This window comes from Cicer arietinum, chromosome 7 (assembly GCF_000331145.2).
Source record: "Cicer arietinum cultivar CDC Frontier isolate Library 1 chromosome 7, Cicar.CDCFrontier_v2.0, whole genome shotgun sequence".
In the NCBI taxonomy this organism is placed as follows: Eukaryota; Viridiplantae; Streptophyta; class Magnoliopsida; order Fabales; family Fabaceae; genus Cicer; species Cicer arietinum.
The window spans coordinates 29229417-29289481 of record NC_021166.2 but is presented as its reverse complement, the minus strand read 5'-3'; the positions used below and the strand labels follow the sequence as shown (position 1 = coordinate 29289481).

General features: G+C 29.7%; 3 protein-coding genes and 1 pseudogene across 3 annotated transcripts; 2 read left to right on the top strand and 2 right to left on the bottom strand.

The window, feature by feature from the left end:
* The first annotated feature begins 17521 nt into the window (after positions 1 to 17521).
* On the top strand, positions 17522 to 27948 carry LOC101509824 (cucumisin-like; annotated as a pseudogene).
* Positions 27949 to 31801: 3853 nt separating this feature from the next.
* On the bottom strand, positions 31802 to 34223 carry LOC101509174 (uncharacterized). Its single transcript, XM_004515341.4, has 7 exons — positions 33986 to 34223; positions 33585 to 33606; positions 33492 to 33495; positions 32750 to 32854; positions 32193 to 32492; positions 32029 to 32101; positions 31802 to 31912 (listed from the first exon to the last, which is right to left on the bottom strand). The coding sequence occupies exons 1-7, from the start codon at positions 34221 to 34223 to the stop codon at positions 31902 to 31904; spliced, it is 753 nt and encodes a 250-aa protein (XP_004515398.2). The 3' UTR covers positions 31802 to 31901.
* An 8117-nt stretch (positions 34224 to 42340) lies between these two features.
* Positions 42341 to 46839, top strand: LOC101508849 (3',5'-bisphosphate nucleotidase AHL). The gene is made up of 3 exons (XM_004515340.4): positions 42341 to 42741; positions 45046 to 45733; positions 46424 to 46839. Exons 1-3 carry the CDS (start codon positions 42597 to 42599, stop codon positions 46725 to 46727), a joined length of 1137 nt encoding a protein of 378 aa, XP_004515397.1. The 5' UTR covers positions 42341 to 42596; the 3' UTR covers positions 46728 to 46839.
* A 47-nt stretch (positions 46840 to 46886) lies between these two features.
* Positions 46887 to 48495, bottom strand: LOC101508536 (uncharacterized). Its single transcript, XM_012711804.3, has 2 exons — positions 47948 to 48495; positions 46887 to 47796 (listed from the first exon to the last, which is right to left on the bottom strand). The coding sequence occupies exons 1-2, from the start codon at positions 48183 to 48185 to the stop codon at positions 47060 to 47062; spliced, it is 975 nt and encodes a 324-aa protein (XP_012567258.1). The 5' UTR covers positions 48186 to 48495; the 3' UTR covers positions 46887 to 47059.
* Between the last annotated feature and the right edge of the window lie 11570 nt (positions 48496 to 60065).

Sequence of the window (60065 nt, the reverse complement as noted above, 5' to 3'; positions counted from 1 at the left end):
TGGCAGTTACGTGGCATGGCCCACACACCTTGTTGCCCTCCAAAAAAAGATTCCCAAGGACAAGTCAGTTACATCTCCCGAAAAGGTTTGTACATTTATTGCCTAAGGTTTTTCATTTTTTCAGATTCAATAAACTAACATTTTACCTCATTTTTGTAGGTCCAAATAAATAAACCACCCCTACAGCCAAAAAAAGGCAGCAAACCTCAAAAATTGGAGGTTAATAGGGCTGCCAAACTACAAAGGCTGGAGGGTAATAAAGCTGCCAAACTTGCAGCAACAAAAAATCTGGATCGGGGAAAATCGGTCGCTGCTGCTGCTGCTCCTAATAAAAGTCAGCCACGCCTTGGTAAATACGGGGCGTGTCTTGACATCCAAATAAAAAGGAACATGGGCAGCAGCAACGATTCGCCCATCGTACAAATGAATAAAGACATCTTTGGAGATGAGTATATTGAATACCTCGAAAAGGAGCAAATGTACGAACTTCTCGAACATAAGGAGCTGAGTGCTACTGTAATCAGCTTGTACATAAGGTAAAAAATACTTTTAATTGCATTTATTTGTAATTAATTAAATGTATTGGTAATTAATCTAGTTTAAAATTTTCATTGAAGGTTTTTGTACGAGAAGGTCGTGTGCACGAGGAAACTGTCAAATAAATACTCATTCTTGTCTCCACATAAGATGTCGATGTGGAAACTCGATCCAGAGAATGTAAAAAACTACATTGTAGATATGTTTTTAAGAAATAAAGAAAGTGATAAATTGTTCTTGGCACCATATAATTCAGGGTACCTAATTTTATCTTTTTTAATTGATGAGAACTTAATTTATTAGTTGTCTATAAACAAAATTGCTTAACCAATTTTTTGTTGTTGTAGGGCACATTGGGTGCTATTTGCAATCAATGCGGTCTCTGAAGTGATATACTATTTATCCCGTGCACGGCGATTACACCAATCACCCCAGAATAAAGACTATGCTCGACACGTAAGTAATATTCATTTATTTCTTACACATATATATATATATATATATATAAATATTCATGCTCTAATAATCACATTTATTCATTCGATAGTGCCTTAAAAGTTTATCGAGCTCAAAGAGGTGCTAAAGTGTCGAAGCAGAAGTCTAATAACATTACATGGATCTCAATAAAGTGCCCTCGTCAAACAAATAACATCGACTGTGGGTACTACATATTGAGATTCATGAAGGAGATTGTTGAGAAGAATAAAACTATTATCCCAGAAACGGTACGGTATTTGCATTATATGATTTTCATATATAAATTATCTATATATTTGATACTAACTTAATATAATATGTTCAATTTTTATATTGCAGTACTTTGCCAATTCCAGTCCATCATATTCTGAGGAAGATCTGATGGAATTAAAGGAAGAATGGTGTCAGTACGTGCTTGACATGAAAATTATTTGATTTTCTGGGAAATAGCTTGCTGCTGGGCAAGGGATCTGAATATTATATGGTAGCTAGTGCATATAATGTATATTCTGTTAGTTATTATATGTAAATGATCATAGGACACAATATATGAACATGCATATGGATCTGAATGTAGTTTAGGTTGTAAATTAGGTTATATATATATACGTATCTGAATGTAGGTAATTAGGTTGTAAATTAGGTTGTATATATGTATCTGAATGTAGTTACTTAGGTTGTAAATTACAGAGTTACATATATGTTAATAAAGTTACAGAGTTCTGATTTCTGTTCTACTGATTGTGTGAACTGATTGTCTATAATATGTTTTGTTCTACTGATTGTCTATAATATGTTCTGTTCTACTGATTATGAAGTGATTTTGGATCAAAATAATTTTGGATACAAAGATAAAAGACAGCGCTTTTTAAAAAAAATGCCATAAAAAGCTAAAAAGCGCTTTTCATTTCAAATAATTAACTTACAGCGTTTAAAAAAAAAAAAACACACATTTTACAGCGCTTTTTTTAAAAAGCGCTGTAAAATGTTGTTCTAAAGCGCTTTAATGGTGCACATTTTACAGCGCTTTCGTAAGAAAGCGCTGTAAAATGTACAAGAAAAGCGCTGTAAAATGCAGACCCATAATATGAAATTATGGGTGGGCATTTTACAACGCTTTTTTGAGAAAGCGCTGTAATATGCACCCCATTATATGAGTTATGGGTGGGCATATTACAGCGCTTTTGTGAGAAAGCGCTATAATATGCCCACCCATATATGAATTATGGTTGGGCATATTACAGCGCTTGTTTGAGAAAGCACTGTAATATGCACACCCATAACTCATATAATGGGGTGCATATTACAACGCTTTTTGTGGAGAAGCGCTGTAAAATGTGCATAACAAGCGCGCGTTGTATTTACATGTTTTATAGCACTTTTTTAAAAGCGCTTTTGTATCATTTACAGCGCTCGTTTCCACAGCGCTTATTTTTTTGAAAAAACGCTGTAAATGGCTTAAAAAAAGCGCTGTAAAATGCGTTTTTTTGCGTAGTGTCAATATCAAAGTAAATTTAAGGAAAGATCTTGAATTTCAAAATCGCCTCAACTTATCAGCTCAGTTCATACTCAAAGCAATTGTTTTTCTAAAAACACAAAACAATATATATTTTCACAGTCTCCCATGAAATACTCAAAATTACATAAGTATTATAAAAATTGAGACCTAATCAATATGTTTGTCACCAAATTAAGTTAATAAGTGCCTCTAGCTTAAGTCTTATAAATAAAACTGACACTTATCAAATAACTAACACGTGCTTAGAGTTTGTCTTTTGACACTTATCAAATAACTAACACATGCTTAGAGTTTGTATTTTTTCTTTGTTGAATAGGAGGTGACTTCCAAAATCATCTTTAATTTAAACCTTTACAAGACAAATTAATTAGCAATATATATAGATTTAAATATTTATCTATCAATAAATTTATTATAATTTACTTGGAATAAAAATAACTTAAATATGATTTTGACTTAATATAAATTTGACTTAATTCATAATTTGGGGTGCCTAAAGTTAACTCATGGGGAAACCATGAGTCAAACCATATGGGGAAATAGCACAATCTCTTTAAAGTAGGCGCCACTTTGAATTGAAGCAGACATATCGAATTTGTTGTCAAAAGATGGGCATACACAAAATATTAATGAGATAGAATTGTGCTATATATAATTTTTAAGGATTAGTTGTTCCTTAAATTATTTGTGTTGGGTTTGACAAAATTTCACAAAAATTGATCTGCATGTCACCGTTTACAAAAATTGACTCTTGACACCAATTTCACAAACAATACTATAAAAAAAAAAAAAAAAAAGGTCACCACCAAGTTTGGACAAAGTACAATAAGTTGGTAATATAAAACTCAGCGCTTGCATTTTATAGACACACACTAGCAAATAAAATCTTTTGGAATGTAATCTTCAAAAATAGTAAAGAGTTTCACACCACTATCAAATAAACAAAAGAAAAAAGTGCAACACCACAATGATATAAGCTTTCTCCATTTTACAAAAGGTGTAGCTCTTATTGAGACAAAGTGTGGAAAGTTTGGTTATTCATTAAACCAATTTGTAAGCTAAGAACTTAACATTATAATAATTTATAAAGTTAAATTAAAGTTTTGGGATAAGTTGTGTCACCATTGCCAAAAACACTACGTGAGAATTTCTGTAAAAACACCCAATTTTCCACCTTTTTCTTACCGAGAAGGAAAAACATTTTAACCTATTTTGCTTTTTAAGTTTTCAAAAGTATAAAATTAATATTAATTATATAGTTTTTGAAACTACTATTTTAAATTATTTAACTAAACAGTTAGAATCAAACGGTCAGTGTCATTGAAGTTTACAGAAGATTTCTTGATTTATGAAAGGTACAAGAAAATTTTCCTACAGAAAAATAAATAATATCTTGTAATCTACAATTCATTTTTTAAATAAATTTAAAATTTAAATTAATTTTTTGTATAACATATGAGTACCCAACTTTTTTGGAGGTAATTATTAAGAAAAGTAGATAAAACCTCACACATACTCCCTCACTCCCCCATATAAAAAATTTGATGAATTTAATTCATAATTTAGTGTGATAAATTTGAACCAAATATGTATCAAATTTATTTAGTATATAAATTTTTATTATGTGATATCAATATCCAAAAAATGTTGAAAATATTTGTTGAGTGTTTAAACTTTGAAAAAAAAAAAATAATGTGATATATTGATTATATGATAGAAAGAGAGAGAAATAGACAAAATAAAATACTAAATAGATGTATGAAAATTTAAATATATTGTGTCATCGTAAAAATAAAAGTCACCAATTAGTTTTACTTTGCACATACATAATGGACCACAAAGTTCATATTTTCCTACTCATCTTACTAAAAATGCAAGTTGAATATGCATGTATGATACATCCACTTCAAAAGCTTTATTGCAATATTACAATGCAAGTCTTGCAAAACACATTAATTCTTAGATCAAATAAAATATACAGGAAAAACAACTAAAGCTAAGATTCTCACTTTACACTAATTAGAGAAATGCCTTGATATATTAACAATGAAGAGAATCTTTATCATTGAGAGACATTATAAGCTATTTATGCACACTCATCTCTTACACCCTTCTTTTTTTCTTCCTCTATAAATACTTTATTTTAATCTAACATTCTTATTTACCTATAAAGTTGTCCACACAAATTAAAGAAGTGACTTTTTTTTATATAAATAAAATAGAAAATGACTTAATTAACATATCATAGAGTTCCTGTCGCACTGATATTTCTGATTGAATGTGAGTTCTAGTGTTTGACACGTGTAGTCATTGATGTCGTATGCCGAACAACACCTACAACACGATACATTCAATTAATTTATTTTATCAAATATTAGATATTGAACTATCGATGTTGATGTCGTATACATGTGGTGTTTGTGTCAACGTGTGTGTTTAATTATTGATTTGTGTCATTGTTTCATCCATTTCTTTTAATAGATAAACTCTTGTGTCATAAATATTTTAGCCTCTTATTATCTTCAAATTTAATTATGTGTTTTATACTTAGTTCAGACCTCAAATGAGCACCTCTTATTAATGGAAACAATAAACCGAGGCATGCACTGTCGTTTATCAATTTATGTTTCATCATTTTCTTCATATAGACAAACATAGTCAAATAAATCTTTTAGGATGTTATGTTCAAAATTTGAAATTTTTTTTTGGAGTTTATTAAGTACAAGACACGTAGCTAACTTAATTTTTTCAGTTCCTTTAATTCTCACAATGATGGTTATAAATTTGGAAGAGAGTAAGAAAAGTTGGATATACATATATGCATCAAAGCAAATTATAAAGTAAAGTTAAAAATTAAAGTTTGAGAGTAGCTCCCACTATCAAACTAAAAATGTTTCGTGTGTATGTACATATATATAAATATAAAAGAACTTATGAATAAAAATGTTTCATTATTATGTCTATGCTACTTTGGAGATCTCACGTTCTTAACATTAATATCAATTACGAACATTTTCTACATATCATACCACTCAATGATTAATAAACTAAAACTTGAGAGAATAATTTAACTTAATTTAGACTAATTTAAGGCATTATTTAGCTTGGTCCCACACCTTAAATGAATTAGCATTCACATATTAATGTATGTTATATAAGTTAATCATATATAAATGAATTAGTTATTCATATTTTTTTAATGTCATATTTTTACAAAAAGGAGAAAGCACAAATTGCATTGTGCATTTGGACAAATATATTGTATCAGAAAAATAAAGGCAAGTGAAGTAAATGGTGAATCATAATTAGTAATATATATAAAGTACAAATATTGGTGGAGAATTATAATACTATTATAGATTCACGGGAAAGAAAAGTTCTCATATGATGAAGTAAGTATATGCTTATATGTGAAAAAGTATTTAAAAGAATTAACCTTACATTAAGCAAGTGTATCGATTCCAAACTCAAATGCATGATGTTCGAATATTTGCATTTTACCCCTCACATGTCCTTCTTTTCTTCATGTATATTTGAATGCTTATTCAAATTTTGTTGATTGGAAGCGGGACATATTATTAGTTCAGTTCGTTATATATATATATATATATATGGTACTTCAACTACAATATTACTTTCAATAAGAATTTCTTTTTATAAAAAAAGTAAAATCAAAAGTAATTCAATGACTGAACACTAATAATAATGTAAAAGTGCAACACAATACTAATAGAAGTACTCAATTATATGATAACGCTACAACATAATAAACATAGACTACATAGTTAAATATAGAGGCAAAAGAAAATAAAAGCAACTTAAGACTATTCATTGTCACATTTCAAAGTCACCATGCTATAAAAACTCTCCCATGATAAAAAAAAATATCAATAAAATATCTACCATGTAAATACTCGTAGTTTGAGTTGAGCTTGCATGTTCATTTGAGTGGTGTCTTCTTTATTATTGTTTTTCTTTCACCTTCCTCTAATTATTTATAAAAGTTTAATAATATTATTTTTTTTACCATTTTGTTAACTTATTTACTTTTACTTGTTACATATATGAGTATATGACATATAAATGTTAGATAAAGAACCGTTTGAGTGGATGAGAAAATAACATTATTATTTATTATTGTTCATTCTTTACTTCTCATATGTATTATGCATGTATTTTCATTTATATTGTAAACCTTAATGCATATGAGCGAACAAGATATTGAATATCTAAGATATTTAATGGCCATGGTACACATGCAACATCAATTGTAGTTGGGAACCCGGTAAGAATGGCTAGTATGCTACGACCAACAGAAGGAACAACAAGAGGTGGAACTCCATCTGCACACATTGCTGTGTATAAATTGTATTGGTCAAGAAACTGCTAGGATTCAAATATTCTTACTGCATTTGATAATGCAATAGTAGAAGGGGCTCTCAACTGCATCTAAGTTAACTAACACATTCCATTCTGGTGTTCAATATTATATCAGAAACATCAATGTCATGTCCTTATGTGTCTGGTGCAACAACGTATATCAAATCATTTTATCTGACATGGTCATCTGTTGCTATTCATTCAGAACTAATAACATGTAATTAGAATGTGAAATGTCTAAACACAACTAACATATTTAGTTTTAACCAATATTTTAAAACTAATATTTAAAATATGCTTAGAAATTAATATTTAAAAAGAAATCTGTTATTTAATATTAAATATTTTATTATAAACACCTAGAAAGTTGCCCTTGTAAAGCTCGGGTTACATTTCTATTTTTTTATATTAAAAATCTATAATCGGTTGGAAAATAAAAAATAATATTTCACTTAATTTTATTACATTTAAAATTCAAAATAGTATGCATATTTATCGCTTTTTTTTATCATCAATAGTATATTAATGAATAGTGTTTAGATACAACTTTGATAGTTCTTAAAAAAGATGCAACTTTACTTTGATAGATAAAAATATTTAGATTTTAGATAAACTTTGAAGTTAGATAAAAAAAAAAAGTATTTAAAACTATACTTTATTGTCTTAAAGAATTAATATAAAAGTATTTATAATTATTTACAAGGATATTGATAGTTCTAAAAATATAATTTTTTGAGTGACTATCTTACTACTATTTAAAAAATTGTTTATATTAAAAACTGAAAAAAAAAGACATATACTCTCACTTTAGATGAAAAACTGAAAAAATCTATTGGGTTGACTTCTTTGATTTGGGATGATGGTAAATTTCAAGGAAGGAGTCCAATTGTTTATTTTGATGAACGAGTATAGAAAGTCTAAGTTGCAATATATATCGCATCAATTTTATATATATTGTAATTTTTTGTTCCATATTATTATTAAATAAATTATATATTTTTGTTAAAAAATTTAAAAATATATCTTCATCGATCTTGTTCAATAATTTACGACGAGGCTCATAATTTTTTGTTTATCCCACATATAATATTGGAAACAAATACACAAAAAGAGAAAAATAAAAAACTTGGGGGCACAACAACGAAATTCAATTAGATAGACCACACAACCCCCACATACCTATATATCATTCATCTTCCATATTGGATCCTCTCCTTCACACGCATGTGAAGGACACAACCAATCTCATTTGTTTTTAATAACTGGGTTGTGCAATAAGTTATATTGGTCATATGGTTTCTATTAATTTATCTTGCTTGCTTACATTTAATTTGGTTATTTGGAATCCATTTTATTTTCATTTATTTTACTGTCCTTAATTAACGAATACCTTGGTTTTATTGGGTTTTTAGATAATTTGCGCGTCGAATTAATGGCAATTAATTCTTAAGAAGTTTCAATTAGCCTTAATTTATTTTCAGGATAGGATATGCTTTCTGGTAAAAAATACTTAGACTCACAACTATTTTTCAAAGTTTAAGAAGGGGGAAGAGATATAGAGTCGTCACCCATGGGCATTTCAATGCAATCGTGAATTTATTATAAGTTATCACACCTCGAACGTCCATTGGTTACCCATCCTCTAGTCATCACACAAATAAAATTAAGTTAATAGAAATTAGTTGGTAGTAAATACTCTTTTTACAACATATTTGAGCTTTGTATTGCAAAAATAGACGATAATAGATAAGTTAGTTGATATCTAATAAATTTTTTTGTAGATAATATATAGCTAATAAGCAAGTCGATTTTTTACGTATTTGGTACATTAACCGTTGAAGTAGCTGAAAAATAAATTTTGATTTATACTTAAAAGTTTTTAATTAACACAATGAGAATAAAAATAGACAAAAAAAAAAAAGTTATAAGATCAAACACTACTTCAAATATCTTATAAAAAATACTATAATCGAATAGAATATAGAAATATAATTTATAAACCAATGTTATTAATGCAATTATTATATCTATGTGATGATATTTCTAAAATACAAATGATTGGTGTAGCAATACGTGAAGAGTTGCATAGTTTTAGGGTTTAACATCACTAACATCACTAGATAGAGGGAGGTAACATGGAGGTCTATCACAAACAATCGGATCACATGGTCTTAACATTTCACAACAAGGTGGAAGACCATGTCCATGGCCAACTACAGAACCTATAATAGCAAAAAATAACACAAACATATATACAGCATATCTTTGACAAAATTTCCATAGTAACCAAACTCGGTTTACAATGAAAAACAAGATATTTTATAGAGAATAATTATTTTTTATAAAAATCTTATAGAGAAATATATATGTTAAAGTAATATGCACTTATTTATAGACCAAGGGAGAATAATTGAAATGTCAAAATTGAATTATTTAGACATTAATGATGTTCTAACCTTAATATCTTTTTACCATTTTATCTATTTTTACGTTGACTGACTTTTAATATCTTAGTTTTTTATAAAGCACAAATTTAAAATAATACTCATAAAGAATAATTTTTTATTCTACATTAATTTCACCTACTACTATTTGTCTATGCATATGTGTATAATATTATAACTACTTAATTTACAATTATAAAATATATTATCTTAATTATCTAAGTAATTGCATTTAAGTTGTTAGTAAATTTTAGTAAAGGACAAATTGTTTAGAAGAACTTGAATTTGAATTCTAACTAGAATAATTATCGATTAGACTTTACTTACATATCGGTCGAACTCCATATTAATAGTACTTTTTTCTCTAAGAACCAAACAGTTAAAAAAATCATCTCAACTTTTTTTACAATATATCATAACCCTTAAAAAAAATTTGTTGCACTTACTTAAAGTTATTATTAAAACATAAACAAAAGGAAACATATTAGGAGCTAAACCAAATCTAAAGAATACAATCATTTAAAATACTAATCGATTTCCTCATTAAATTTTTTATTTGAATAAGTCATTGATCTAAAACAAAATTTATATCACTAATTAATAAAATAAAATCTATTATAGAACAAGTATCCCCTAATAAACGCAAATAAATTAAATAATCCCATAGAAGTAAAGTAGAAGTAGTAATTTCATAATTTACTAATTTATCCAAACAATTGTTTTCTTGATAATTCATACATCTCTAAAGAAAAAAAAAATAGTTTTTTCACATGATTCTTTAAAGAGCCAACTACAACCAAATAGTTGTTTCTAACCAAAGGCGAAACTAACCTCTTGAATAAGAATTTTACTTATAAAACATATCAACTAATAACTCTACATGAAAAGTAATAGTGATGATAAACTTCATCTCAAAACTACCAATAAAAGTTGTAATGCTATTTTTGAAAATACCTTTCGCCACCAACATCATGAGTTGTGCCTCTGATAGGCGCGCCATCAGTATTACACTTTATCAAACTAAGAAGAGTTGGAAACCAATAAACTTGAACGATAGTCGCACGGGGTCGACCAAGAACCCAATCAGTCTGAAGAATCTAAAACTCCAACCTCGAGAAAGACATATGTCCTGTAAAATGGGATCCAATCAAATTAACCACATGTCGAACCATTTTGCAAGCAATCTAAAAAGAAATCCTATAAATTGTAGAGTATGCACCGCATAGAACTCACATACCTAAGTCAGGCCGCCTTGTTTCTACAAAGAAAAACTAGAGGATCACGAGGTGAGACAAGTTGGACTGTCATACTAGATTAAATAAAAAGGTATATTACAGTTTTAGTCCATCTATTTTTATCAATTATTAGAATTGGTCCCCCTATTGTTTAACGCGACAATTTTGCTCTATCCTTCAGATTTTTTAACTAACAAAATGATGATTTAACATCTTTTAAATGACATGACATATGAGTTATATTATTTAGAACTATCTTGATAGATTAATTATTCATATTTATTAATTTAATTACACAAATAAATCATTATTGAAGTTGAAACTAAAATTTTTGGAATGTTTTATTTCAATTTTATGGGTATTAGTGAGTCAAAATTATCGTATCATAAGTCATGTCGTTTAAAATATGTCACATCATTTTTAGTTGAAATTTTTTAGAGATAAATCAAAATTGTCGGATTTTAAAATATAGGGATCAATTCAAAGGATTAATGAAATAAATTAAGAGATCAAAACTACAATTAAGCTTTTATTAAATTTCTATTTTTTAAATTAATTCAAACTTTAGTTTAGTTGACACTTTTTTTGTCGGTTGTTTAACTAGGTCAATCAAACAAAAAGACTAAATGTGATTCATTAATTTATCCAACCCAATTAAAAACCCAACCTCAACTAAAAGAGTAACGTATGAAGATTATGGCGGTGGCTCTCAGACCACAAAAAGCTAATAAAGATTTTAGTTCTATGTACAACGATAAAAAATAAAAATAAAAATAAACTTTACATGCTAGTTTGTCAATTTATTATAAAAAAAATGCATTGGTACTCATAATTGGAGACCAACAAAGAAATTTGATTAACTTGCTAATGAAAGGGATTTGTGAGAATAGTCTTTGTTGAATTGTTGTGTAGTATAATTACTTACTAGTGCATGTTTTTTAATTCATGTTGTTGCATGCTCTTTATTTGTACTTTTTAATTCATGTTATTTTGTTTTATCTTATTTTGTTTTTTTTTTCTCTTTAGAACACACATTTTTAGCAACCTAGAAACCACCCATGCATGCTTGCATGTGTTTCTTAGTCTCCAAGGTAATAAAAGTATATGTTAATTAATATATGATGGTATCAAGATTCCTATTTTAACCTTCTCTTCTCTTCACGTATATGGTGTTTCACTACTTACTAATCTAATAGATAAACATTGAGCTTGTTCATATAACATTGTTTCTAACAAACAAATTAAAATGCATTGGTGTCTCTTAATTGGATTCTAACAAAGAAATTTGGTTAACTTATGAAAGAAAGGGATTTGTGAGAATAGTCTACACCTATTATCTTACCCCTAATTACTTGTGCTTTTTAATTCATGTTATTGGCCTATAATTTTTTGTGGCTTTGGTGTTGGTGGTATATCTTTGTTGTTGATGATATAGTATAATGTGAAAGGTACGTTTTTTTTTTATTAATTACCATTTTGTTAGTGGTTATATATCACACATAAATGATAAAGAAAGAAATAAGTAAGAATGATAGTGTATTTGTGTGGAACCATTTGTAATAAACAAAGATAACATATTTGTAATAGACCAAATAAGTATGAGAGATCGTAATAGGTTATTACACACACACATGAATATATTCATGTTCCTATTTTAACCTTCTCGTTTCTATATGCTAGTCCAATACTCTTTACTTTTTCGTTGTTGAATGATATACATTATTTGGAACCATTCAAATTATAGTATGTCTAAATGAAAGATTCCTTTAATCTAATTTATGGTTGAATAGCAAATGAATAAGCAAAAAGAAAAGGAAATTAATCTCTAGCTACGTACACAAGAAGCTATTCTTTTTTTACTTTATCTAATTGGTGGTTGAATACACAAAAAGAAGTAGTACAATACTTTAGACTTAGTGACTCAGTAAAGCAAATCAATTACAACTATATAAGAAGGGTGAAAGAAAAAAGGAGCGAGGTGATAGTTTACACGATCATAAACAAGATAAAAACCATACTTAGTAATTTCATAGCACAACCATTCTTAATTTTTTTTCAAGGAGAAAGCATAGTGTATATTTCGATAAATATATCGTGTCAGAAAAATGAAAGCAAGTGAAGTAAATGCTGAATCCTAATTAGTAATATATACAAAGTATAAATATTGTGGAGAATGCTAATACTATTATAGATTCACAAGAAAAAAAATTATCATATGGCAAAGTATATGTCTATACCTGAAAAAGTATTTAAAGGAATTAACTTTACATTAAGCAAGTGTACATTACTAGTTCAATTCGTTTTATATATATATATGGTACATCAACTACAATTTTACTTTCAATTAATTTTTTTTTTTATAATTAAATAAAAAAGTCAAAAGTAATTCGATTATTCAACATTGATAATAATGTAAAAGGGCAACATAATATTAATAGAAATAATCAATTATGATCACATTATAACATAATGAACATAGACTTTGTAGTTAAATATAGAGGCTAAAGAAAACAAAAGCAACCTAGGATCACCCATTGGCACATTTCAAAGTATATGACATATAAATCTTAAATAAAAAACTGTTTGAGTGGATGAGAAAATAACATTATTATATTATTATTTATTATTGTTCACTCTTGATTTATAATATGTATTATGTATGTATATATTTTCATCTATATTGTAAACCTTAATAACATTTTATTTACTTTAGTTTACTTAGTTTTTTATTTTTAAATAAAATAAAATAGTAAAAACTCAAAATAAGTTAGGATTGCAGTAGAGGTAGTGGTGCATCGCATGCAAAAAGTCTCTTATTGCCATTGTTAAGAGAAATGAAGCTTTAACACTTTGATTATTACACTAATTGAAGTAAAAGCATTGTTGCAAGGACATTGTGTTCCACTCAATCACTCACTCACTAATTTCTGCATAAAATCAAAATCAAATTAAACCCAACCTATATATGCATTATGCACTAGTCACCAACATTGTAGCATAATCACTCCATTTTAATTCCATTTTTGTTTCAAGTTTTTAATTGTTCCTCTGTTGTACTCTTTAGTCGCGATTTCTGAGACTGAGAGTTAATCATATGGTATTGTTGGAAGAAATTAAAGATGCCAATTTGTTGTGTACTTGCATATAATTATTAATTAGATTCCCACAAATTAGTAATTAGTAAAAGAAATGCAATGCCGTGATAGTGGTTGTGGATAGAAATAGTAAAAGAAAACACAAACATATATCTTATGAAATTAGAGTCCTTTACCTTCATATAAAGTTAGAGTTGTGCTTTCTAATTCATGTTATTGATCTATACTTTTTCGTGGTTTTGGTGTTGGTGGTATTATCTTTGTTGTTGATGGTATAATATAATGTGAAAGGCATGTACGTATTGCTTTTTATTAATTACCATTTTGTTAGTGGTTATATATCACACATAAAGAAATAAGTAAGAACGATAGTGTATTTGTTTGGAACCATTTGTAATAATCAAATATAACATATTTGGTACTTGGTAAATTATTTAGGCCAAATAAGTATAAGGAGATTGTAAAAGGTTATTACACATATGAATATATTCATCTTCCTATTTTAACCTTCTCTTTTCTTTATGCTAGCCCACTCTTTACTTTTTTGTTGTTGGGTGATATATATTATTTGGAACCATTCAAATTATAGTATATCTAAATGAAAGATTCCTTTAATCTAATTTAAGGTTGAATAGCAAATGAATAAGCAAAAAGAAAAGGAAATTAATCTCTAGCTACGTACCCAAGAAGCTATTCTTTTTTTACTTTATCTAATTTGTGGTTGAATACACAAAAAGAAGTAGTACAATACTTTAGACTTGGTGACTCAGTAAAGCAAATCAATTACAATGATATAAGAAGGATGAAAAAAAAAGGAGTGTGGTGATAGTTAACACAACCATAAACAAGATAAAAACCATACTTAGTAATTTCATGGCACAACCATTCTTAATTTTTTTTTAATCATATAATATATATATATTTATAGAAAGGAGAAAGCATAGTGCATTTCACTGTGCATTTGAACAAATATATGGTGTCAGAAAAATGAAAGCAAGTGAAGTAAATTGTGAATCCTAATTAGTAATATATACAAGGTACAAATATTGGTGGAGAATGCTGATACTATTATAGAGCCACACAACAAAAAAGTTATCATATGCCAAAGTATATGTCTATACCTGAAAAAGTATTTAAAGGAATTAATCTTGCATTAAGCAAGTGTGCCGATTCCAAACTCATATGCATGATGTTCAATTATATGCATTTTACCACTCACACATCCTTTTTTTCATCTATATATGAATGCTTTTTCAAATTTTGTTAATTTGAATCCGAACACATTAGTAGTTCAGTTCGTTTTCTATATATATATATATATATGGTATTTCAACTATAATTTTACTTTCAATTAAATTTTTTTTTTATAATTAAAAAAATAAAATCAAAAGTAATCCAATGACTCAACATTGATAATAATGTAAAAGTCCAACATAATATTAATAAAAGTAATCAATTATAATCACACTATAACATAATGAATGTAGACTACATAGTGAATTATAGAGGCAAAAGAAAATAAAAACAACTTAGCACCACCCATTGTCACATTTCAAAGTCACCATGCTATAAATACTCTACCATGATAAATAAAAAAATATTAATAAAAACTCTACCATGTTAATACTCGTTTAAGTTGAGCTTACATTTTCGTTTGAGTGGTGCCTTCTTTATTGTACTATAGTTTTCTTTCACCTTCCCCTAATTATTTTTAAAAGTTTAATAATATTCTTTTTACTATTTTGTTAACTTATTTACTTTTACTTGTTACATATATGAGTATATGACATAAAATATAGATAAAGAACTATTTGAGTGAATGAGAAAATAATATTATTATATTGTTATTTATTATTGTTCAATCTTTACTTGTATATATTATGTATGTATTTCCGTCTATATTGTAACCCTTAATTAATAACATTTTAATTTACTTGGGAGAAGTACTTTTAAATAAAATAGTAAAAAATCAAAATAAGCTAGGAATGCAGTAGAAGTATTGGTGCATCGCATGGAAAAAGTCTCTTATTGCCATTGTTGAGAGAAATGGAGCTTTAACCATTTGATTATTTCACTATTTGAAGTAAAAGCATTGCTGCAGGCACACTGTGTTCCACTCAATCACTCACTCACTAATCTATGCTTTTGCTTTTGAAATGCAACACTCACTCACCATTACATGCAAAAAGACTCATAATATTGCCATTGTCTAGAGTGCTTCAACAATCCTTATGACATAGCAAGGTACATAATCAAATGAAGAAAAAAGTCTTCCATTGCCATTTCAATATCAAAGTAAATTTACACCAAAATAAAGAGTTAATAATCAAATGAAGAAAAAGAGAGTTTCATATTGATAATGATAAGATTCTCCATCGTCACACTCACACTACTCACATGAATGTCTTTCTAGCTTCTTCTTCTTCTTCTTAGTTCTTCCTCTATAAATACATAAACTTGGCTTCACAAATATCACCACTTCTCTTCTTCTATATTTCATACTAATCATTCTCACTTCTATATCCTACGAGCTAGCACAATATATAACAATTTTCTTTGGTTTTTCAACTCTTTCATTAACACCACAACACTACCATTTCCATTTCATAGTAATATATATCCTACCAGCTAATACAATATATAACCTTTCACTTTCGTTGTTCAACTCTTTCATTAACACCACAACACTACCATTTCCATTTCAATAATATATCCATAGTTCTCTTCCACCATACAAATTCCTCTTGTTTATTTTCACTCCACTTCGACTTCATTTCACCAAAACAACAACACTTGATCTGTTAATAACTCTATTTATTTTGCTTAATGATCATCATATATACTTTTTATTCATGAAATGCTTTTTCATTCATTTCCTAATTGGTTATTTACACATTCACATATGCACTGAATTAACTCTTATATTACATTAGTCTTTCACAAACAGGGGAGGAGACAGAGCATTATTATTTTGAGTATACTTGCAATAACATACAAACTCATATTTTACATTACACTGATTTTATTCCTTTGTTAATTATGTGAGTTTACATTTATTTATCATAAAAAACTACCAATAAAGAATACCGTTTTTATACATTTACTACAACTAACAAGTATTATTATTCATTTGCAACTTACAAGTATAATTATCCAATCGTGGTTATATTAAAAAATAACTAGTTAATTTTTATCTTTTTTTGTTTTCTTTTTCTCTTTAGAACCTACATTGCATTGGTGTCTCGTAATTTGAGTCTAACAAAGAAATTTGTTTAACTTGTGAAAGAAAGGGATTTGTGAGAATACTCTCCAACTATTATCTAACCCCTAATTACTTGTGCTTTTTAATTCATGTTATTCGTCTATATATTTTTTATTCGTTTTATCTATGTTGTTGATGATGTAGTTTAATATGAAAGGTACATATTTTTAAATGAAACATTCTTTTAATCTAATTTATGGTTTTTTTTTACTTAATCTAGTTTATGGTTTTTATACTTAATCTAATAGCTTTGAACTAGGAGAAGGCAGATAAATAATTATTTTGACTTAATTGGTTATTTTACACATTCATATATGTTGAATTAGTAAATATGCCTATCTATCATTACTGCAACTCACAAGTTTTTAATATTCATTTAGTTCAAAATATTTTTTTTACACATTTATATGCATGTGATTGTAGAGGAAACAAACAAAGGGAAAAAAAAAAAAACAGAATCAGGTTATGTGACAGAAAAAGATATGCATGAATATATTATATCATTTTGATAATGCATTAAACACATACTATTAACTATATATTTTTTTTGTTATGGTATTGCTAGCTTGACAATGGACAGAAGATATTCTATTGGACTTTTGCTACTCCTTATTAGCCTTACTTCACTTTTAGTGAATTGTTATTCATCTACTCAAGATGACTTGAAGGCAAATACACTTCATCACTCTTTCTTTATCAAATTTCATAATTCTTTTTTTTTGACAAATATATTTATTAAAAATGCAGACTTATATTGTCTATACTGGAAATAGTAAAAATGATGAAACTTCTTTATTACTTCACTACCAAAATTTGCTTCAACAAGTTGCGGACATGTTATTTTATTGTTAAATTTTTATGCTATTTAAGTCCAACCTTACCTAAGCTATTCAGATTAGAGTTTTATCTTACATGTTTTTGTAAGATTTATGAGTCACATATGTAATTAATTAATAAAGTGTGTTGGGGTCATTATATAATTAGCCAATAAACTAGGGGTCAAGTAATATATAATAGTTTATGGCTAAAGAGCATAATAGTTATGAAAATTAATAGTGTAGATACCAGACAGTTTCTAATTTAATGAGGTGCTGAATTGGAAATACTGCAATTTGGGATATAACCAATAATAGTTATATATAGGGGTAATGGTCCCCAAGGCAAACACAATAAGACTATTCAGTTTCAAAACCCTAAAAGAGAAAACTCTTTGGTTCTCTCTATCCCCATCAAGAGAGCAAGGTTTTCAGGGTGTTTTGCTGAGGAAGATCACTCAACCCATTGGCTCTATCATCATCATCCTAGGATTTCATCAATGGCAATTCCCACAGGTACGCTTCCGCCTTTGGTTATTCATCATGTAATTGACATGGATACTTAACAATTGGTATCAGAGCCTACCATGTTTAATTCATGATGAAATTCGGTTATTGTCTTTGTTTTAGGATTCAATTTGGGAATTTTGACATGATTGAAATCTTAGGTTTTGTAATTTGGGAATTTGGATGATTGGAACAATTAATGAATTGTGAATAATGCCATGAAATTCTGCCATATTTGAATAATGATCTGTTTTTATTTTTTATTTTGGGTCCATTGGATTACCTTAGGGGCTTAGTTTGAATAATGCTATTTGAATAATGCCTGTCAAGTTAATGCATTCTGTTGAATATCGAAAATCGAGCCCTCTTGTCCTCACAGATGCAACCCCTTCAAGTGAGGACAAATCTAACATTATCCTGCTCAAACAAACACAAAGTCAATACTTAATCTTTTACTCTTGGTTGCTAATAAGTTTATGTGTTTCACAAGGCTTACTTGTTTGATTCAATTAAAGGGTTGAAGTTTATGAGGTTTTTGTCTTCAGTTTTCAATACCGAATGATGATCCATTGGGAGACTAATCTCTAATTATGTTGGATAGAAACATTAAAACACCAATTTAACTTCAATACCCCAGTTGCAATAGAGTGACATAACCATCAAGTCCCAATAATTTCTGTACAAGTGAAGATTCTATGTCAAGATGTTTAACCGATTAAAGAAAACGAGTTGATGTAAGGTAGTTGAGAGTTACCTTAAGACTCTCATAGCACTCCTCAAGTTTGTCATTGTATAAGATGAAATCAAATATGCCTGATGACTTCCCTTGCTCGATCTCAGCCTGAGCATTTCGTAATCGTTTTAATAATTTAGTTTGAAGATTTAATAATTTTAAGCAACTTCCTTAAGGGCTTTTAGAAATTTTTTTTTTTTTTGAAAATTATTGTTTTATAATTTTTTTTGAAGATTTACTAATGAAATAATGTTTATATTAGTGAACATATTTTTTTTTATTGTTTTATTTGGATATAATAAATATATGTTCAAGTCAAGTTTGACATTTTTTGAATGAGTTAATTGAAACTTGATGTCGCCAAAGTGACCTCTCTTGTCTAAATTGCTCGTGAAGAGTATCAAATGGCTGTGTATATGTTTATTCATGCGGGTATTGACCGGCCCAAAGGAAGGTTAATATTTGGCAGAATTACATGGTACACCTGCGATGATAAATGTGTGACAATTATTTGGTATACATGTGAGCAGTAAATCGGCCCAAAGGAAGGTTTATTGTTTGACATGTCTTATTGTCAATATTTGATCGTTGCAACAAGAGTACCACTAGCAGTTGGTGTTACTGTCCAAAGACTTGACATCAATGGTGCACTGGGTATCTTGAGATGGGTTAAATTCCATGATGTGAACATATGTATTTATTCATTTATTGATTTATTTTCCTATAATGTGAGTTTCTAAGTTTCGTTCTTTATCTAATTTACAGCATCGGTTGCTTCCATATCTGCAAATTTGAGTTCTATTCCTGTCCTTAATGGGACAAATTTTAAGGAATGGGAAGAGAACATTCTGATTGTTCTTGGCTGCATGGATCTAGACCTTGCATTAAGAATTGATCGACCCTCTACTCCTAAGGACTCTAGTTGTTGAGATGGAAAAACGCTTTGTAAAAAGTGATAAGGCTGAAACAAGTTCTTTGCTTCAGAATTTAATTTCCATGAAGTATCAAGGCAAGGGAAATATAAGAGAGCACATTATGATGATGTCCAACATTGCTTCTAAGCTTAAAGGTCTAAAGCTTGAGTTGTCAGATGACTTACTCATTCATTTAGTATTGCTGTCTCTTCCTTCGCAATTCAGTCAGTTTAAGGTGACTTATAATTGTCAAAAGGAGAAATGGACTCTTAATGAGCTCATTTCATTATGTGTGCAAGAAGAGGACAGGCTGAAGCAAGATAGGACTGAAAGTGCTCACTTTACTAGCATCTCTAAAGACAAGGGCAAAAGGAAAAGAATTGAGGAGCCCAAGAACAAAGCTGCTGCTAAGGGTCCAGAACAAAAGAAGCAGACTAAGGATAACAACTGCTTCTTCTGCAGGAGTTCTGGACACGTGAAGAAGGATTGTGCCAAATATCACGCTTGGCGTGTTAAGAAAGGTATGATTCTGTCTTTGGTCTGTTCTGAGGTTAATTTAGCTTCAGTACCTAGAAACACTTGGTGGTTAGACTCTGGTGCAACTACTAACATCAGTGTTTCAATGCAGGGTTGCCTGAACTTCCGAAAGCCTAGTGATACTGAAAGATGGATCTATGTAGGAGATGGGAAGAAGGTAGAAGTTGAAGCCATAGGAAAATTTAGATTATTATTAAGTTCCGGTCATTATTTGGATTTAAAAGACACTTTTGTTGTACCGTCATTTAGACGGAATTTGATCTCTATTTCTTATTTGGACAAATCAGGATATTATTGTTCATTCGGGAATAAAGAATTTACTTTGTCTTTAAATTCGAATGTTGTTGGAACCGGTTTACTTTCTGGTTATGATAATCTTTATTTGTTGGAAACTGTGGCTAACTATAATGAAACCTTGAATGTGGAATCACGTGGTACTAAGCGGAAAATTGACAATTTCAATTCAGGGGTGCTTTGGCACAAGCGTCTAGGTCACATCTCTAAAAATAGAGTTGAACGACTTGTGTCAGATGGAATTTTAGATTCCATTGACTTCACAGACTTTAACGTTTGTGTAGCATGCATTAAAGGAAAACAGACTAAAGATAAGAAATTAGGCGCATATAGAGCTACAGACGTCTTAGAATTGATACATACGGACATCTGTGGGCCATTTCCAACTCCTTCTTGGAATGGTCAACAATATTTTATATCATTCATAGACGATTATTCTAGATATGCCTACCTTTACCTAATTCACGAAAAGTCCCAATCAATAGACGTGTTCAAATCCTTTAAGGCAGAAGTTGAGAATCAACTTAATAAAAGAATTAAAAAGGTCAAATCTGATCGTGGTGGTGAATACTACGGCAGATATGACGGTTCAGGTGAACAACGTCCGGGACCATTTGCCAAATACCTAGAGGAATGTGGAATCGTCCCACAATACACTATGCCGGGGTCACCCAGCATGAATGGTGTAGCTGAAAGACGAAACAGGACTCTTAAGGATATGGTAAGGAGTATGATTTGTCATTCCACCTTGCCAGAGTCACTCTGGGGAGAGGCATTAAAAACAGCAGCATACATTCTTAATAGAGTACCAACTAAGGCAGCGGCTAAAACACCTTATGAGCTTTGGATTGGGCGTAAGCCTAGTCTGAAGCACCTTCATGTTTGGGGATGTCCAGCTGAGGCAAGGCCTTATAGGCCGAATGAAAAGAAATTTGAACCCCGAACAATTAGCAGCTATTTTATAGGGTACTCAGAAAAATCAAGGGGCTATAAATTTTATGATCCTAATTTGAGAACAATTTTTGAGACGGGAACGGCAACGTTCTTTGAGGATATTGAGTTTGGGGGGAAGATTAAGGTTAAAGATTTTGTCTTTGAGGAAGAATCGGTAACAATTCCAGAACTGATTCTTCCACCAATTGACTTTCCCATTATTGAACAAACTCAAGATGATCTGGTTGTTCAGGAAGAACAAAATCCAGATCAAATTCAAGATCCTCAAGAACAAGTGCCTCAAGAGCCAGCTCCATTGCGGAGATCCACTAGAGAAAGGAAAAATGCTATTTCGGATGATTATGTAGTATTTATCAATGAGGTAGAGGAAAATGTTGGCATGACGGAAGACGACCCAGTCAACTTTCATCAAGCCATGCAAGATTCTCGTTCAGATAAGTGGATCGAAGCAATGAATGAGGAGTACAAGTCTATGCAAGACAATTCAGTTTGGGAACTTATCCCATTACCTGAAGGAAAGAAACCCATTGGTTGCAAATGGATTTTTAAAACCAAGCGGGATTCCAATGGTAATGTGGAGAGATATAAGGCACGTCTTGTAGCTAAGGGTTATACTCAAAAGGAAGGGATTGATTATAAAGAGACTTTCTCTCCGGTTTCATCGAAGGACTCTTTAAGAATAATCATGGCTCTTGTTGCTCACTTTAATTTGGAGCTTCATCAAATGGATGTAAAAACAGCTTTTCTCAATGGCGACATTGATGAGACGATCTATATGGTGCAGCCAGAAAACTTTGTGTTGGGAGACCCAAAGAATATGGTGTGCAAACTAAGAAAATCCATTTATGGGCTAAAACAAGCTTCTCGTCAATGGTACCATAAATTTCATCAAGTAATTCTCTCATTTGGTTTTGAGATGAATACAGTTGATGATTGTGTGTATCATAAGTTCAGTGGGAGCAGACATATTTTCCTGGTCTTGTATGTTGATGACATACTGCTTGCCACTAACGATATAGGCATGTTGCACGAAACTAAGAAATTTCTATCAAAGCATTTTGAGATGAAAGATCTTGGTGACGCCTCTTTTGTATTAGGAATTCAGATACACCGAGACAGATCTCGAGGTATTCTTGGATTGTCACAAAAGAGCTATATCGATAAGGTTCTCAAAAGGTTTGGGTTACAGGATTGCAAACCAGGGGACACCCCAGTTGCTAAGGGAGACAAGTTTAGTCTCAAACAGTGCCCTAAGGGAAGTTTGGAAATTCAAGAAATGCAAAAGATCCCTTATGCTTCAGCTGTAGGGAGTCTTATGTATGCCCAAGTATGTACGCGTCCAGACATAGCGTTCATAGTAGGGATTTTAGGCAGATATTTAAGCAATCCAGGTCTTGACCATTGGAAAGCAGCCAAGAGGGTCATGAGATATTTGAAGAGAACAAGAAACTACATGCTCACATATAGGAGGTCAGACCAGTTAGAGATCACTGGGTACTCTGACTCGGATTTTGCGGGATGCCAAGACAGCTTAAGATCAACTTCAGGCTATGTCTTTCTGTTAGCTGGTGGAGCAGTTTCTTGGCGTAGTGCCAAGCAAGGTCTTACTGCTTCATCAACCATGGCAGCAGAATTCGTAGCAATTCATGAGGCATCTGACCAGGGCATTTGGCTGAGAAATTTTGTCACGGGGCTGCAAATAGTTGAAGGGATTGAAAGACCACTCAAGTTGTATTGTGACAATAGATCAGCAGTCCTGTATTCTAACAATAATAGGAGCTCAACCAAGTCAAAGCACATTGACATTAAGTTCCTAGTTGTTAAAGAGAAGGTACAAAGTGGACAGATATCCATAGAACACTTAAGGACAAACTCCATGATTGCGGATCCACTCACTAAAGGTCTACCACCCAAGGTCTTTCATGAGCATACTGCTCACATGGGTGTGCTACAGTTTGAGGAATCTTGATTTTAGTGGGAGTTTCGTCCATTATGTAATTCATGTTCTATGTTTAATTGTAAAGTACAAATACATTGTATTTGGACTTTCTGATCAGAAATAAAGTTTAAAGTATTCAGTTTTTGGTTACTTTGTACATTTAAGTTATGGTATGATCTCATTCGATAAAGTAGGACCAGTTGAAAATTGACATGCATTGACCAACTTCATGTAATTTTCATGCTACACTTTTCATAATGGGTCTATGTCAGTTAGTTGTGTCAGTACGGGTGATCATTGATGGGTTTAGTTATGCTTATTATGACGAAAGCCTCCTTGGTTCCATGTGCTGATATGATTAATGGACGGGACAATTTGGATTATACTCAAGGTAATTATAATGACATTTTTTGACGTCATAAAGTCTAACACACTCCTAAGGATACATGTGTGACCAGTGGGAGATTGTAAGATTTATGGGTCACATATGTAATTAATTAATAAAGTGTGTTGGGGTCATTATATAATTAGCCAATAAACTAGGGGTCAAATAATATATAATAGTTTATGGCTAAAGAGCATAATAGTTATGAAAATTAATAGTGTAGATACCAGGCAGTTTCTAATTTAATGAGGGGCTGAATTGGAAATACTGCAATTTGGGATATAACCAATAATAGTTATATATAGGGGTAATGGTCCCCAAGGCAAACACAATAAGACTATTCAGTTTCAAAACCCTAAAAGAAAAAAAAAACTCTCTGGTTCTCTCTATCCCCATCAAGAGAGCAAGGTCTTCAGGGTGTTTTGCTGAGGAAGATCACCCAACCCATTGGCTCTATCATCATCATCCTAGGATTTCATCAATGGCAATTCCCACAGGTACGCTTCCGCCTTTGGTTATTCATCATGTAATTGACATGGATACTTAACAATTTTCTCTATTCACAATTTTAGCGATGAAGCTCCAAAGCCAGTACTCCAGCATTACAAAAGGAGTTTTAATGGCTTTGTTGCAAAGTTAACGAAGAAAGAAGCCAACAAAATGGCTGGTGTGTGAATAAGATATATTTTCATAATTTTGTTAACCGATTAAAATTGAAAATGTAGGACTTGACGGAGTGGTGTATGTTGTTCCTAATAAAAAGAGACACCTTCTTACGACCAGATCATGGGATTTCATTGGCTTTCCACGATACATGGAATGAGAAAATTCTGAAAGTGATGTTATCGTTTGTGTAATCGATTCTGGAATTTGGCCAGAATCTGAGAGTTTCAACGATAAAGGTTTTAGTCCGCCGCCGAGCAAATGGAAGGGCACATGCCAAACTTCAAATATTACCTGCAACAAGTAATATTTTATGATTTCTTATACTGAATTTCACTGCAAATGCCTTTTACTGTAATGTCATGAAAATTGATTTAAAATACAACTTGACTTTTGATATCAACTTCCATATAATTCACAGAACTATGGCTTATTAAATAGAGATGAAAAGAGAAAAAATAAAAGTAAATGCTAAACTAAGTTTATATATTATTGCAGTAAAATAATTGGAGCTAGGTATTATTTATCATTTGTTGATCCCTTGAGCGAAAAAGATAATGAATCTCCAAGAGATTCAGAAGGCCATGAGACACATACAGCTTCAATTGCAGTAGGGATACCAATTAAGAAGGCAAGCATGGGAGGCCTTGCACGAGGTACAACAAGAGGTGGAGCTCCATCTGCACGTATTGTTGTGTACAAAGTATGCTGGGTCAAAGGATGCTTTGATTCTGGTATTCTTGCTGCATTCGATGATGCAATTGCCGATGGGGTTGATATATTATCAGTCTCACTTACATCAGGGTCAAATGACACTATGTATTTTAGAGATGCAATTTCCATCGGATCATTCCATGCTATGCAACATGGAGTGTTGACAGTGTTGGCAGCTGGAAACTCGGGTCCTCGTCCTTCAACCTTAGGCAATTTTTCACCTTGGGCAATTGTTGTGGCGGCTAGCACAATAGATAGAATGTTTGTCACCAAGGTCAAATTAGGAGACAATATGACATATGAGGTAAATTACTCTTTTATCTCATATGCTATATAACATGTCTTATTTCATCTTATGGTTAATATCTTTGATTCTTATGTTTAGGGTGTCTCTTTGAACACATTTGACCTTGAGGAAAAACTATATCCTATTGTCTATGGTGGAGCTGCACCAAATACTATAGGAGGCTTCAATAAAGACAAATCTAGGTAACTAGCTTTTGTATCATTAAAATTAGCAAACGGTATAAAACATTACTTTTCAACTTTAGTCTTACAAAAATAAATTTAATTGCAGTCCTTAAGTTAAAATGTCTAACTTTTATTTAGAATGATTAACTTATTTAAGTTAATATTAAAAATAAAATGTTTGTTAAATGGACATTACTGAATAGAGAAAAACTTTTTAAAATCAACTATTTGTTAACCAAATTATATTAAAACTGTAGGTTTTGCTCAGCCAACACATTGGATGCTAGGTTGGTGAAAGGAAAAATTGTTCTATGTGAAGGAACAGAAAGACCCGCAGAAGCCTTAAGAGTGGGTGCTGTTGGGGTTTTGATACAAGGCCATACTTATTCAGATATTGTCTTTTCTCTACCCTTACCAGCATGTTATCTTCAATCCAAAGATGCTGCCAAAATATATAAGTACATACACTCTACAAGGTATCCATTTCAATTAAAATATACACTTACAATAATTTAGAGAACCACACTTAACTAATGATTATTATATCAATCAATTTTCAGGAGTCCAACTGCAACCATATTTAGGACCAATGAAATAAAAGATACTTTGGCACCTGTGGTTGCTTCTTTCTCCTCAAGAGGTCCTAACAAGGCTACTCCTGAGATTCTCAAGGTTTGTTATTATATCATTTTTACAATATTTAATATAAACATTTTTTGTATAATATTACAGCCGGATTTAATTGCTCCTGGAGTCGACATAATCGCTAGTTGGCCTACAATTTCTCCTATTTCTGATACTATTGGAGATAATAGAAATTTGGAGTTCAACATTATGTCGGGAACGTCAATGTCATGTCCGCATGTGTCTAGAGCAGCTGTGTATATCAAATTATTTCATCCAACATGGTCACCTGCGGCTATTCGTTCAGCCCTTATGACCACAGGTATAATATAAATAAGTAGTGTTAAATCTTAATTAATATATTCATCCATATAAACATAAACTTAACACATGCTTATTTTAATTAAACAGTTGAAAGTTTCCCTTGAGTAGAATAGATTATACTTCTTTTTCTTTTTCTTTTATGTTAAAATATAAACTCCCTTGAAAAATAAACATGTATTATACTTTACTTAATTTTAATACGTTCAAACTTTTAATTTATTTTCTTTATCAGTGATATAATGAATATACAGTACCGGATCAACTATGAAATAATAACCGAGATAAAAAAAGATTTTGGATAAAGCTTCAAAGTTGATAATAAAAATTTCCTCAATATAAGACTAATAATTTAAAAATAAATAATAAAGTATTTAATATTACTTACCACTGCTATTAATAGCTAAAAAAGTATTTTTAATGATTATTCAAAGTTGTCTTGCTCCTATTTAAAAATAATCGACATGTTAAAATAGACATGGAATGTATATTTACTTATCACAAGAGCCTAGTGTAATTCATGTTTATTTGATGCGAGTATAATTTACTTAATGTGTTAAACTAATGAAAACAATTTTCCGTATTTCTTGTGTTGTAGCTAAACAAGTAAGTCCAAATAATAATGTTGAAGCTGAATTTGGTTATGGAGCTGGACAAATTGACTCCATCAAGGCTTTAAATCTAGGCTTAGTATATGAGGCTTATGAAGGAGATTACATAAGATTTTTATGCGGTCAAGGTTTCAATGCCGCGACTTTGCAACAAATCATTGGAAATGCAGTCATTTGCTCTGAGATAGCACACATGACTGCGAGAGATTTAAACTATCCTTCATTTGTTCTCAAAGCCTTACGTCCCAAACAACATACAAGTGGAAGCTTCAATAGGGTTGTCACAAATGTGGGATTACCGATGTATACATATAGAGCTATTGTGACAGCTCCTATAGGATTCAATGTTTCAGTGAATCGTAGTGTTTTGTCATTCACTTCACTAGGAGAAACACAAACATATGTTCTCACTATAGATGGAGCGATGAAGAAATCTATTGAGTCAGCTTCTTTAGTTTGGGACAATGGTGAATCTCAAGTTAGGAGCCCCATTATTATATTTGATGAAAGAGCATAGAAAAGTCAAAGTACTAAAATATGTAATGTATGTAATTCTTAATTTACTATTTTATATTTTTATTCAATAAAAGATATACTTTTGCAAAGAAGAAAATCAAATTGACTACTTCTTGTATAGATCTTTTCCAATTTTTTTTCTCTTTGTTATATCTTTGAGTATTTCTTGTATCAATTTCATACATTTGAATAGCATTTTTATGTTTCATTTAATGTTCAAATACCCGGCGGAGAATTCAATTGGTTGAAATTAAATTATATAATCGGTCAAGAATTAATAAATGATTTTATTGTCATATGATGTTAAGAAAAAAATTGTTTGTGAAAATTCGTGAGACACTTCTTCAAGTTAAACAACAATATCCTTTAGTAATTCATCATTTATTATTTTGGAGTTATACTTGTTTGTCTTGTACGGTAAATATGAGTAATAAAACATTTAAGGTAATCTCACTTTAAATATTAAGTAAAATGACCTCTATCAAATTTCATACACTGCATAACTTAATCTAAACCGAAACATAGAGAATTCTTACGTGAAAAATTTTCTTAAATTTTCTTAAATTTTCATAACTTAATCCACTTTTCTTAAATTTTCTTTGGTATTTCATATGTCAACAATTGAGTCATTTACGTGAAAAATATAAATATATTATTTAAGTATGTATATATTCGAGCATGTATATATACCAACGTTAGATGTAATGAATGATGGCCAATTGGCCATATTTTAATTTTAATTTCACCATAATAAAAAACAAGTACATGCAATGTGATAGCCTGAGACAACCGTATATTCGACATTGTATATATTAAAAAAATTACATCATAATAAAATAAATATGATGACATATAATATCGTTGAGTTGTTGCATACAAAATTTCAAAACCATATATTCGACACTGTATATATTCACTTTCAAGTTTTTCAATGTAATAGTGATACATCTAATATAAAATTAGTTAAAAAACTTCATCTAAATACCAAATCAAATTCAAATCATATCGAACAATTCTTAAGTGAACTTTACTTAACTTCCACTAAACTCCTAATAAATAGAACCTCAGTACTTTTAGAGGGTTTAAAAAAATCACTTTAGAATGCAAACATACAAATTACTATAATGTCTTAATGAAAGGATTTTGTAGCTTTTGTTTTTTATGAAACTTTGTAAAGTTTTAGTTTTAGTGTATCTTTAAGCTTGCGTTTATATTTTAGCGGTGTCTTCTTTATTGCTATTTTTGTTTTACCTACACCTAATTATAAATAAAAGCTTAATACTATTATTTTTACCATTTTGTTTCTCCATCTATACTTTGAGCTAGTTTGATTAAATATGAGTATATGATACATAAAAGATAAATAAAAAAGTGTTCAAGAGGATGAAAGTTCTGAGTAAGAATGACAAATCAATTTCATTACCTCCTACATTTATGATAGTGTTGTTTGGAATCATTAGCTGGGACCAAACTATAAGCAATCTCAAGAATGTATGCCATATAAATTAAAAGAAAGTACTACTTTGTTAAAAGAGAAAACTACTAACAGTTAATATTGATAGCTTCACTTATAGATAAAGAAGAGAGTGATTATGAAAATAAAGTATATTATGAAATGAAGAAAAACCCAAGTAGATTGATACATGTATCAATGATAAGACTGATATAAATCAAAGAGAGAAATCATTTCAAAAAGCTAACATGAATTTGGAAGGACAAGATTCTCGACTTTAATAGCAAATAATGAACTCGCATATATAGTTCGATCTCATGCAAATTAAGTAAATGTCGGTTTCATTTCATACATGAATCAATGATGACAATGTTAAAGCAAATTTACACCACAAAAACCACTAACTCAAAAAGCTAGCATTCAAAAACCATTTGATTATTACAGTAATTAATACCACCATTTACATAATAGGCTAAATTATATGTGTGGTCCCTTAACTTAATTTCAGGTAACGTTTTAGTTTTTTATCTTTGTTCTTTCCTGATTTAGTCATTTATTCCAAACAATATCAAATAAAGTATGAAAATATGAGTTTATTTAAAGATTTGCGTTACGAATTTGATGAAATTTGTATTATATTGAAGAATATAATTAATTTTATGAGTTTTGATTGAATTTCTTTTTGAATTTTTGTATAAAAAAGGATAACATTGTTGAAATTTTAAAATATAAAATATCAAATTGTCACTTAAAGTTAAAATAAAGGACCAAGTCGGGAAAAAAAAAAAGATAAATGACTAAAATGTTACGTGAAATTAAGTTAAGGGACCACGGATGTAATTTAGCCTACATAATATATCCATAGTTCTCTTCCACCATACAAATTAACCAACACAACAACACTCAACTTGATCTGTTAATAAATCTATTTCTCTTGTTTATTTTCATCATATATACTATTATATTCTATTTATTTCATGATATGTTTTTTAATATGCATGTCAACATCAACACTCATTTATTTATTTATTTATTTTTAACAACTCTTACATTAGTATGTTAGAAACAGGGGAAGAGGCAGAGGAATTTTAATTTTTCACACTAAAGAATTCATTTTTTATATTTTTTTTGTATAAAAGTAAGCATGTCTATCTATCCTTATTGCAACTCACAAGCGTTATTATTCATTTAGTTTAAAATGAATTTTATTTAGTTGTTGTTATGAAGCTCAAAAATATAATGATATTATGATTAAAATTAACTAGCCAATTTTTAATTATCGTATTTTGTTTTCTCTTTCTATTTGAAACTCACATTTTTAAATAAATCTATCTAGAACCATCCATGGTCACATGTCACATGCATGATATTGATAATAATAGCTTACTCAACTTCTTCCTTTGCTCTACATCACTTTTCTTTGCTATATAATTTGTTATTATGACGTATAAGATTTTTATTTGATGTTGCTGATGACATACATTTTTAATATGACAAAAATACTCATTTATTTTTTAATTAATATTTTACACATTTATATATATATAAATATACACGCACTTAAATTATTAACTTGTTTCAATTCTTACATTAGAGGCATTATTATGTTGACTATACTTGTAATAAGATTCAAATTCCAAACTATTTTTTTTCTTCGATTTTTATATATCTGAAAATTGAGTTTTTTTCTCATATTCTAAAATTGTGAAAATTTCTTAATTTATGTTCTTCATTTTTTAAATAATTTATTATTAAATTAATTGACTTGTACAAAGTATACAATATTTAAAATTTATGACTTGTTAAATATTTTTTTTACAAGGATTAATTTAATCACATAATCTTTGTTTTACATGGTTTATATTTGTATTGGTTGATTCTCACTTCCCATTTGTAGCACTAAACCCAAAATAAACAATCAATAATTTAAGTCTACAGCAAATTAACACTACAAGAAATTGAACGTTTAGCGACAGTGAAAATCTGTAGGTAAACATATAAAAACCGTAGGGATAGGCAAAATTACCTATACCGACCGTTGCGGTAAACATTTGATTTTACCTACGGATATTTCATTGTTGGTATATACTTTAGCCATAATTTATAAAAATTATACCTACGGTTTTGATTCTGTTGCTATACATTTAAGTGACAACTTTTTTCTGTTGGTATAGGTTTTAAGAGTAATTAATTTATTATAAATATTAATTTTTTGTTATCAACAAAAATTATATAATAATTTAAAATTTATTTTATAAAATTAACCAAATATAAATATACAATGAAATATATATATCTAAGACTCAAAATAAAATAAAAGGTGTTCATTGTATATATTAAAAATTAACATAAAAGTCTTACAACGATAAAACAAAACCCTAAACCTCAAAAAATAGACATTTAAAATAGACATCTCGTGTCACACATAACAATCTCAAAAAATATTAAGAAATTGAGTCCACTAAATTGCCAATATTCCATCTTCAACAACAAATTAGCTTTTAATCTTCACCTACAATCAATAAAATAACAAATGAATAAATACACGATTCTACATAAAAATATTACTAATAAAATAGAGAAAATGTTAATGATTTTAATTAAAATTAACTAATACTATCTAATTACCATTTTCATTATTTTCGTTGTTGTTTGGACTAAGTGAATTCAAATGGTTTTGAGCACTAGTAGCATCAGGAACCTATCACAAAAAATAGAAAATATTACTTATGAAAAATACGATTATGGAACTTATGAAGTTAGTTGGATAAGATTAATAACTTATGATATACCTGTCTTGCAGCTTGTATTATATCATTAACATCTGCTCCAGAAAATCGATTTTGAATTAAAGTCATCACATTTGCTAACAAGTTTTCCATATTCTTAACTCTTTCGCGCAACTCTTCATTTTCAGATGCACAAACCTTCGATTTTTTAGAATGAGGAATCTTGCCCATACATCGCACACGTCCGTTTTTATCAGGTCCTTGTACTTGATAAAATATGTCATCCTTCCAAGACATAGAACCTTGTGTGTCTTGGGTTGATTGAGAAGTTCCAGCCTCATTATTATGTTTTTTTAGTTCTTCCTAAAAAATAAAATAAAAATTATTAATGATTGAAAATACCAAATTGAAATTGACATTCAAAGCATGTAGTACTACAATAAGATCCAATTAAAAAACTTCAACATTGCATATAGGCTAACAAATACAAAATCTCCTAAATGGTCAAGTAAAAATCCAATACAATCATCATACATTTGAAAATAAAATTCAGCACTTTGTCAAACTTAATTTATACACATTTTATATATTGGTACCGTTTAATTATTATCAAAACTTACAATCAATCTTGCAGCCTTTCCATTGACAATTGCTCCATCTTTACGAGTGCGGGTATCAATGTAAATCTCTTTACGTCCAGGCAACACTCCTTTGCCCTTTTTTATCTACAACCAAATAAATAAGTTAAATGCATTTCATTTTTAATTTAAATTAAAGCCATAAAAATAGAAATAGAAATAAATCTTCTCATCAATAAACTTTGGGAGACTTTTTGAACCCATACAATGAACATCTTCAAACTTAGCACGATTTTGCCTATTAATTTTACTTATTTTCTGCAATTGAAATAAAATATTAGTCTAAATAATAAACTCTTTAATATATACTCCACTCTCTCAACTTCTTAATTTTATTTTGTTTAACTATTTCTCTTGAATTTGAGTTTTATTAATTTCTCCTTATGTGTACACTACTTGCAATTCAATTCAATACTATACAGTTTTGAAGGAAAAAATGACCTAATGAGATTTGTTACGACAATATAAAAATTAATGTTTTCCATTTCAATGTCTTTCATTTCAAGTTGCAACTATGCTTGTCTTTTCGAAGGGATTATCAATATAACTGATACTTTTAGTAATTTCAATGAGCATGTATATATGTATGTATGTTATTAATTTTTTTAGTTACAATTGGTTGTATAGAAATTGCAGTAAGCTTTTACTTTGATTGCTATAATTATAGAGTGGAAAGATATTAAATTCATTGATTTGATTTTGAAAGTATCATTTTTAATCTTACCAATCTAAAATTCCATTAAGATTGTCTAATATCAGTCTAATTGAGTGCTCTAGCAATTTGCATGTCAAAATAAAACATATGTATTAAAAATACAAGATTAACGAAAAATCAATTCCTAAGCACACACAGATAGAAATTATAAATAGATCAATTGTTTAGAATTTTGTATATGTAGATGAAGGGATTTCTAGCAGTTTAATTTGTTATGATACAAGCTAGTGTTTAATTTCTAGCAGTTGGAACCTTCCTTTTAAAAAAAGTTCATTTAAAATAATGAGTGATTATATAAATTATAGGTTCAGAAATTCAAAGCACAAGTTTAAAATCACAGGTTCAGAAATTACAAAAATTCAAAGCACATAAATAAAAAAACATAAATTACAGAACATAAATTACAAAGAACAACACAAAAATTACAAAGAGCAACACATAAATAACAAAACAGAAATTAAAAGCTGCAAAAATATATAAACAGTACAGAAATTAAAAGTTACCGATGATGCGAGAACGCTGGTCACAGTGATGACGAGAACAGTGGTCGATTGACAATGAGAACGTGGTTGGTCGACGGCGAGAAAAAGGAAAAAGATTGGGCGGGATTGGTTGGTCGACGACGAGAAGAATAAGAAGGAAACAGATTGGGCGGGATTGGTTGGTCGACGACGAGAAGAATAAGAAGGAAACGGATTGGGCGAGATTGGTTGGTCGACGGCGAGAAGAAGAAGAAGGCATGTTACTTATTTTAGGTTTTAGGGGTTTTGGGGAGAAAGGTTTATTTGCTACTGATTAACATTTTGGCTCTATTAATTTTTTTTTACTCCATTAAATTTTTGTTTGGGCTCCATTTAAAAAATTTTGATTTTAGCTTAATTGAAATTGGGTGTATTAAAAAAATAGGATTTTGCCTCAATTAAAATTATTTTTGCTTACATTGAGCAAATATTTATACAAAGTTATATTTACAAATAATTAAGATTTTGGCTGAATTAAAAAATATTAATTTTAAAATTTTGGTGTCTATAGCCACAAATTTAATTGTGTAACTATAACAATTAGCGACAATTTTATGTCACCGAAGGTATAAGACACCTATACCAACAATAAATAATTTATCTGTGGGTATAGTTTATCTATACCTACAGTTTTTAATTTTGTTACTATAAGCTACTGTAGGTATATGTCTATTTTCTTGTAGTGTAATATATGTTTCAACGCAATTAATCACATAATCTTTTATTTTATTTTATAAGATTATCACTTTTTTAATCTAGTTTATGTTTCAATAATGTTTTAGAGAGTTCTAACTTTCAATTAAGTAAGAGACATGTTGGTCAATATTACACTTTTGTGTAAATCCTTTTATTTTCTTCCTTGATGGATGGTGTGACACCCTAAACCCAAATTAAAGTAAAATACACTAGTTTTACAAGAGATTCGCAGCGGTAAAAATAGATGATTTATTATTTTATTTTATACATACTATTAATATTTGGTTAATCTCATAACTTTAAGATTCGATTAGTATTTAATAAGAAAAATGGTAATAGATTGATTATTAGAGAAGGTATGAGCATAAACATTAAACATTAGACTTAATTGCAGTTTTGGTTCTCCTATTTTAGCTGAATCGCGAAAGTAGTCCCTCCATTTTATTTCTCCCCAGTTTTGGTCCCCCAAACAGAATTTTAGTCCAAAACTTGATGAAATTTTAGTTTTTAAAGTCGTACTACACCATTTATGATCATATTTCAAGTACAATTGTTGCAAATGAGATCTTGAGGCATTGTGTGACTTAAATAAATGCAAAAAAAAAAAAAATGAAATTTCATCAAGTTTTGGACCAAAATTCTGCTTGGGAGACCAAAACTGGGGAGAAACAAAATGGGGGGGACTACGTTCGCGATTCAGTTAAAATAGGGGATCAAAACTGCAATTAAGCCTAAATAGTTTTGTTTTGATTTCAACCATGACATCTCTAAGATAAAACAAGTCAATCAAAACTATATATATTAGACTCCCACAATACTATAAAATCACCCTCAAATATACTGCTAAGACTACTTATGATGAGTCTTCGTCAATTCTTATTTTTAAGTTTATTTTTAGTTAGTTTTTAATATAATTTTAATTAATTTCAAATAGTTTTTATAGTGTCTAAATAAAGAAGAAACTTTTTTATTTCTTGAATCATTTTGGATGTTCTGTTACTAATCCTTTCTAACCAAATAAATTATCGTAGTGTATTGTTATTTCTTGGTTTTTAACTTAACAAATTAACCACTTTGAAGAAATATACACTCAAGGGTTTATAGAAGATTAATGTGAAGGTTTTTTCTTTAATACCCCAATTTTTTTTTAAAACAATATCAAGATACTCTCTTTTGAAAATTATATATCAAATTATCTCTTTTTTTTACTTAATTAGAAGTCGCCATTGGTAATGACGACTTCCTTAAGAATTTGCTTTTTTTAATTTTTTTCCTCTCCAAATCGCCTTTTGAAATGACGACTTTATGAAGATACATAGAAGTCACCTTTTGGAATATACCACAAAGATAAGTGAAGATCATTGCATAACATCCCTAGGGCACAATGCGCAAGTCCCTGCACTACAGTGCTTTTCTTGGCACATAACCTTGCCTTTGGGCGCAATAGACCAACCCTCTAGCGCATTGCGCTACCTCAATGTGCTCCCTGCGTCAACTCTACTAGTGCATTGCTTATATGAGGCTGACAATGCGCTAGCACACATTTTCAAACACTATTTAAAGAAAAGTTGCACTCTTTACCAGGTTTTTGACTTTTTGGAGACTAAAGAGAGTTATCAAAAGCCATAGGATTTTTACTTTCATTTTTGATCTTTCATGTGTAATAATTCCATTTCTTTTACTCTTATTTGTTTAGAACGAGTAGCTAAATTTTTTATTTTTAGGGATAAATGTAACTTGATGAAAACCATTAAAGTTTAATTTGATTTCTGATTATGTGAATGAATTCAATTAATTTGTGTTTTTAATTGTTGTTGTTAATGTTATTTATTGGTTGCTTGTCTTTAAATTGATTTTCAATTCAAAGTTTGTAATGTGAGTGGACCCTTTGAATGCTTTGAGATTAAGAATTTGACTTTGTAGTCTAGAGATAGATACAAACACTTAAAATCAGAAATAATTTCTGATAATTGATACTTAATCATATTTTATAATTCGCTAAAAGATTAGGGATTAAAAGTAAGATAAAACATTCAATCGCTAAGAGATTAGGATCGACAACTCTTTGAAATTAGTAGCAACTTATTGAATGAATTTGGTAATTAGGTTCAAATTGTAGCAAAAGGTTGGATTCTTAGTGAAGTCCATCCCTAACATTTTTATTATTATAAAGGTAGAACTTTTATCATGTTAATATGAAAAAACATCATCAAATTTGGAACATTTTTGTTCAATTTAGTAATTAAAAATTTTTTGATACTATAACACAATCATTAAGTTTGATACTCGATACTTACTGTTTTATTATTACTTGCAATGATTTAGTACACTTGCAAAAATCGCTATAGCTCGAAAACCGAAAGGAGTGTGGTACAAAGACTACTCTAAAACTGAAAGGAGTTGTTATTAAGACCACTCATAAATTGATGGATAGTAATATTGGTACCACTCTAAAATATTTGATAATCAAGAAATATATATGTGACTTATAACAAAATAGAACACCAAATTCATAAATTCACATAGGGCATTCAAAACCTCATAGACAACTATGTCTTTATCTACTCATTTCCAAAACAAACAAACAAAAATCGATAAAACAACGTGAAAATATTGAAATATTTCAAAATTATATTCAGTGCATTATAATTGATATCACTTTTATGTTGACGATATTAAAAAATATTATATTTGACTTAGATTTGTCTCGGACATGATTTATATAATAAATTAAGATTAATATATTATAATTATTTTCATTTTTATTTAGAAGATACAAAAACTATTAAATTTAACTCATTAATTAAAGATAAATACATATTACGTGGATCAATTGTACGTTCCAACTACTTTTTTAGTGTTACGCTAAAAAATACACTAAGATTATTGCTAAAGTAATATAAAAGATTATCGCATTCACAAGGATTCATTAATGAGTACCAAAATAATTAAAATTATTTATTATTTAGACTAAAAAGTATCATCTCATAAGTGAACATTTATCCTTTGTATGAAAGTTATTTTGAAATTTTTACTAGTGGCAATTTGTCATGTATATTATAGTTTAATCTCATCAATGACAACTTGTCTCATGTATGACAATTATTTTGAAATTTATAATAGGTGAAAACTTTATCCGTGTATGATAGTTTAATCTCATAAATGACAATTTGTGATCTCGTGTATGATTGTTGTCTTGAAGATTTTATCAGTGAAAACTTGTTTTGTTTATGATAGTCAGTGACCACTTGTCTCGTGTTTAATAATTGTCTCATGTATGATAATTATTTTGAAAATTTTATCATTGAAAATTTTTCTCGTGTATGATAGTTATTTTGAATTTTTATCAATAAAAATTTATCTCGTGTATGATAGTTCAATTTCATAAGTGACAACATATTTCGTGTATGATAGTTATTTTGAATTTTTATGAGTGAGAACTTATCTCATGTATGATCATAAGTGAAAACTTGTCTCATGTATGATAGTTATTTTTGATATTTTTATCAGTAAAAATTTGTTATGTGTTTGATAGTTCAACCTCATAACTCACAACTTGTCTCATGTATGATTGTTGTTTTGAAGTTTTTATTAATTAAAACGTATCATATATATAATAACTCAATCTCATTAGTGTATGATAGTTTTTCTCATATATGATAATTATTTTGAAATTTTTATAACCAAAAATTTGTTCTGTGTATAATAGTTCAATTTCATAATATATATTATTTGTCTCTATCTAGAAAAATGATTAAACATAATGTAAAACTGCAGAAAGATAATGAAGTTCATAGTTGTGAAAAAATGGACTAAATGACTGTAAAATAAAGAATTAAATAAATTTTTAATCCCTAAATAATTTCAAATTTTTTAGTCTCTGTAAAACAAATTATTCATTTTTAGTCCTTACAAAATTATCGTTTATTTCATTTTAGTCCTTGCTAGAAAAAAAATTAATTATCCTTCAACTTTTGAATTTTGAAATGATTATTTTGCAAGTATGTTTAGAAAATTATAAAATATTCATCCACAAAAATTTAGAACTTATTAACTTGGAATGAATTAAATGTGAATTTTTAAACGTCATAAATTCAAGATAAAAGTTTCAAAAATATGAACATATAAATCAAATTTTGAGATTTTTTTTTTATAGAGGAACTTAAGCATGTTTAGAAAATTATAAAATATTCATCCACAAAAATTTAGAACTTTTTAACTTGGAACGAATTAAATATGAATTTTTAAATATCATAAATTCAAGATAAAAGTTTTGAAAATATGAAAATCAAAATCAAAATTTGAGATTATCTTTTTTTTATAGATGAACTTTTTATAATCTTGTAAACATGCTTGTATGATAAAATTTTCCAGCAAAGATTAAAACTTCTTGCATGATGCTTTTATAGAGAATAAAATAAAAAATAAATTCGAAATATCTTACCTTGAAGTTATTTCTAGTCAAAAGTCTAAGATTAATGATGAATGTGGAGTGAAAGATTTCGAGAAAGATGAAAAAAGTTACGAAGTTTATTGAAGTTAAGAAAATGGTGTTGGGAGAAAGTGATAGCTCTTCATAATGTGCATATTTTTAATTGTTTTTAGTGTTATTTATTTTTAATCATTAGTTAATTCAGAGAGTTATTTGATATAGTTTGTTGATTTTAATTCTTGAATTTAATGAAATTTTATGTTCTTATTGCCTTGATTAAGTAAAGATTTTTTTTGTAGTTGTGCGTTGTTTCGTTGTTTTAGTGCAGTATTGGATTTTTGGTGAGAAATCAACATGATATTTATGGACTATTTCAGCCATATATAGAGTTTTAGATATCCAATTGGAGTCAAACCAAGTTTAGATAAAAGCTAAGATCCATAGCTACAACTTTTATGAAGACACTAGAACCAAATTCATATTCCAAAGAGGAGAAAAATGCAGTAAAAGTCAGATAGTAGATGTTGCGTGTTGGAGTTCAAATGCTTGTGCATAGGGAACCTTTCTACAGTATTTTAGCATCCTACTTCTGCCCAAGAGTGCTGGAGCGTCCCTAGCACACCCTTGTGGCACATGGTGCGCTGCAAAATGCATAAAAATACGTGTTTCTCACTTTCTAAGTATCTTTTTAGCTACTTTGAAGTTTAGAGACTTGTGCTCTAGCAGAGAAACTCATAGGAGGTTGATTCTAACACCATTGAAGGAGTTTTATCTAGAATCATTAATGTAATTCTTCTAAATCTCTATCTTTTGTATTTTTGTTATGAGTAATTAAACTCTATTTGTTAAGGATGAGTAAAACAAGATGAAACCCTTATTTTTCTGATTTGATTATAGTTATATAAATGAATTTATTAAATTATTTTTCTCATCTATCTGCTTAATGCATTTTATTACTTGTAACGATTCAATACACTTACTGAAATTCTATCAGAAAAAACAAAGGAAAAAATAGATGAGAAAATAGGAGAAGGAAGCAAAAAATATGGAACACATGCAAGAAAAGAAAAAAAATGGAATGCATGGAAGGAAGAAAGAAAAAAATGGATGTTGAAAATGAGTGAAAGGAAAATAAAATGATTGGTATGAGTTTTTTTAGCGATAGTTAGAGTGATTTTGATAAAAGTGAAGAAACAAAATGTTGAAAACAGACAAAAGAGGGAAAATGAGAGGAAGAAAGAAAAAATACATCTAAAAACCTTGTTAAAAATTAATTCAAAAGTAACTTTGTCTTATTTGCAATAAATAAAACATTTAAGGTGTGGTTGATTAAAGCAAGGAGGAGGGAATATTTATTAAAAAAGTATATTTGATTCAAATTTTAAGAGTAGAAGGAAGCAAAATTCTTCCTAAGTTGTTTTTGATGTCCCTCCAATTTGCAGTGATTTGGAAGGGAGGAGATCAATTTAACTTAAGGCTATGTTTGGATTGGTGGTATGAGATGAAATTGGATGAAATAAGTTTATGTTCCATTGTTTAGATTGTCAAAAAGAGAATGGAATTGAGTAGAATATAATAAAATGCATTCAATCCTATTTCGTCATTCACACTCATTTTTGTTCCCTCTAATTTGGGAGGAGTGAGATGAAATCTTCTTGAAAATATCAATCATCCTAAAATATCAAAACAGTGAAGTGTATGTTTTATTCTATTATGCTCCATTTCACTCTATTTTGCTCTAATTTGCTCATTTTGACATATCCAATGGTATGTTTGGTTCAATCGAGGGGAGTAGGTGAGAGATATTTTTAATGGTTTTATGTTTGGTTCAAGGGGAGGGGAGAAATTTTAAATGAGTTTTTAGTCATGTTGAGTCTTTACCCTCAAAATCCCCCAAAATGGAGGGAGAACAAAAATTACTTTATGAGGGATTTTGTTTTCTTCCCCTCCTCTTCCCTCCTAAAACATGAACCAAACATGTTTCATCTAAAATATTCCATCTCTTCTACCTCCAACCAAACACGAAATCATATTTTGAAGCAAACCTATTTATATTTCTCTTCCTTCCTCTCTCCTTTTCTCTATTAAAATCCCACACACCCCCTCTGTTGAATTAAACAGACCCTTAATGGAATGAGCAAATGACAAATACAACTCATATCAATATAATGGAGAATGGTGGGATAGTTGATCATTATTATGTTATATAGCTTTTTTAAATGTGTTATTTTGAATAAGAGCGAGATTTATACTCTTTTTTTAAAGCAAAAATAGAGTGCAAAATCATCACATGATTGACCTGACATCTTAACTATGTTGGCATTCCAAACCAATCATCTATCATTTGCAGCACTCTAAAATATTATTAAAATTGAAAAAAAATTACAAGATGCTTGAAAGATTATACTAAAACCCAAAAAACAATTATAAAGAATATAAACTACGACTTCATTAATAGCCTTGCCAAGAAAATTCAAAAAGATAAAACCATGGTGAAGGAAAAAAAAAGTGTAGTAAACATCTACGTAAGTCAACAAAATCTATATTAAGAAAAACTAATTTGTTTCTATTGAAAACATCTAAAATATTATAAGCACAAGTATTCCACCAATGACTGTTAACAATGTGAAATCTCAAATTAGCAATTATATCAACACATCGATTAAAATATGAGAGATAATAAATCTCATATTTTTAAAAGACCAAGAAACAAGACTACGATTCATAAGAGAAAAATTTGTCAATTAAAAATCAAATTCAACGGTAAAATGATAATTATATTTTCTAAACTACTTTTCGATGTAAATAGTGTTACAAGAATAAAAAGTTATAAAAATCTTAAATTCCAAATTAATTAAAAGACATTTAAAAATTATGTTATTAGTTTTTTTTTATGGTATAATTATATTATTATTTAAATATTAAAATTAATTAATATTTATCTATATTTTGAACAATCAAAATTGGATTTTATTACTTATACTCGAGGTTGGAAAAAGTATAGTAGAAATAAATTATAGACCGAAGCACCCGAATTAAAAGACTAAAATGAACCTTACCCACAATGCAGTCTAGGCACACCTGCCATTCATTTTTCACTTTTTTGAAATTACTAATTAATTGAGAATATGACTTATGTGAGATCTCCTAAGTCGTAATCTTATGGAGATTAACAGTATACATATAATATTAAACATGTGGAATGCTGACGTGGTGAAATCGTGGCGGTACTGTAGAAGCAAAGAACAAGTTGCATAACTGCAAAGAGAAAAAGAAAAGTTTGTTTGTGAAATGTGATTTTTTCGATCCTCGGTCGTTCGCAGCCTTTGAATATGCCTAAACTGTTTTGGTGAGTGTGCCGTTTCGTTTTCGTCTCTCTCTGACCAAAAAATAAACACACATTTTCGTTTCTCGACCATTTTTTATTTATGATTATAAATTTATTGTGAGTTAATTTTTGGACACATGGAGGATGAAAAATACGCAAGGGAATTGGAGGTTGCTGTGAGGGTTGTCCACGTGGCATGTGCTCTTTGTGGGAGAGTGCAGGAGAGGCTCCTTGCGAAGGATATTGTATCCAAAGACGATGATTCTCCTGTTACTGTTGCAGGTATTTATTTCCATTTAATTTAATTTCAATCCTAATCCATGTTTTGTATTTTCTTTATTTTTGGTTGTTATGAATTGTATTATTGATAATTTGATTTAAGGATTTTAAATATTATTTATTTTGTTTTTTTGTTCTGGGAAAGTCTGCGCTCTAATCATCATGTAGGATGTGATACTGAAATTGAAATGTGAAATAGATAATGCAATAGTTATTAGGAAACTTTAATTATCTTATAATAGTGAAATTGAAATGTGCAAAAGGTAATGCAAGCAACTTATAGATTCATATGTGATGGGATTTGAAAAAAATCTCTCTTTTGAATTTGTAGTATATTATTATGTGTTAGAGATATAATATAAAATTATGAGTTTAATGGACACTGACAATGCAAACTAAATTTACAGTTACACTATCATCAACTGAGAGACCAACATTTTTCTGTGTCATACTACAAATTTCAAAATATCCTTATAGAATTGAGTGATGTAACTAAATAATGCGTTTTTATTGGATGCCATTGTAAAATAGTTTTATACTGGCAAGATATATCCTCTAAATCTTTAAATCGTTCCCGTCTCATCTGCAAATGTCTTGCGATTTTGGGGTGGTTGGTTTAGCCACATGATATTACAGCTTCCATGATAAAAAAGTTGAAGTTTAATTTCAACAAAACATAGGTGTACCTAAGCAACATTTACATAATACCCAAGTTCTTATCAGAATCAATCATGTGTTTTTACCTAAAATCTCAATTTTAGAATAGTTGGATTTTGAAAATATATTATGATGGATCACTTTTGAAATGAATCTAGTGTAGTATTATGGTCCTTAGTGAAACTAAAATCATTGGTGAGTAATTCAGCTGAAGCCTAAAGTTGGGTTTGCTGTAGCTTTGATTGGTCATTATTGTTAGTTTAAACTTTAAATCTTAAATAGATTATCTGATACTGTTATACATTTATTCTTGGGCCATAGTAGTATTATACATTGGTTTGATCTTTGCATGATAATAAAACTTATCCATGTTTTTTTTCCTTTGGAAGAATGAGGATGGAAAGGATCAAACTCCCAACTACTTCATTGTAGAGGTTATGAGAATGTGTCAACAAATAATTATCCCAAAAGCTTAAGCTAATAGGAAAATTTGTATGAATGGGTTTCAGAAGACAAACTTTAAGCTGTGATATCATTTGCTTGAGATATAAATGGAGTGTATCTGCAGGTGATCTCACAAGTTATACATTTGTGATTGTGGAATCGTAATTTAAAATTGAAATTATGTTAAAGTTTTATGCGTATCTAATATAATGGTGCACCTAGTCTATATGATGCAATTCTTGCATTGTAGGATTATATTTCCTTGACCTTAATCTAAAAAACCAGAAGTGGTCAGAAATGCACATAATGTTCTTATATCGACACATGCATTCTGCTTGGTTAAAATATTTCTGGGTTGATTGTGCATTTAGCCCATTTTATTTTGATTTAAATGGTTTGTTATTAAACATGATTCATGATAAGACATTAGGGTGGTTTCATTCAATTAGCAGGTCCTATTTAATGAGAAAATGCTATGGTTGTTGCAGCTCAAAAATCATCACAGACAGTTGTAGTTGTGCAATCAATGTACCAATTACATATTACAGGATTAATTCTAGTGTTAGAATTAGGCGTGATAGTTTTGCAAAGTAAAATTTATTATGATGACAATGGTTTGCAATTTTCTCTTTTGACACGGTGTCACATTATAAAGTCTATTTTTTGGTGATCCGTAATTAGTTACTGAACATCTTGTTTACAATGTACCTGGAGACTTTCATTAGATTGCTTTCTCCTTTAGATCAACATGAAGTTGGCTTGATCATCTTGTAGAATTTTTATGATTTTACTTTTATTGAGAGTATATGGCTAATGAATGTTTGAATGTAAATTTGTCATTTTCAATTTGTGACTACCCTTAGATTTCTTAACCTTTATTCTGGGACTTCATAAGGATGGATACATTTTAATTTTGTTATTTAGTGATGGTCCAAATATCCAAGCTTCATTTCACAACCTATTTTTTTTTCTTTCTACTAAGTAGAGCTAACACCAATTTTTCTCTTTTTCTTTCCACTGTATAAATTATTATTTATTAGTTTTCACAATTTTGCACTCGGGACAAACTAGCTTGTTTATATTCGTATAGCACTGATAATCATCACTTTGATATTGGAAATGAAGATATACACTTTTATGGTACTCAACTTTTGTTTGGGTGCAATTATTGTATGAAGTTATTTGACTGGCTATTTTGTTTCATAGACTTGAGTGTTCAAGCAATCACTAGTTGGTTACTATCGAAAACTTTCGGTGTTCAAAATGTGTCAATTGTTGCTGAAGAAGATGTAGAAACTTTCGCCAAGGATGATTCAGCAGGCTTACTGGAAGCCGTTGTGAATACCGTCAATGAGTCTTTAGCTTTTGCATCCGTGTATGGTCTTCAAATTCCAGAGGCAACTCTTGGAACATCAGAAGTTCTTGAGGCCATTGGCCGCTGCAACTCAACCGGAGGCCTCAGTGGAAGACATTGGGTACTCGACCCTGTCGATGGCACATTAGGATTTGTACGTGGTGATCAGTATGCTGTTGCACTAGCTTTAATCGAGGATGGAAAAGTTGTTCTTGGAGTTCTTGGGTGCCCCAATTACCCAGTGAAGACAGAATGGCTAAACTATCACTACCAGTACCACCAAACAACAACACAATTGTCTCCGACAACTCCTGATGCATGGGGAAAAGGGTGTGTGTTGTATGCAAAGAGAGGAAGTGGCGAGGCGTGGTTGCAGTCATTGATTCCTGAAAATACGACGCTAGAATGGCCAAATTGTGCTAGACTTATTCGTGTTTCTTCCGTTAATGATCCGGCATTGGCCACTCTCTGTGAACCGGTGGAAAGGGCAAACTCAAACCATTCATTCACAGCTGGCCTTGCTCACAGTGTGGGACTTAGGTATTAAATTTCTCTTTTTTTTTTTTCTATCAAATGTTCTGCATCTTGACCTGTTTCACACATTTAATTGGTTGAATGTACGTCCTTATAAATAACAATGCAGACTGACTGCATTTAAACCGTATCGTTTAAAGATTTAAATTTCATGACATAAATCATTTATAGGGGGTCACTACAACTAGAAATTAGTCAGTTATATACATATATGATATATGATAATATAAAAATATTACAATAGGTGAAGACAGTATATAAAATGTCAGACATTTTAATTTGTTGTACTTGCAATAGGAACTTCGAAACTAATCTTGGACAACTTTCATATGTACTGAACATAGGAATATTTCTATTTGGTTTATATATTGATTTCTTACCCCAAATATTGGAAAATTATAACTGAATATGACTATATGAGTATTTGCAATTGTTTAGATATTGAAATTCAATTACTGAATCCATTTCCTTCAAAGGAAGCTATGAAAGATACAAATCATAGAGCAAGGCACCTTAATTTGCTAGGAAGTTATACCCTGTTTTAATTTTCTTATTTCTGAAATTTATTTATTACGATTTCTTCTAAAGCAGAATCTAAGTTTATGACACAACTTTTTTATATACTTACATATTTCTCTCTTTTTTTAACACCGTCTTTTGGATTGAACTGCTCTACTTTCTAAAAATCTGGTACAGAAAACAGCCCTTACGCGTCCACAGCATGGTAAAGTATGCAGCAATAGCCAGGGGAGACGCCGAGATATTCATGAAATTTGCCAAGTCTGGTTACAAGGAGAAGATATGGGATCATGCTGCTGGTGTTGTGATTGTTGAAGAAGCGGGTGGTGTGGTAACCGATGCCGGAGGCCGCCCTCTAGACTTTTCAAAGGGAACATACTTAGAGGGTCTTGACCGAGGCATAATTGCATGCTCTGGTGTCACATTGCATGAAAAATTGATTGATGCTGTTTATGCTAGCTGGGACTCCTCAAATTTATGAGGCTATTTTTCTCACTGCAAAATTTTTGTATTCACTTTAATAGCTAATTTTTCAGTATAGGAAATTATATTGAACTGAATATATATTTATCCTATAGCATAATTCATCGATAGTGTCATGTGCGAGAAATTAGTTAGAATTTAGCTTCTCTAAAGTGAGTTAAGTTTAAAATAAGAACATTTTTATTGTTATTATTTTAAGAAACAAATAGAACATTTCATTTTTTATTTATTACAAGACAGAAAACAACTATCTTATTACAAGTTCAACATCCAATAACTTAAATATTTATCTTTTGCAAACTATACCATTCCCATGTTTACAACATTTCTTCAATCTAGGACACTTTCAATCACTATGTTCTTGTTTGAAGCTTCACTAGGAGCAAATAAACAGGCACCACAATCAGCAGAAAGAAGTGCTGTAGTTCTGTATCTGTCTTCCCCACCGACAACTGGCATCGCCACCCCTAACTTAGCTGGATTTTGAAAATCCGGCTGGTAAGTCCTCCCAAGAACTCCTTCAACTTTCGAAGACAGATCGTAGAATTTAAACTGCACTTCCAAGTGAGCAAAACAATCATTATCAGGAATTTGATAGTTGTGGATTCTACTATCTTCCTTAGTGACAGGCACAACATTCACCGACATTTCCGCAACTCCAGGAACATTAACAACAACACTATTCCTACTCGATGATCTCTCGACCCGAAATTGCTTATCTTGGATTTCCCATGTAGAGAGGTAACCTTGTGGAATTTGAAGTTCTTCTCCATTGTAAGAGAATTTCAAATGGTCAATTTCATCATCCCATGTTGTTGCTGAGGTGGCTTCAACAATGAAGTTGTGGGAATCAAAGAGGATTCCAAGTGCTTGAATCCAAGTATAATCTCTGGTTCTACCTTCAGGCCTTAGGCCAATGAAACGTGCATTGATTTGAAGATTTTGATCAGATACTAAGGTGAAATGTTCATTACTTCTTCCATGGAAGTAGAAGACTATTCCATCTGCTCCAACAAATCGAGGGTCTAAGCATGCAGATCCACGACCATTGCAGTTTGGTTTGCGATCTGTTGTTATTAAATTTTCAAACAGAGAAACAAAAACTTCATATTTTTGTTTTTAAAAAAATTAACAGAAGAGATGAAACCAAACACATGCTATTGCGGTCATATGCATTTTATGTAATCATGTCATATGAACATAGGATAAAGATCTTACGTTTGCATTGAGTTTTGCATACAGGAGAAGCACAGTCAAGATAGCAAACTTTGGCATTTGGGTCAGAGGGTGATTTAAGAGGGCACTGAGATGGGCATCTTATTTTCTTCCCAACGCATGGACTGTTAAGAAAGTTGCAGCTCAGAGTGTCTGTTCCTGCTCCTGCAATCGTTTGAATTTCACTTAATGCAAATAAAAATAAGACAATTATTATGCAATTCATGCTTGAGACACCCATCACTTTCTTCTAACACAGAGGAAACACCAGCGTGACTTCTCTTATATTCTCTCTTCCTTCTACATAGTGACCCTATATTTATGGAAAACTATACCGACTGTTTTTTCTTTTTTAATTCATTTTTTATCAATAATGTTGAGACTAAAAACATAACTAATTATTTATTTTATTTGTCAATGAATTAATATTTTCGTTATAATGGAGCAAGTGATAGTTGACCTATGTGCCTTTAATAAGGGGCAAAGGGTTCGTGAGTGCTTTTATTGAGACACGCTAAAGGTAATTGGCACTCCGCAAAGTCTGGTCTCGCCATGAGAGACGGAGGGAACTCGTGAGGAGGCATGGTCTCATTTTAAGCCAGCTTTGCTTCCGTATAGATAGATTTAAGGGATAAATATGATTTTAATCTTTATAAAATTTTTATCTTTTTATTTTATTCTTTGTAAAATTAAAATATATTTATTTTTAATTTCTTATAAATTTTTTCTAAAGGTAATAATTCTATTCAAGGTGGCGAGGTAGGTGAAAACTCGAACTTAGTTCAACACATTGAGATATTATAGTCTCTTCTGCTAGAATCGAAATTCATTGTTATAAAATTAAAATTTTAATCTCTATAAAATTATCCTGTATGTAATTTTATGTTGAGTAAACATGTATTTTTGAATAAATTTTTGCAGACATGTTTAACGTTATAAAAAGTTTATCCACAAAAAATAAATTCAAAATTAAAATTTTATGTTCATATTTTTAATATTTTTATCTTTGATTTTTTACATTTAAATTTTTTTTAATTTAATTTATTGTAAATTAAAAAATTATAAATTTTTCTACATGAACTTCTAATAATGTTATGCTTTTGCCCCCTGTTTACATGGCAATTTCTTGTCTTTAAATTATGGTTGGATCACAATATTTGAATTCCTCCAAGATGTACAACGGGTCGAGTAGCACGAATTTGGAGGTTCAATTTTGCAGGTCACACATATAAGAGGTTGTTAATTTAACGAGTGCTTTTTAACGGGTTGAACCATCCAAATATTTTGATTAGATAACATATTTATTAAATTAAAAACCTTTTTTTAAAACATATTTATTAAATTAAAAACTTTTTTTTTGTGATTTCTCCTGAAACTTATTTATTATTGAAAATTCTTAGGTCATTTTTTGAGCCATTTAAAGTGAAAAATTGTGCTAATTTTTTCTTTAAAATTGAGCTCCTTTGTCACATTTAAATTGACATTCACAATTAATAAAAACTAAATTTTAATTATATCACATACAACTACAAATTTAACACAAGATTTAGTTTTTCAAGTACAACACGAGATTTAGTTTTTCAAGTACAACAACTAAGTTAAATTTGGTTATACATAAAGTCTAATATGTATGAACATTTATTAAAAATACCAATAGTTTCAAATGACTCTATATGACATTACAAATAACATCATATATATGTTTCCAATTTATTCCCATTGTCAACCTCAACCTTTGTAGTCCAACCTAAAAAAATAGTCAAGCAAAAATTAGTATTCACTAATCATTGTAATAAAATATGCTACAGTGATTTCAGACTTGATAGGACTCATTTGTGCCATAGGAAAAACAATTCAATACTTGTATTGCAATCAAGATTAATGAATCCAGACTTGATAATATTGATTTCTGCTTTAGCTTTGTTTCATGTGTCTAGTTTGAATCAAAATTAATGCAACAAACATTATTAAATCAACCATTTTGAATCAAATTTATTAAATCAACATTCATGAACCAACTAAAAAATCAAGTTGACATATCCAAATATGTTGATCAAAATGATATAACATGTTGCTACTAACTTAGCTAATATTAAATAAAGATTTAACACCAAACAATCTACAAAATTACAGCTACCTAGAGAACCAATATTCATAATAAGTACTTTGGTTTTATCAAAAATAAAATTCTAATAGTTCACAATTGACTTAAGAAAAAAGGTACATATATGTGATAAAAAAATTTTGTTCTTCTATGGCTTGGAGATGAAATAAGTCTTAGAATATGATGCCCTAGTTGTTGGGAAAAAAGAAGAGCAACTGTATAAGATCAAATTACACACTTGTATTTGGTTATAATAGAAATAAATGTAAAAGAAGTAGTTAATGTTCTTAACATATATCTACAAAAGACAATTTTGATTACTAACAAAGTAACAATTGTAGTTATTGTTACTAACAATTTTTAAATTGATAAAATTAAACAGGTAGATATAACAATAATAATTTACCAAACATACTAATAAGTTATACCACTCCCAAAAAACTTGTGTTGATATTGTTATAGAGTCAAATGACAACATTTGAATTAAGTTTAAGTGACTTCAAAAAGTCCAAAAAAGTTTAGATCTAAAAAGTTTAATAGAATTAGTTAGTACAAATACAAGATTGACAAAATCATTTCAAATTAGTAACAAGAAAAAGGGAAATGACATACAATAATTTTATTCAAGTACAACCAGGTGGTTGTGATGATGAGCTACTTGAACTTGCATTTTCTATTAACATTCCTTGAAACTTTGAAATAAGTAACAAAATAAGAAACAATAGAGTATATTCGGAATCTATAATTATATTAGGAAGCTCAAACTGTTAAAAGATACATAAATAATTTTACCTTTTATAGTTTCTTCAAAAAGATCAATATATTCACTAAGATTTAAGTCTTTGAAATTGGCGAGTGAAAGTTTCAACCAATTTTGGGTGCAGATTAATGCTTCTTTCATTTATGGCTTTAGAGAGCTCCTAAAGGTTTCAATGACTCTCCCCTATTGCAGAAAGAACTTTTTAGGAACAACTGTAGACACTGGTGTGGCCAAAATGTCTTTGGCTATAATAGATAAGATTGTGTACTGAGTTGCATTATGTTTCCACCAAGCAAGAATATCAAACTTTTCACGCATCTTTGTACACTTACTAGAATAACATCAATCAAACTCATTTTGTTACTCAATGGAGTCTTTCTCTTTCAAATGATCTTCAAAAGCTTGTGCTTTGACCATATGTGAATACCGGAAGCAACAACAGATGTTTCATAATGAGAAACATTGTCAATAGCCATGAGAGCTTTTTGTGGTAAATTGCTTTTTGTTGTTGTCATAGACTTGCTTATACCAATTATACATTTTAGTTAAATCTTCTTTAATTAATGTGGCCAATTCAGCAGTCACCGTTGATTTAGTTGCATATATATCTTTAAAGAACCAATCGACATAACTTAACATATACCATGGATCCAAAATTATCCCAAAATACAACAACTTATTAATGTTTGTAATACCACCCTAATATTTATCATACTTTGCTAACATGTCCACAACCACAGTTGTAAAAATGGTATTCAAATTAAAAGAGGCGTTTTGCAGCTCATAACATATTGTTGACAATTGGTGAAAAGCTGCATGTATACTCTCATGTTGTGAGGAGGAAACCACCTTAGTTGCCTCATAAAATAACTTTAAAAAAGTTGCACATGCCCTAGTTGTACCCCAATTAGAACTACTTGAGGGACCAATGGCTCCAAAGAAATCCTTATAACTTGAATCCTCAACCTCAAGCTTCTCAAATGCTACTTGTAACTTCTCTGCAACCTCAAGCATCAAGTACTTGAACCTTCTCCGCATCCTCAACGAGTTGAGACATCAAGAAATACCAATTTTTTACAAGATATTCTAGCAAATACAATACATTCCTTAAACTTGGCAGCCCTATGAGGTGAATACTTTACAAACTTAACAAAATTTCTAATGCTAGAGATTGCCAAATAAAATTCTTTTAAGCCATCAGTTACAACTAAATTCAGAATATGAGCAACACTCTTCATGTGGAAGTGTTCCCCATCCCTTATCAAACTATTCATATTTTATTTTTTGTATCTTCTTTTTTAAAAGATTTAGCTACATCATTAGATGATATATTATCAATAGTTATTTTTGGCACATTCTGAATCTTCAATCCCTTAAAACCTCTTCGATCTTCTAACCAACTGTGTCACCCTTATAATTTGAGATTACTATGAAACTATTTATCCTTTTTTTGGTAATTCCAATCATTATCAACAAAGTGTGTCGTAAAGGTCAAGTAGTTAAGATTTTGGATTGTAGTTCAATAATCTCTTGTAAGAGTCACCGTATTGCAATTAGACTTAAAAAGAAACTCTCAACCTTTTTTTTTTTCATGCTAAAACAACTTAAAACTATCCCTAGATACAGTCCGCCTAGATTAAAAGAATGAGAACAACAACATGCACAAGGAAAATAAAAAAGGTGAGTGTTGTTGTAAGAGAGTCGTAACTCGAGAGAGAAGAGTCGGTATTGGTAGTGGATGTTGGTTCAGCAAACACTCTCCGTTTCAGCTGAAATTTTAGTATGTTGCTTATTCCATTAAGTTTGTTATTCTAATAATTTTTATTAATAGTTTTGTCTTATCTGAGAATTAGTTTATGATTCTCATTCTTGTGGAGGTGCTCTGGTATTGTTTAGTTTTGAGCATGTGATGATGATTGTTGTTCTCTAGTGTTCCTAGAAGAACTTTTGGTTGTACCCTTCATTTTATATAGTAAAGTTATTTATTTGGTTTGAACTACTCGTAATTTTTACTTTTACTTTGAGAGATTTTCTACGTTAAAATTTACAATGTTCGATTTATAAATTCTTATGCCTTTACTGTTATTATTACTGATATTGGTTGTTGATGATAATTTCTAAGTTCAGATTCCACAAAAAATAATTAATTTAACGAGCTTCTGTTGAGAGATCTTATCTCCAACAATATATATATAAGATAGAAGTCGCATAGTACAATCTTACTTTTGATGTTTTGTCCAAAAGGATAGCAGATAGAAAGCGCAAAACTCTAAGATGAAAGGAAATTCTTTTAGCAAAAGTAATTTGGGGAGGATTGAATCATGAAAGTGCTAGGTGATGAGCTGGTTTTTGAAGAAAAATGGTCCTTGTATGCAGGATGGTGACAGCATATGTGTATTTTCATTAAGATGCTGGATGGGGGTTGAGATTGGGTGAGAATCCGTTAGAGTATTTTGTTGGCCCACCAAGATATTTCTCTGCTGAACTTTGTGGCTTATGTACATTGGCATATGGTAATATATGCTTCAGCTATCGGAGAATGTGGGCGATGGGGAGCTGATAGGCAAACAAAGACAATTTTTTTTTCTGAATCACTGTGGTATGGCTTGGTGGCTACATGGCATAGTAGCTTGGCTTCTTAATAATAACAAAAATACATTTACAATTTTTTTTTTTTTTGTAAGTATAGTTTAATTTTTCGTTTAGGTCATTTAATTTTATTTTTTTTTTGATTCGATTTTTTAAGTTATATTCGTTTGTACCATTTGTTTTTAAAATATATTAAATTACGCATACAGTCCTATATTAAATTACGCATACAATTCTATATTAAATTACGCATACAGTCCATTTGTTTTTCTTCTTCTATAATTATTGTCATAAATGATTAAAATCTAATCGAAATATCTTGAATTTTCTCTAATTAACTGTCCAATTTACTTTACATATGAAAGAAATTAGACATAAATTATGTAGATATAGATTAATTATCTTGAGTTTGTATTGTAGAGAAAATCAGAAAATATATAAAATTTATAAATTTTGATGAATACTTTTTGAATGATTAGTACGAGGAACATATTGTTGCAACATTTGATAGAATTTCAAATTATCATAAGCTTTTAATTGAACTAATTATTGTTGAAATAAAGATAAATAACTAACGGTGCAAACATAATGTAATTTAAAAGATAAAATCAAAATAAAATAAACTTAAAGAACCTAAGTGGAAATTAGTTAAACTTAAAAGACTATAGATGTATTTTAACATAAGATTTTATAAAGAATAACACTCTTCACTTTATAAATTGATTTTACAAAATAAATTATGTTCAATATAAAAACTTAAGACTGAAAGATTACGGTGACAAATTAATTTGCAATTTGAATTATTTTTGTCTAAAGAGTATTATTGAATTGCTGACTACTCCCTTTGTTCTAAATTATATATCACTTTTACAATTTTACACAATTAAAAAATATAATTAATGTTATATAGGAAAGAGAAATTAGAACTTACTTTACAAAAATACGATTCACTAATGCTATGAGAAAAATAAATTAAAATAATTGAAAAAGATATATATATATATATATAGTATAATAAATAGTAAGTTTATGATAGAAGAAAAAAAATATTTAATGGTTTATTCGAATTGTAAAACCACATATAATTTAAAACAAACATTTTGTTGAACAAGAATACTTTACCACCAAGCAAAGCCGGCCAAGGGAGAGGCACGTAAAGCCCTTGCTTCAGGCCTAAAAAATATATTTTTACTCTAATTTTTACAAGGTATAAAGGCCCAATAATATATTATAAAAAATATTTTACTATATACATACACAACTCAAAAAAGTTTTAATTTTCAATTTTTGGCAGAATCATTATTTATTTGGATTGATATTTTTTAATCTAGAAAATATCATATAAAACCTTCGTCTTAACTTTTGGATAAAATCTTATATAAATTAAATAAAACATATTTTTGTTGCAAATTATTTAATAATCTTCTTACTACAACTAAATTGGTTAAAAGGATGAGATAAATATTAATTATAAATTGAGAAATTAGGAGACAAAAAGTGAGCATATTGCTCACATAAGAAATATTAGTTATAAATTGAGAAATCGTAACACAAGTCGTGAACATATTGCTAACATGAATTATTGGAGTGGTAATATATACACTATTTTCTTCTTCAACTAAAAGATGAAAAATTTTACATGAGTTATTGATATTGCTCTAGAACAGTTTGAAATGTATTATTTTATTTTTTTGAAAAATATATAAAAAAAAAAAGATTTGAAAATGCTATTAATTCTATTAAAGAAATTTTCTATAGTTATTAAATAAAATATTAATAATTTATTTATTAATTTTTAAAAAGACTCTGTGTAATAATTTCGCTTTAGGCCTCATAATGTGTTGGGCCGATCCTACCTCCAAGATAAATTGTATTTGGGACAAATCACTTATAATTTTGTTGTGGTGGGGTGGAATGTGTGGTATATGAATATCATGAATAGCACATAGTTAGAACTTTTGTGTTGGTGGAGTCATAGACTCATAGTGACAACTTTGGATCCGTAAGGTAGCAAGAGTAGCTGATCAACATGGTTTATTTGGCAGCTTGCTCGTTTGTTAGGAGCTGAGTTTACTTGCCACAGGCGAAGGCTTAGGTGTTTCATTTGAAAGTAAACTTTTGGTGCTAGCTCTGAAGTTCTGTGTAACTTTCATTTTTAACGTCCTGATCTATTTGTCATGTTGCACATCTTGGTGCTTTATGACGGAAGTTTTAATACAACTTACCTTTAATAAATAAATGTTTTTTATCGACTTTTATTTTTAATTTATTTAAAAAATTTCTCCTGAACTTTAGTCATTTTAATCTTAAATATTTATTAATTTATCTATAACTTCAAATTAAAGATTAAATTTTTAAATTAAAAATTAAATAGTTAAATTATGAAAATAATGACATTTTAAAATCTTATCAACTACATATTATTAAAAAAAACGTCAATTAGACATGTGACATGAGCTTTTGTAAATAATCAAAAACTAAAATTGGTAACTAAAAATTTAGAAAGATCAAAATTCGATTTTTTTTTGTAAAGGGGTTAAAAATAAAAGTTATTATATTTAGAAGGATTAAGAACATATTTAAAACAAAAAATGAGATATCTTGTTATTTTTTAATATATTCATTTTCAGGTTTCAACAGCTATTATTACTATATATAATTTAATATAAATCACTTAATTAATAATATTTTAATATAAATCAAATTATTGAGCTCAAGTAGTTAATAAATTTTAGTTAAGAACCAATCGATTGAGAAAATCAGAATTTGAACTTTGACTAAAACAATTCTTGTTATTTTTTAGTTCCGAAAAATTGTTTCAAAATAATTTATGACACCGAAGATATTATTGGGTTGAGTGGTGGACTATGCTGCTTTCTTTAAGACGTTTGCGGCACCTGTCTAAATTGTATAAGACATATTATCAACCACAAAGTCCTCATGATAAAACAACTTAGACAAACTGTATCCGAGTTCTAGTGCACCATAGAAAACTAATCTAGAAATACACCCTCAATATGACGGTTAAAGCCATTCTTAATATGGTACAATTACCACTCATAACTAAGGCACAAAAACCGCTCTAAAAAGAAAGTGATATTAGGACCACTTAAAAATATAAGACAATGCGACACAAAAACTGCTTTACAAATTAAAGGGTCTACAACACAAACTGCTCTAAAATAACTGTGGTATTAGAACCACTCAAAAAATCAAAGGGACATAAAGTAAAGGGAGAAGTGGGTCGGAAAATGCATTGAGGAGAATAGGGAGAAAAGAGAAAGTTAGGAACTGCATCCAACTTTGGTGTGATTTTTAGTCTCCAGAATGATTAAACAGTCTCCCTAATGTTCAACAATCATTCTCCAGTAGATTGACATCATTCTCCAATCTGTTTTGTGCGAATCAAAACATTGTCTTGAACTAAATGCATCAATCATATGTCTGAGAATCAAATGATCTTTAAACACAATCAAATTTGTCTAAGAATGAGAAGCTTCAGACCAGCCATTCCATCACAGAAGCATAACGCAAACTGTTCAAAGACATGAAAATTTTTAATTCATAAAGTCTAATCTTTGGTCAAATCTGACACATGACATTAGAGCACTTTCCAACGGCTCTTTTGGCTGTCAACAAGCTTACTAAAGCCTATAAAAGGAAGTTCAAGCTCAAGGAAAAATTAGAACTTCAAGTGCTAAGAAAATCCATCACTTACTTACAGTCATACTTGAAAGTCTCTCACTCACATACATAGAATCAGTTCTAATTTTTCTCATTTGATTCCTAGAATCAATCTATTGTATTTCTCTGTCAAAAGAATCAAAACTCAAACAAGTGTTGAGCTTTCTCAGATTCAGACAAAACACTTTAAATCATAATCGTGTAAACTCAAGACTATAAGTATTCAATATTGTTTGAGTAGTTTGTAGAAAATCCTTTTTATGGTTAAAAGGAGACCGTAAACTCCTATCTAAAGATTGATAAGTGACCTATTTGAACTCTTTTCTTGGTGGAAAGGTTTAACTTTGTAACAGATAAAAGTTGATCTGAACTGGTGGTGTAAAACCTAGTATGTTCTCAGTTTGAACACTTAGTGGAAAATCTCACAGTTGTAAGGTCTAGACATAGCCCGAGTTGGGTGAACCAAGATATATCCTTGTGTGGTATCACTTCCCTTATCTATTTACTTTCATTTTGTTTGATTATCAAGTTAAATAGATAAGTTAAATTGTTGATTTTAACTAACCAAGAACGTTCTTCGTTTTCTGTTTTCACAACCAAAATCAATCGTGAGTTATTTTCTTAAGCTTTTAACACGAATTTTTAAAAGGTTGAATTTACAAATCAAACCCCCCTTTTTGTGATTGACATTGCTGTTTCAATTGGTATCAGAGGTCGGTCTCTAAAGTTGAACACCTAACAAGTGTTAGAGGAAAAGATTCATGAAGAAGAAGTAATGTCAGAAGCCAACATGTACTTAATGATTCAAATCTGCTTGTTCAAAAATGTAATTCTTTAAAAGACCAAGTTTTCAAAGAAAAAGGGGGAAAAGAGAAAACTCGGGTTATGATTGATGAACTAAAAAATATCATTCAGAACATGAAGGAATCTCAGCTTAAGAAAACAAATGAAATTGAAAACCAAGAATGTTCTACGATTCAAAATGAGAACATTCTTCTTAAAACATAAAATGAAATTCTCAAAAATGACTTGGGAAACTTTATCAAATCTATTGAAACATTTCAAAAAATCATGGTATTTTAAGTAGGAATTTTTGATAAAGCTGGTGTTGATTTTGATAAAACTCAAAAAACAAAAATGTATGAAACCTTATTTGTTCTTGAAAGAAAAGAGAGCAAATGCAAAATCAAATGTTCATATTGCAGTAAAATTAGACATCTAGAATTTGCATGTTATTTTAAGAAAAGAGATGAAAAAAATAAAGAACAAAAGGATCTTTAGAAAATAAGAATGTTGTAGAACAAAAACAGAACCTTCTCTAGGAAACTTGAAAAAATGAGAATGTTCTCCAAGTAGCTTTAGAAAGGGAGAATGTTTTGGAACAAAAACATAACTTTCTCCAGAAAGTTTGAAAAAATGAGAATGTTATGGAGTTTCTGCAAAATCAATTTCAAAGCCGTTTAAAACTCAGATTTTGAAACCTTCTCCAAAACAAACAACAAAGTGTTCCAATAGTTCCAAAAATGGCCACTTCGAATCAACTTGCTATTTTAAAAAGAGATCAAGTTTAAAAAAATCTTCTAACAGAAGATATACTAACCATCAAGGACCCAAACAAACATGGGTACCAAAATCATTACTAACTTATGATGTAGGAACACCATCGAACAATCAAGAAAGAACATTGATACATGGACAAGACATGTTCAATACACATGAATTGAAAAATATGATGCCTCCTCTCATTATAAAAATTTGGAGTGTCTATAACCTTTGGAAACATTAACAAAGCAAAGGATGATGAAAAAGAAAAACATTCTGGACAGCAGCAACATAATGCTTCCCAAGAGACTGAGATTGATAAAAAATCTTTGTTTCATTATCCTCATAAAAGCTGGAGAACGATAAGTGATCACCCTCAAAATCAAATCAAAACTATGTTGCCTATCATGATTGAAGAACATCAACAACTTCTAAAATGAGTTTGAAACATTTGTTTTTGGCACTCCTACAACTACCTCACTATTAACCTTTCCTCCAAAACATCTCCTCATGATCAAATTATTGGAAGAACTAATTGAGATGAATATATATATGTTACCAAAGCTGCTGCTGCTGGAGGTGTAACTACAACGGTTGACATACCTTTGAACAACAAAAATGATATTCAAGCATCACTAAAGGAGTGGAGATTGTGTCTATTGTGGAGGATATGGCAAACACATGAATTATGTGCAACAAGTGCTTGACTATGGTGAGGCTATTGTCATGCCTGATTTAATTGATGTGCATGTACATCTTGATGAACTTGGAAAAACTAATTGTGAGGAGGCAGCAGTAATAATTGACGGTCCTTTAGAAGAAGCACATATTCACATTGTCCTTTTGTCTAATTCAAGTGCTTCTTTGAATCTAATCAAGGTATATCCTGATCACGATTACTTTTTAATTATATTTGACATGATATCATATTCATTTTGCTTCCCTGTATGCGCTCATTATCATGTTCGAATTAAAACGTTGCCTCTTGTGAAAGAGGATAAAGTGCCAAAAGGCATCTTACTTGTGTTTTGGAATTTTGAAATATTAAAAGATATTAATTTCATAATATTTAGGGGGAGTTTCTAGAAAATCTTCTTTTTCTTAAAACTGAAGCTAACCCATCTTTTTGATTATGTTAAAATTGAAATTAACATATATAAATATTGACTAAAATGATTTTTGATCATCATACATTCTATGATCCTTGATGTTAAATACAAACTTCATTTTTTTTTTTTATATATGACTGCATTGATCAAACACATGATTTCTATATGTAGTATACTCATGTTCTCACTCCCTACATTTGCACTTCCTTTGTATTCCCCATCCTTTTTATTAGATGACAAAGGGGCAAAAGTAATTCATAGATTTTAAGTATATTTGAAGTCTTTCTGTACGATTACTTATATATGTTGGTTCAAATATTGAAGCATATTCTA

What these genes read in the sequence shown, in the direction of transcription:
- LOC101509174 (XM_004515341.4), bottom strand. Translation starts at nt 34,223, where the DNA reads ATGCCTTCTTCTTCTTCTCGCCGTCGACCAACCAATCTCGCCCAATCC. An exon ending in CCAGCGTTCTCGCATCATCG is followed by an intron (nt 33,607 to 33,985) that starts GTAACTTTTAAT and finishes GTGTGTGCTTAG; the next exon opens with GAATTGATTTTTCGTTAATC. An exon ending in GAAAGGCTGCAAGATTGATT is followed by an intron (nt 32,493 to 32,749) that starts GTAAGTTTTGAT and finishes TTTATTTTTTAG; the next exon opens with GAAGAACTAAAAAAACATAA.
- LOC101508536 (XM_012711804.3), bottom strand. Translation starts at nt 48,185, where the DNA reads ATGGGTGTCTCAAGCATGAATTGCATAATAATTGTCTTATTTTTATTT. An exon ending in ATGCAAAACTCAATGCAAAC is followed by an intron (nt 47,797 to 47,947) that starts GTAAGATCTTTA and finishes TAATAACAACAG; the next exon opens with ATCGCAAACCAAACTGCAAT.
- LOC101508849 (XM_004515340.4), top strand. Translation starts at nt 42,597, where the DNA reads ATGGAGGATGAAAAATACGCAAGGGAATTGGAGGTTGCTGTGAGGGTT. An exon ending in TTCTCCTGTTACTGTTGCAG is followed by an intron (nt 42,742 to 45,045) that starts GTATTTATTTCC and finishes TTTGTTTCATAG; the next exon opens with ACTTGAGTGTTCAAGCAATC. An exon ending in GCTCACAGTGTGGGACTTAG is followed by an intron (nt 45,734 to 46,423) that starts GTATTAAATTTC and finishes AATCTGGTACAG; the next exon opens with AAAACAGCCCTTACGCGTCC.